Source organism: Furipterus horrens, unplaced genomic scaffold (genome assembly GCF_987537825.1).
Source record: "Furipterus horrens unplaced genomic scaffold, mFurHor1.1.pri manual_scaffold_17, whole genome shotgun sequence".
NCBI classification, from domain to species: Eukaryota; Metazoa; Chordata; class Mammalia; order Chiroptera; family Furipteridae; genus Furipterus; species Furipterus horrens.
In genome coordinates, this window is record NW_028327187.1 from 11,745,968 (window position 1) to 11,807,957 (window position 61,990).

Here is a 61,990-nt window from a genome sequence, read left to right on the forward strand (position 1 = left end):
GCCAGAGAGAGTCAGAGCGCCAGAGCCACAGCGCGAGAGAGCCCAAGTCAGAGAGCGAGAGTGTCTCAGAGTGAGAGCACGAGTGAGAGCCAGAGAGAGTCAGAGCCCGAACGAGAGCTTGAGAGAGTCCGAGTCAGAGAGCGAGAGTGTCTCAGAGTGAGAGCACGAGCAAGAGCCAGAGAGAGTCTGAGAGCGAGCATCTGAGAGAGTCTCTGAGTGAGAGCCCGAGCCTGCCAGAGAGAGTCTCAGAGCGAGAGTCTGAGAGAGTCTCAGAGCGAGAGTCTGAGAGAGAGTCTGAGAGAGTTCCCGCTAAAATGTCTGCAGCTGCTTATATATCCCTGACTGCGTCATCTGACGCAGTGGGCGTTGCAAACAGTTCTGACCATTCACAGGTCCTTACGTAGGCTCTGTGTGCTTTCTCCATACTGTCTCCTGGTTCAAGACTCCTCCCATCTGCCTGAGCCTTTGGATGCATTAAAGCCATTTGCATAAGAAAGACAGTAGTCACCAGCCTCAGGCATGTGGAAGCATTTGAAAAGCTGCTTACTTCTCCCCATCCCCCAGCAGCAAACTCTGGGGATTTTTGGACTCCCCTGTTTCTGTAACAATTTCCCCCCTTTCAGACTAAGACCCTTTATAATCTTATAAAGGACAATGGGCGAAGGTCTCATGCTCCTCTAACTGCTTCCTGCTGGACGTGGTCCTCATCCTACCTACCCTTGGGTCTAGAAATCCCTAATAAGAGTGGGGATGTAGGGGAGGGTGCCCTTCCCACATGGGGAAGAATCTTGCAGAGTCCAGGTCAGTTGGCTATTCCTGGGTAGCAGCATGCTTGGTTTCCAAGGGCTGGTACTGCTGGACAAGCTGGCATTCTTGTCATATTCTGAGGGCAACAGATTTGGCAACAGGGTTAAAAAAAAAAAAACACAATTCAACCTATAACCACTATATACAAAAGGCAGGAGTTAATTTTTCAATGTCCCACGTTAGGAAAGAGAAATGGCTTCTTTGGAGGAAGGTGTGCAGGGCACATCACACCTGTCCAAAGCCCTTTTGCCCACTATACTTAGCTTGGGCTGAGGGGTATAAATTTTGGATTTCCCCCCTCTCAGACCTCTGTGCCCTTTCTGTCCAAGCCATTAGGACAGAAAAGAAACCAGTTTTAAAGTGAAGCCTGCAGACCACCCCATACTTCACCAACTCAGCCACTTAGTTCAGCCAAACCGTTGAGTCTCAGGAGGTGGCAATGCAGATGGGCTTCTTAAGTGAGGCCTATATGTACAGATAATTACTCAGGTAGAGATCATAGGCTTATGCCCTATGAAAACAGAAAGAACATGCACGTTAATTTACACAACACAGTTCACAAACCAGTCTCTTAATCTGAGAGACTGTCTTATTGGGAAGACCTCCAGTTGCAAGGCATTTGACATTCTTCTTGCCTGTAAATAAAGCATCCTTTATAATGTCACAGACTTGGTTTAACTTTCAAATGGAAAACAAACTTTATAGACAGTTAGCTGCACTGAGCATTGTAATTTTCCTTAAGTCACGATTTTTCTCCTTAAGATTACCCTCCTTGCCAGTAAAGGGACTGCATTAAGTCCAGTTTTAATTTACCCTGTTCATTTGCATAAACACAACAAGAGCAGTGATTGATCACATATGATCTTTAAGTCTACTATGCTGGAACTTACACAAGGAACCTTCATGTTGACTTTAGTCTGCCCATCAGGGCAACAGAAGTTGAGCCACACACCTGCCATTCAGCCTTGCCTGCAAACACCTGCTTTCCCAAGTTCTTTGGGTTTTCCATTGTGCCTTAAGGTTCTTTCCAGCCATCTTTCAGGAAAGCAACCTTCGTTCCTTCCCTGGAAAGACTGCCGTGAACCGCACAACCAACCAAGGTGTCAGGCCTTTTTCCTTCTGGGCTTTCCTTAGCTTCAAAAGTCAAGTCCAGTTCCTCAGGGCTTTCTGGTAACAACCAGAGCCTAAGCATGCCTCCTTCAGGCATGTCACTCCAGTCAAAAGTCTTGGTTAACAATACCTTTATTAACAACTGGTCTTTTTAGTTTTATGCAAAGAAACCTAATGTCATTTCTTACTCCTTTAAATTGCCAAATTCTGGAGGGATCAGGTAAGGAGAAAAATACACAGTGTGAAGGAAAATCCTTGTCCTTCTAATATTCCCAAAATTGCATTTCCATGCCTTATACTTTCTTTTGTTCACTTTCCTACATGTGAAGTTTTTTTAACTTTCTCTGGGAAACCTCAATTTTCCTTTCAGATTATATGGCCAGTACCAATACAGAGAATTCCAGACCCTTCCTAGGCCTCAGAGAATTCTAGACCTTACATAGGTCTCCAATGGCTAATGCCAAACCAATACAGGGAATTCCAAATGACCTTTCATAGGTCCCAAGGCTAATGCCAATCCCAACACAGGGAATTCCAAACGACCTTTCATAGGTCCCAAGGCTAAATGCCAACACAGGGAATTCCAAATGACCTTTCATAGGTCCCCAATGGCTACATGCCAATACAGAGGTACAGTAACCATACAATTAGACCACAAGTAGTTGAGGTTTCCCTTTTCCCAGGTTTAAAAACTTTCACAACATTTCTATATATTTACCCATTCAGATTTAACCATAACCCATTTCCAATTCTTTTCCACACTGCAAAGGACTCTACCCAAACTCAGTATTTGGCAGCTAAAATTCCCTAGATTTGCAAGCACATGCCTAAAGCAAAAGAAACACTTTTTATCTGTGTTTCAGTTCACTGTCCTTTTTTTCGAAAGAGTAATTTCAAATCTTCTTCCGGAGTGCAGGTCCAACTTTCCCTTTCGGTGTCAGTCACAGCAGCAGGGTCTGTGTCCTCTTCAGGCGGTGCTCGTTTTACTCGTGTGTGGTGTATCCAGGACTTGATTCCTACCAGCTTCAGCGAAGAATGTGTTGTTAGCAAAACATCATAGGGACAGTCCATTGTTCAGCCAGCTGCTGTTCGGGACCTTGCGTCTTCCAGGTCTTCAGTAAGACTCTGTCCCCAGGTCCGAATGGGTGCAAGGGTTTTCATTTCTACTTCCCTTCTTACGATTTGGACACTCATTTTTCCAATGGCCCTTCTTTCTGCAATAGGCACACTGGTCCTTGCCCAATGGCTCTTTCCTCCTCTCTTTAGGGTCCTGTCTCTTCCTTTGGCCTCTCCAGCCTGTTTTAAAGAACATCAGGTCCTGTCTTCTCTTTTCTACTCTCCTTGCATGGTAAACTTTAAATGCGATGTCCACTAACTGAGAGGGGCTCATTCCTAATACTCCATCTATACGCTGGAGTTTCCGTCTAATATCTGGGGCACTCTGCCCAATAACTGTCATGTTCACCATTCTTATGTTCTCTTGTGCCTGTGGATCAACATCAGTGTACTTGCTATAGGTTTGATAGATCCTCTCTAAGAACTCAGAAGGATCCTCATCTGGTTTTTGCTGAATAGTCTGTACCATATTCAGGCTTTTTGGCTTGGGTACCCCTTTTCTAAGTCCTTCCAATATACACTTCCTGTAGTGTTTCAAAGGAACTAGGCCTCCACCATTTGGGTCCCAGTTAGGCTCTGTCCAAGGAATTGCCACAGTTGGGTCGGGGGGTCCCATGGGGATCCTCTCCATGGAGACGCTGAGCCTCTTCATTAGCCTTACTTGTAACCAGTCGCTTCTCATCCCCAGTTAGAAGAATATTTAGGAGAGCCTGTACATCTGCCCAGTTCGGGTTATGAGTGGCAAAAATGGAGGCAACAAGCTCTGCCATTTTCTGAGGATCTTCCCTATATGAGGGGTTAGAATTTTTCCAATTTAGCAAATCTGAAGTGGAAAACGGAGTATGGGCCCAATAGTAGCCAGAGGGCTGGCCTTGCTGATTTATTCCACCTATTGGGTACTGCCGTAGAGGGAATTGGCTTGCTCCGAATTGGGAGGCCCCCTGACTATACTGAGTTCCTTGGCGGGTTCTGGCAGGGGAGACCCTCTCCTCCTCCTGTAAGGGTGGAGTCATTGACTTTGCAGTCACTTCAGGGGCTGGCTCCAAAAAGGGTGGTGCAAGAGAAGTCCCTTGAGTTTGCAAAAGGGCGGGCACCGCGGAAGCCACTTCCATCTCTGGAGGTGGCATGGTGGAAGCAGCCTCCACCTGCAGAGGGTGCTGTGCTGTCGCCACTGGCGTTGCAGGAGCTGTGGCTGCCTGCAGAGGGCGCTGCGCCACAGGAACCGCCGCCCCGGAAGCCTGGGCCACCTGCAGAGGAGGTGGAGCCACTGCCCCGGAAGCTCCGGCCTCCTGAACCGCCCCCACCTGTGCCTGGCTTGGTGCCAAATTAGGGCCTTTGTCTCCCGGATTTAGAGAATTAAAGAGGGCTACTTCCTCATTCTCCCTTTCTTCCGGCGTTTGACTCTCAGGAAAAGGCTTTGAGAGCTCTTTTTTCCTCTGCACCATTATTTGGGCCTCCATTTCTGCTAAGGTCTTATTATGCAACTCTACAAATGCATTTAGATAATAAACATCTTCCCAATTTCCCGATTGCAGACAGTACCCCTTTAATTGATTAATCACATGGTAATTCAGAGAACCATTCACAGGCCACCTTTTCTTACCACCCAGAACATACTCAGGCCAAACAGTGTTACAGTAATAAATTAATATTTTTCTAGTCATAGGATAACGACAGTATTTATCCCAATTTTCCAAAATTCTTCCCAGCGGGCTGCCATCAGAGACTTGCCCAGAACTGCTTCCATTAACCCAGACATATATGCTAATGGCTATAACCAAAACAATCCCAAGGACTAGAAAACATATATACCACTCCGGCATCCATAATTCTATTACTTCCAGGAATTCTCCTAACCGGACAAACAAATCTAGTATCCACGATGCCATTATTTTAGAAATACACAGAAATAAGTTTTAGCAAACAATCTTACTTTTCTAATCCCTTCTCGGTTCTATTTTCTTTTCACCACACTGGCGTGCTTAGGCGGTCGGCGCCCTCAGAAGGTGTCTCTCAAGGGGGTCGACCTGCCACGGGCAATTATTAACGTCCCATCTGGGTCGCCAAATTGTTACAGAACCCCTGGGCTGCTCCAATTGAAAACAAACCCACGGGCTCTTTAGTTAGGGGCCCGATTGCCCGCCGCCAAAATTATAACTCTCAATACCAGAGTTTGGTGAAAAGAAAAAGAATTGTTTATTTAACAGTTATATAGATTTAGTTATTTGCGGATTTCTGTTGTTAAGTCTTATGCTCTTTAAAATACCCACAAACACATATCCTTGCCTCCCCCACTTCCAAACCAGGCTAGTTTTAGGGAAGTCAGAGAAACCGTTTCCCTACTTTCCCAACACAGTTCAGCTTTACCAGCAGCTGCCAATCATTCAATCTGATTGGGGAGGTCCTTTCTGTGCTGTGGTGCCCTCCAGCTCTCAATGCAGGATCGCCTGGATTCTCAGCCTCCTTGCAAACTGCCTTCTTCCTGCAAACCGCACAGATCTCCTCTCCTCCTCAAAACCACATGGCGAGAGCCTCTTAAAGCAGCCTGGAGACCCCTTCTCCAAGCCACATGGAGAAGGCCCCTTCACCAAGCCACGTGGAGGGAGCACACGGGAGAGCGAGAGAGCGAGAGCCCGAGAGCGAGAGCACGAGCCCGAGAGCGAGAGTCCCAGAGTGAGAGCATGAGCGAGAGCCAGAGAGAGTCAGAGCGCCAGAGCCACAGCGCGAGAGAGCCCAAGTCAGAGAGCGAGAGTGTCTCAGAGTGAGAGCACGAGTGAGAGCCAGAGAGAGTCAGAGCCCGAACGAGAGCTTGAGAGAGTCCGAGTCAGAGAGCGAGAGTGTCTCAGAGTGAGAGCACGAGCAAGAGCCAGAGAGAGTCTGAGAGCGAGCATCTGAGAGAGTCTCTGAGTGAGAGCCCGAGCCTGCCAGAGAGAGTCTCAGAGCGAGAGTCTGAGAGAGTCTCAGAGCGAGAGTCTGAGAGAGAGTCTGAGAGAGTTCCCGCTAAAATGTCTGCAGCTGCTTATATATCCCTGACTGCGTCATCTGACGCAGTGGGCGTTGCAAACAGTTCTGACCATTCACAGGTCCTTACGTAGGCTCTGTGTGCTTTCTCCATACTGTCTCCTGGTTCAAGACTCCTCCCATCTGCCTGAGCCTTTGGATGCATTAAAGCCATTTGCATAAGAAAGACAGTAGTCACCAGCCTCAGGCATGTGGAAGCATTTGAAAAGCTGCTTACTTCTCCCCATCCCCCAGCAGCAAACTCTGGGGATTTTTGGACTCCCCTGTTTCTGTAACAATTTCCCCCCTTTCAGACTAAGACCCTTTATAATCTTATAAAGGACAATGGGCGAAGGTCTCATGCTCCTCTAACTGCTTCCTGCTGGACGTGGTCCTCGTCCTACCTACCCTTGGGTCTAGAAATCCCTAATAAGAGTGGGGATGTAGGGGAGGGTGCCCTTCCCACATGGGGAAGAATCTTGCAGAGTCCAGGTCAGTTGGCTATTCCTGGGTAGCAGCATGCTTGGTTTCCAAGGGCTGGTACTGCTGGACAAGCTGGCATTCTTGTCATATTCTGAGGGCAACAGATTTGGCAACAGGGTTAAAAAAAAAAAAAACACAATTCAACCTATAACCACTATATACAAAAGGCAGGAGTTAATTTTTCAATGTCCCACGTTAGGAAAGAGAAATGGCTTCTTTGGAGGAAGGTGTGCAGGGCACATCACACCTGTCCAAAGCCCTTTTGCCCACTATACTTAGCTTGGGCTGAGGGGTATAAATTTTGGATTTCCCCCCTCTCAGACCTCTGTGCCCTTTCTGTCCAAGCCATTAGGACAGAAAAGAAACCAGTTTTAAAGTGAAGCCTGCAGACCACCCCATACTTCACCAACTCAGCCACTTAGTTCAGCCAAACCGTTGAGTCTCAGGAGGTGGCAATGCAGATGGGCTTCTTAAGTGAGGCCTATATGTACAGATAATTACTCAGGTAGAGATCATAGGCTTATGCCCTATGAAAACAGAAAGAACATGCACGTTAATTTACACAACACAGTTCACAAACCAGTCTCTTAATCTGAGAGACTGTCTTATTGGGAAGACCTCCAGTTGCAAGGCATTTGACATTCTTCTTGCCTGTAAATAAAGCATCCTTTATAATGTCACAGACTTGGTTTAACTTTCAAATGGAAAACAAACTTTATAGACAGTTAGCTGCACTGAGCATTGTAATTTTCCTTAAGTCACGATTTTTCTCCTTAAGATTACCCTCCTTGCCAGTAAAGGGACTGCATTAAGTCCAGTTTTAATTTACCCTGTTCATTTGCATAAACACAACAAGAGCAGTGATTGATCACATATGATCTTTAAGTCTACTATGCTGGAACTTACACAAGGAACCTTCATGTTGACTTTAGTCTGCCCATCAGGGCAACAGAAGTTGAGCCACACACCTGCCATTCAGCCTTGCCTGCAAACACCTGCTTTCCCAAGTTCTTTGGGTTTTCCATTGTGCCTTAAGGTTCTTTCCAGCCATCTTTCAGGAAAGCAACCTTCGTTCCTTCCCTGGAAAGACTGCCGTGAACCGCACAACCAACCAAGGTGTCAGGCCTTTTTCCTTCTGGGCTTTCCTTAGCTTCAAAAGTCAAGTCCAGTTCCTCAGGGCTTTCTGGTAACAACCAGAGCCTAAGCATGCCTCCTTCAGGCATGTCACTCCAGTCAAAAGTCTTGGTTAACAATACCTTTATTAACAACTGGTCTTTTTAGTTTTATGCAAAGAAACCTAATGTCATTTCTTACTCCTTTAAATTGCCAAATTCTGGAGGGATCAGGTAAGGAGAAAAATACACAGTGTGAAGGAAAATCCTTGTCCTTCTAATATTCCCAAAATTGCATTTCCATGCCTTATACTTTCTTTTGTTCACTTTCCTACATGTGAAGTTTTTTTAACTTTCTCTGGGAAACCTCAATTTTCCTTTCAGATTATATGGCCAGTACCAATACAGAGAATTCCAGACCCTTCCTAGGCCTCAGAGAATTCTAGACCTTACATAGGTCTCCAATGGCTAATGCCAAACCAATACAGGGAATTCCAAATGACCTTTCATAGGTCCCAAGGCTAATGCCAATCCCAACACAGGGAATTCCAAACGACCTTTCATAGGTCCCAAGGCTAAATGCCAACACAGGGAATTCCAAATGACCTTTCATAGGTCCCCAATGGCTACATGCCAATACAGAGGTACAGTAACCATACAATTAGACCACAAGTAGTTGAGGTTTCCCTTTTCCCAGGTTTAAAAACTTTCACAACATTTCTATATATTTACCCATTCAGATTTAACCATAACCCATTTCCAATTCTTTTCCACACTGCAAAGGACTCTACCCAAACTCAGTATTTGGCAGCTAAAATTCCCTAGATTTGCAAGCACATGCCTAAAGCAAAAGAAACACTTTTTATCTGTGTTTCAGTTCACTGTCCTTTTTTTCGAAAGAGTAATTTCAAATCTTCTTCCGGAGTGCAGGTCCAACTTTCCCTTTCGGTGTCAGTCACAGCAGCAGGGTCTGTGTCCTCTTCAGGCGGTGCTCGTTTTACTCGTGTGTGGTGTATCCAGGACTTGATTCCTACCAGCTTCAGCGAAGAATGTGTTGTTAGCAAAACATCATAGGGACAGTCCATTGTTCAGCCAGCTGCTGTTCGGGACCTTGCGTCTTCCAGGTCTTCAGTAAGACTCTGTCCCCAGGTCCGAATGGGTGCAAGGGTTTTCATTTCTACTTCCCTTCTTACGATTTGGACACTCATTTTTCCAATGGCCCTTCTTTCTGCAATAGGCACACTGGTCCTTGCCCAATGGCTCTTTCCTCCTCTCTTTAGGGTCCTGTCTCTTCCTTTGGCCTCTCCAGCCTGTTTTAAAGAACATCAGGTCCTGTCTTCTCTTTTCTACTCTCCTTGCATGGTAAACTTTAAATGCGATGTCCACTAACTGAGAGGGGCTCATTCCTAATACTCCATCTATACGCTGGAGTTTCCGTCTAATATCTGGGGCACTCTGCCCAATAACTGTCATGTTCACCATTCTTATGTTCTCTTGTGCCTGTGGATCAACATCAGTGTACTTGCTATAGGTTTGATAGATCCTCTCTAAGAACTCAGAAGGATCCTCATCTGGTTTTTGCTGAATAGTCTGTACCATATTCAGGCTTTTTGGCTTGGGTACCCCTTTTCTAAGTCCTTCCAATATACACTTCCTGTAGTGTTTCAAAGGAACTAGGCCTCCACCATTTGGGTCCCAGTTAGGCTCTGTCCAAGGAATTGCCACAGTTGGGTCGGGGGGTCCCATGGGGATCCTCTCCATGGAGACGCTGAGCCTCTTCATTAGCCTTACTTGTAACCAGTCGCTTCTCATCCCCAGTTAGAAGAATATTTAGGAGAGCCTGTACATCTGCCCAGTTCGGGTTATGAGTGGCAAAAATGGAGGCAACAAGCTCTGCCATTTTCTGAGGATCTTCCCTATATGAGGGGTTAGAATTTTTCCAATTTAGCAAATCTGAAGTGGAAAACGGAGTATGGGCCCAATAGTAGCCAGAGGGCTGGCCTTGCTGATTTATTCCACCTATTGGGTACTGCCGTAGAGGGAATTGGCTTGCTCCGAATTGGGAGGCCCCCTGACTATACTGAGTTCCTTGGCGGGTTCTGGCAGGGGAGACCCTCTCCTCCTCCTGTAAGGGTGGAGTCATTGACTTTGCAGTCACTTCAGGGGCTGGCTCCAAAAAGGGTGGTGCAAGAGAAGTCCCTTGAGTTTGCAAAAGGGCGGGCACCGCGGAAGCCACTTCCATCTCTGGAGGTGGCATGGTGGAAGCAGCCTCCACCTGCAGAGGGTGCTGTGCTGTCGCCACTGGCGTTGCAGGAGCTGTGGCTGCCTGCAGAGGGCGCTGCGCCACAGGAACCGCCGCCCCGGAAGCCTGGGCCACCTGCAGAGGAGGTGGAGCCACTGCCCCGGAAGCTCCGGCCTCCTGAACCGCCCCCACCTGTGCCTGGCTTGGTGCCAAATTAGGGCCTTTGTCTCCCGGATTTAGAGAATTAAAGAGGGCTACTTCCTCATTCTCCCTTTCTTCCGGCGTTTGACTCTCAGGAAAAGGCTTTGAGAGCTCTTTTTTCCTCTGCACCATTATTTGGGCCTCCATTTCTGCTAAGGTCTTATTATGCAACTCTACAAATGCATTTAGATAATAAACATCTTCCCAATTTCCCGATTGCAGACAGTACCCCTTTAATTGATTAATCACATGGTAATTCAGAGAACCATTCACAGGCCACCTTTTCTTACCACCCAGAACATACTCAGGCCAAACAGTGTTACAGTAATAAATTAATATTTTTCTAGTCATAGGATAACGACAGTATTTATCCCAATTTTCCAAAATTCTTCCCAGCGGGCTGCCATCAGAGACTTGCCCAGAACTGCTTCCATTAACCCAGACATATATGCTAATGGCTATAACCAAAACAATCCCAAGGACTAGAAAACATATATACCACTCCGGCATCCATAATTCTATTACTTCCAGGAATTCTCCTAACCGGACAAACAAATCTAGTATCCACGATGCCATTATTTTAGAAATACACAGAAATAAGTTTTAGCAAACAATCTTACTTTTCTAATCCCTTCTCGGTTCTATTTTCTTTTCACCACACTGGCGTGCTTAGGCGGTCGGCGCCCTCAGAAGGTGTCTCTCAAGGGGGTCGACCTGCCACGGGCAATTATTAACGTCCCATCTGGGTCGCCAAATTGTTACAGAACCCCTGGGCTGCTCCAATTGAAAACAAACCCACGGGCTCTTTAGTTAGGGGCCCGATTGCCCGCCGCCAAAATTATAACTCTCAATACCAGAGTTTGGTGAAAAGAAAAAGAATTGTTTATTTAACAGTTATATAGATTTAGTTATTTGCGGATTTCTGTTGTTAAGTCTTATGCTCTTTAAAATACCCACAAACACATATCCTTGCCTCCCCCACTTCCAAACCAGGCTAGTTTTAGGGAAGTCAGAGAAACCGTTTCCCTACTTTCCCAACACAGTTCAGCTTTACCAGCAGCTGCCAATCATTCAATCTGATTGGGGAGGTCCTTTCTGTGCTGTGGTGCCCTCCAGCTCTCAATGCAGGATCGCCTGGATTCTCAGCCTCCTTGCAAACTGCCTTCTTCCTGCAAACCGCACAGATCTCCTCTCCTCCTCAAAACCACATGGCGAGAGCCTCTTAAAGCAGCCTGGAGACCCCTTCTCCAAGCCACATGGAGAAGGCCCCTTCACCAAGCCACGTGGAGGGAGCACACGGGAGAGCGAGAGAGCGAGAGCCCGAGAGCGAGAGCACGAGCCCGAGAGCGAGAGTCCCAGAGTGAGAGCATGAGCGAGAGCCAGAGAGAGTCAGAGCGCCAGAGCCACAGCGCGAGAGAGCCCAAGTCAGAGAGCGAGAGTGTCTCAGAGTGAGAGCACGAGTGAGAGCCAGAGAGAGTCAGAGCCCGAACGAGAGCTTGAGAGAGTCCGAGTCAGAGAGCGAGAGTGTCTCAGAGTGAGAGCACGAGCAAGAGCCAGAGAGAGTCTGAGAGCGAGCATCTGAGAGAGTCTCTGAGTGAGAGCCCGAGCCTGCCAGAGAGAGTCTCAGAGCGAGAGTCTGAGAGAGTCTCAGAGCGAGAGTCTGAGAGAGAGTCTGAGAGAGTTCCCGCTAAAATGTCTGCAGCTGCTTATATATCCCTGACTGCGTCATCTGACGCAGTGGGCGTTGCAAACAGTTCTGACCATTCACAGGTCCTTACGTAGGCTCTGTGTGCTTTCTCCATACTGTCTCCTGGTTCAAGACTCCTCCCATCTGCCTGAGCCTTTGGATGCATTAAAGCCATTTGCATAAGAAAGACAGTAGTCACCAGCCTCAGGCATGTGGAAGCATTTGAAAAGCTGCTTACTTCTCCCCATCCCCCAGCAGCAAACTCTGGGGATTTTTGGACTCCCCTGTTTCTGTAACAATTTCCCCCCTTTCAGACTAAGACCCTTTATAATCTTATAAAGGACAATGGGCGAAGGTCTCATGCTCCTCTAACTGCTTCCTGCTGGACGTGGTCCTCGTCCTACCTACCCTTGGGTCTAGAAATCCCTAATAAGAGTGGGGATGTAGGGGAGGGTGCCCTTCCCACATGGGGAAGAATCTTGCAGAGTCCAGGTCAGTTGGCTATTCCTGGGTAGCAGCATGCTTGGTTTCCAAGGGCTGGTACTGCTGGACAAGCTGGCATTCTTGTCATATTCTGAGGGCAACAGATTTGGCAACAGGGTTAAAAAAAAAAAAAACACAATTCAACCTATAACCACTATATACAAAAGGCAGGAGTTAATTTTTCAATGTCCCACGTTAGGAAAGAGAAATGGCTTCTTTGGAGGAAGGTGTGCAGGGCACATCACACCTGTCCAAAGCCCTTTTGCCCACTATACTTAGCTTGGGCTGAGGGGTATAAATTTTGGATTTCCCCCCTCTCAGACCTCTGTGCCCTTTCTGTCCAAGCCATTAGGACAGAAAAGAAACCAGTTTTAAAGTGAAGCCTGCAGACCACCCCATACTTCACCAACTCAGCCACTTAGTTCAGCCAAACCGTTGAGTCTCAGGAGGTGGCAATGCAGATGGGCTTCTTAAGTGAGGCCTATATGTACAGATAATTACTCAGGTAGAGATCATAGGCTTATGCCCTATGAAAACAGAAAGAACATGCACGTTAATTTACACAACACAGTTCACAAACCAGTCTCTTAATCTGAGAGACTGTCTTATTGGGAAGACCTCCAGTTGCAAGGCATTTGACATTCTTCTTGCCTGTAAATAAAGCATCCTTTATAATGTCACAGACTTGGTTTAACTTTCAAATGGAAAACAAACTTTATAGACAGTTAGCTGCACTGAGCATTGTAATTTTCCTTAAGTCACGATTTTTCTCCTTAAGATTACCCTCCTTGCCAGTAAAGGGACTGCATTAAGTCCAGTTTTAATTTACCCTGTTCATTTGCATAAACACAACAAGAGCAGTGATTGATCACATATGATCTTTAAGTCTACTATGCTGGAACTTACACAAGGAACCTTCATGTTGACTTTAGTCTGCCCATCAGGGCAACAGAAGTTGAGCCACACACCTGCCATTCAGCCTTGCCTGCAAACACCTGCTTTCCCAAGTTCTTTGGGTTTTCCATTGTGCCTTAAGGTTCTTTCCAGCCATCTTTCAGGAAAGCAACCTTCGTTCCTTCCCTGGAAAGACTGCCGTGAACCGCACAACCAACCAAGGTGTCAGGCCTTTTTCCTTCTGGGCTTTCCTTAGCTTCAAAAGTCAAGTCCAGTTCCTCAGGGCTTTCTGGTAACAACCAGAGCCTAAGCATGCCTCCTTCAGGCATGTCACTCCAGTCAAAAGTCTTGGTTAACAATACCTTTATTAACAACTGGTCTTTTTAGTTTTATGCAAAGAAACCTAATGTCATTTCTTACTCCTTTAAATTGCCAAATTCTGGAGGGATCAGGTAAGGAGAAAAATACACAGTGTGAAGGAAAATCCTTGTCCTTCTAATATTCCCAAAATTGCATTTCCATGCCTTATACTTTCTTTTGTTCACTTTCCTACATGTGAAGTTTTTTTAACTTTCTCTGGGAAACCTCAATTTTCCTTTCAGATTATATGGCCAGTACCAATACAGAGAATTCCAGACCCTTCCTAGGCCTCAGAGAATTCTAGACCTTACATAGGTCTCCAATGGCTAATGCCAAACCAATACAGGGAATTCCAAATGACCTTTCATAGGTCCCAAGGCTAATGCCAATCCCAACACAGGGAATTCCAAACGACCTTTCATAGGTCCCAAGGCTAAATGCCAACACAGGGAATTCCAAATGACCTTTCATAGGTCCCCAATGGCTACATGCCAATACAGAGGTACAGTAACCATACAATTAGACCACAAGTAGTTGAGGTTTCCCTTTTCCCAGGTTTAAAAACTTTCACAACATTTCTATATATTTACCCATTCAGATTTAACCATAACCCATTTCCAATTCTTTTCCACACTGCAAAGGACTCTACCCAAACTCAGTATTTGGCAGCTAAAATTCCCTAGATTTGCAAGCACATGCCTAAAGCAAAAGAAACACTTTTTATCTGTGTTTCAGTTCACTGTCCTTTTTTTCGAAAGAGTAATTTCAAATCTTCTTCCGGAGTGCAGGTCCAACTTTCCCTTTCGGTGTCAGTCACAGCAGCAGGGTCTGTGTCCTCTTCAGGCGGTGCTCGTTTTACTCGTGTGTGGTGTATCCAGGACTTGATTCCTACCAGCTTCAGCGAAGAATGTGTTGTTAGCAAAACATCATAGGGACAGTCCATTGTTCAGCCAGCTGCTGTTCGGGACCTTGCGTCTTCCAGGTCTTCAGTAAGACTCTGTCCCCAGGTCCGAATGGGTGCAAGGGTTTTCATTTCTACTTCCCTTCTTACGATTTGGACACTCATTTTTCCAATGGCCCTTCTTTCTGCAATAGGCACACTGGTCCTTGCCCAATGGCTCTTTCCTCCTCTCTTTAGGGTCCTGTCTCTTCCTTTGGCCTCTCCAGCCTGTTTTAAAGAACATCAGGTCCTGTCTTCTCTTTTCTACTCTCCTTGCATGGTAAACTTTAAATGCGATGTCCACTAACTGAGAGGGGCTCATTCCTAATACTCCATCTATACGCTGGAGTTTCCGTCTAATATCTGGGGCACTCTGCCCAATAACTGTCATGTTCACCATTCTTATGTTCTCTTGTGCCTGTGGATCAACATCAGTGTACTTGCTATAGGTTTGATAGATCCTCTCTAAGAACTCAGAAGGATCCTCATCTGGTTTTTGCTGAATAGTCTGTACCATATTCAGGCTTTTTGGCTTGGGTACCCCTTTTCTAAGTCCTTCCAATATACACTTCCTGTAGTGTTTCAAAGGAACTAGGCCTCCACCATTTGGGTCCCAGTTAGGCTCTGTCCAAGGAATTGCCACAGTTGGGTCGGGGGGTCCCATGGGGATCCTCTCCATGGAGACGCTGAGCCTCTTCATTAGCCTTACTTGTAACCAGTCGCTTCTCATCCCCAGTTAGAAGAATATTTAGGAGAGCCTGTACATCTGCCCAGTTCGGGTTATGAGTGGCAAAAATGGAGGCAACAAGCTCTGCCATTTTCTGAGGATCTTCCCTATATGAGGGGTTAGAATTTTTCCAATTTAGCAAATCTGAAGTGGAAAACGGAGTATGGGCCCAATAGTAGCCAGAGGGCTGGCCTTGCTGATTTATTCCACCTATTGGGTACTGCCGTAGAGGGAATTGGCTTGCTCCGAATTGGGAGGCCCCCTGACTATACTGAGTTCCTTGGCGGGTTCTGGCAGGGGAGACCCTCTCCTCCTCCTGTAAGGGTGGAGTCATTGACTTTGCAGTCACTTCAGGGGCTGGCTCCAAAAAGGGTGGTGCAAGAGAAGTCCCTTGAGTTTGCAAAAGGGCGGGCACCGCGGAAGCCACTTCCATCTCTGGAGGTGGCATGGTGGAAGCAGCCTCCACCTGCAGAGGGTGCTGTGCTGTCGCCACTGGCGTTGCAGGAGCTGTGGCTGCCTGCAGAGGGCGCTGCGCCACAGGAACCGCCGCCCCGGAAGCCTGGGCCACCTGCAGAGGAGGTGGAGCCACTGCCCCGGAAGCTCCGGCCTCCTGAACCGCCCCCACCTGTGCCTGGCTTGGTGCCAAATTAGGGCCTTTGTCTCCCGGATTTAGAGAATTAAAGAGGGCTACTTCCTCATTCTCCCTTTCTTCCGGCGTTTGACTCTCAGGAAAAGGCTTTGAGAGCTCTTTTTTCCTCTGCACCATTATTTGGGCCTCCATTTCTGCTAAGGTCTTATTATGCAACTCTACAAATGCATTTAGATAATAAACATCTTCCCAATTTCCCGATTGCAGACAGTACCCCTTTAATTGATTAATCACATGGTAATTCAGAGAACCATTCACAGGCCACCTTTTCTTACCACCCAGAACATACTCAGGCCAAACAGTGTTACAGTAATAAATTAATATTTTTCTAGTCATAGGATAACGACAGTATTTATCCCAATTTTCCAAAATTCTTCCCAGCGGGCTGCCATCAGAGACTTGCCCAGAACTGCTTCCATTAACCCAGACATATATGCTAATGGCTATAACCAAAACAATCCCAAGGACTAGAAAACATATATACCACTCCGGCATCCATAATTCTATTACTTCCAGGAATTCTCCTAACCGGACAAACAAATCTAGTATCCACGATGCCATTATTTTAGAAATACACAGAAATAAGTTTTAGCAAACAATCTTACTTTTCTAATCCCTTCTCGGTTCTATTTTCTTTTCACCACACTGGCGTGCTTAGGCGGTCGGCGCCCTCAGAAGGTGTCTCTCAAGGGGGTCGACCTGCCACGGGCAATTATTAACGTCCCATCTGGGTCGCCAAATTGTTACAGAACCCCTGGGCTGCTCCAATTGAAAACAAACCCACGGGCTCTTTAGTTAGGGGCCCGATTGCCCGCCGCCAAAATTATAACTCTCAATACCAGAGTTTGGTGAAAAGAAAAAGAATTGTTTATTTAACAGTTATATAGATTTAGTTATTTGCGGATTTCTGTTGTTAAGTCTTATGCTCTTTAAAATACCCACAAACACATATCCTTGCCTCCCCCACTTCCAAACCAGGCTAGTTTTAGGGAAGTCAGAGAAACCGTTTCCCTACTTTCCCAACACAGTTCAGCTTTACCAGCAGCTGCCAATCATTCAATCTGATTGGGGAGGTCCTTTCTGTGCTGTGGTGCCCTCCAGCTCTCAATGCAGGATCGCCTGGATTCTCAGCCTCCTTGCAAACTGCCTTCTTCCTGCAAACCGCACAGATCTCCTCTCCTCCTCAAAACCACATGGCGAGAGCCTCTTAAAGCAGCCTGGAGACCCCTTCTCCAAGCCACATGGAGAAGGCCCCTTCACCAAGCCACGTGGAGGGAGCACACGGGAGAGCGAGAGAGCGAGAGCCCGAGAGCGAGAGCACGAGCCCGAGAGCGAGAGTCCCAGAGTGAGAGCATGAGCGAGAGCCAGAGAGAGTCAGAGCGCCAGAGCCACAGCGCGAGAGAGCCCAAGTCAGAGAGCGAGAGTGTCTCAGAGTGAGAGCACGAGTGAGAGCCAGAGAGAGTCAGAGCCCGAACGAGAGCTTGAGAGAGTCCGAGTCAGAGAGCGAGAGTGTCTCAGAGTGAGAGCACGAGCAAGAGCCAGAGAGAGTCTGAGAGCGAGCATCTGAGAGAGTCTCTGAGTGAGAGCCCGAGCCTGCCAGAGAGAGTCTCAGAGCGAGAGTCTGAGAGAGTCTCAGAGCGAGAGTCTGAGAGAGAGTCTGAGAGAGTTCCCGCTAAAATGTCTGCAGCTGCTTATATATCCCTGACTGCGTCATCTGACGCAGTGGGCGTTGCAAACAGTTCTGACCATTCACAGGTCCTTACGTAGGCTCTGTGTGCTTTCTCCATACTGTCTCCTGGTTCAAGACTCCTCCCATCTGCCTGAGCCTTTGGATGCATTAAAGCCATTTGCATAAGAAAGACAGTAGTCACCAGCCTCAGGCATGTGGAAGCATTTGAAAAGCTGCTTACTTCTCCCCATCCCCCAGCAGCAAACTCTGGGGATTTTTGGACTCCCCTGTTTCTGTAACACTATTGTAAATAGGATTTTCTTAATTTCCTTTTCAAATTGTTCATTGTTAGTGTATAGAAATGCAACAGATTTTTTGTTGTTGTTGACTGTGTCCTACAACTTTCCCGAATTTGTTTACTAGTTCTAATAATAATAGTGTGTGTGTGTGTGTGTGTGTGTAATCTTTAGGGCTTTCTGCATATAAAATCATGCCATTTGCAAACAGAGATAATTTTATTGCTTTCTGATTTGGATGCCTTTTATTTCTTTTTCTTGCCTAACTTCCCTGGGTAAGACTTCCAGCACTGTGTTGAATAGAAGTGGTAAGAGTGGACATTTTTGTCATGTTCCTTATCTTAGAAGAAAAGCTTTTGGTTTTTCACCATTGAGTACAATGTTAGCTGTGGACTTGCCATATATGGCCTTTACTATGTTGAGGTAATTTCTTTCTATTCCTGTTTTTTCAGTGTTTTATCAGGAAAAGGTGTTAAATTTTTCAAATGCTATATATGCATCGACTGAAAAGATCATGTGATATTTATCTTTCATTCTGTTAATGTGCTGTATCACACTTTTTGTATGTTATCCTGGCATTCAAAGGATAAATTTAACATGGCCATGGTGTATAATCCTTTTAATGTACTATTGAATTCATTTTGCTGGTATTTGGTTGAGGATTTTTTGCATTTATATTCACCTGGAAAACTGGCCTGTAGTTTTCTTTTTCTTGTATTGTCTTTGGCTTTGGCATCAGGCTAATGCTGGCCTCATAAAATGAGTTTGAAATATTCCTTCCTCTTCAATTTTTTTGGGAGAGTTTGAGAAAAATTGGTGTTAATTCTTCTTTACATGTTTAGTAAATCACCAGTGAAGCTATCTGTTCCCGAACTTTTTTTGTGGGGGTGGGCTTGTTATTGGGAGGTTTTTAATTACTGATTCAATTTCCTTATTTTGTATTGGTCTGTCAGGCTTTCTATTTCTTCTTGGTAAGTTGTGTGCTTCTAGGAATTTATCCATTTCTTCTAGGTTATCTAATTTCTTGGCATGCAATTGTTCATCATATTCTCTTACAATCCTTCTTTATTCCTGTGGCACTTGTTGTAATGCACCCTCTTTCATTTCTAATTAGAGTTATTTGAGTCTTTTCTCTTTTTTCTTAGTTAATCTAGCTAAGTATTTGTCAATTTTGTTGCCCTTAAAAAACAAATCTTAGTTGCATTGATTTTTTTCTGTTGTTTTTTCCTATTTTATATTTCTTTTTATCTCTGTTTTAATCTTTATTATTTCCTTTCTGCTAGCTTTGGGCTTAGCTGGTGTTTCTTCTAGTTCCTTGAAATGTGAAGTTACAGCGTTGATTTGAAATTTTTTCCTTATTTTTCTTTTTTTGTGGGTTTATGTACTTATTGTTATTTTATTTTTTAAATTTATTTTTAGTTTTTCTATTATAGTTGTCCCACTCCTTCTCCCACTGCTCCCCCCCCCCGCACCCAGCCCATCCCTTCTTCCACAGTCAATCCCCACCCTGTTGTCCATGTCCATGGGTTATTATTATTTTTAATTTAATTTAATTCAATTTAATTTAATTTTGAAGGAGACCCCCACTCTGTAAAAATTCCCCCCTCTCAGACTTAGGACCCTTTATAATCTTATAAAGGACAATGGGCAAAGGTCTCATGCTTCTCTAGCTACTTTAAGCTGGACATGGTCGTCGTCCTACCTACCCTTGGGTCCAGAAATCCCTAATAAGAGTGGGGGTGTGGAGGGGAGGGTGGTCTTCCCACATGGGGAAGTATCTGGCAGACTCCAGGTCAGTTGGCTGTCCCCGGACCATGGCATGTTTGGTTTAACAGGCTCGCAACCTTATTGTATTCTGGGGGCAACAGATTTGGCAACAGGGTTAAAAGGCATCATTCAATCCATAACCACTAGATGACAAAAGGCAGGGATTAATTTTTCAATGTCCCACATTAGGGAAAAAAAAGACTTCTTTGGAGGAAGGTGTATAAGGCACATCACACCTGTCCAAAGCCCTTTTGCCCACTATACTTAGTTTGGGCTGAGGGGATATTTTAGGTTTCCTCCCTCTCGGACCTCTGGGTCCTTAATTTTTTTCCTTTTTAATGTATGCATTTATAATTACAAACTCTCTTAGAATTGCTTTCACTGTATCTGATAAGTTTTGGTATGTTGTGTTTTCAGTTTCTTCTGTCTCAAGGTATTTTCTAATTTTTCCTGTGACTTCTTTGACTCATTGGTTGTTTTAGAGTGTGTTGTTAAATTATTACATATGTGTGTATTTTTCAGTTTTCTTCGTGCAATTGCTTTCTGGTTTCATTCCATGGTGCTCAGATAATATACTTTGTAGGATTTTAGTTTTCTTGAATTTGTTAGGACTTGTTTTGTGACCTAACATTTAATCTATCTTAGAGAATATTCTATATAGCATTGTCAGGTCTTCTAATTACTTGTTGATTTTCTGTATGGTTATTTATCCATTATTAAAAGTGTGTTATTACAGTCTTCCACTACTATTGTATTGCTGTTTATTATATTATGTCAAAGTTTGCCTCCTATATTTAGAAGGTCCAAAGTTTAGTGCATAAATATTTCTAATTGTTATAGCTTCTCGGGAATTGACCCTTTTATTATTATATAATGTTCTTGGTCTGTTGTTACTGTTTTTCATTTAAAGTCCATTTTGTTTGATATTAGTATAGCTACTCCTACTTCTTTGGTTCCATTTGCTTGGAATATAATTTTCACTTTTCATTTTCAGCCTATGTATGTCCTTACACCTAAAGTGAGCTTCTTGTACACAGCACATAGTTGGGGTCTATTTAATTTTTATCTAGTTAGCAAATCCATGTCTTATGTTTAGGGAGTTTAATTCATTTACATTTAAAGTAATTACTGGTGGAAAGTACTTACTATTGCCATTTTGTTAATTGTTTGCCATATGTCTTGCAGCTTTTCGCCCCTCATTTCCTCTTATTGCCTTCCTTTATGTTTTATTGATCATTTTTATTATAGTAGAATGCTTTGATTCACTTTTAATTTCCTTTTGTGTATATTCTATAGCTAGCTTCCTTACTGTTGCCACTGAAATGACATACAACATCTCAAAGTCATAACATTCCATTTTAAAATTGATAACAACCTCAATTACATATGAAAACTACTTTTGTAAAAACAATTAAGCCCTGGCTGCTGTGGCTCAGTGGATTGAGCGTCGGCCTGCGAGCCAAGTGTTGCTGGTTCAACTCCCAATCAGGGCACATTACTAGGTTGCACGTCAGGTCCCCAGTTGGGGGTGCAAGAGAGAGGCAACCACACAGTGATGTTTCTCTCCCTCTCTTTCTCCTTTCCCCTCTCTCTAAAAAAAAATAAAAATAAAAGTAAAAATAAATAAAAACAATTAACTGTTTATTGATAACATTTTTTCCACACTGAATTGCAGGAAACTTTTGATGTATATTATGCAATCATATACTGTAGAAGTAGGCCTATTTTTAAGTATATTTTATTGATTATGCTGTTACAGTTGTCCCAATTTTTTTTTCCCTTTTTCCCCTCCACCCATTTACACCTCTACCAACCAGCAATCTCACCCCCTTAGTTCATGTCCATGAGTCATGCATATAAGTTCTTTGGCTTCACTCTTTCCTGTACTATTCTTTTTTTTTAAGTATATTTTACTGATTATGTTGTTACAGTAGCCCCAATTATTTTTCCCTTTGCTCCCCTCTGTTCAGTAACCCCCTTCCCTCCAGCAATCCCAGCCCCCTTAGTTCATTCATGTCCATGGTTCATGCATATAAGTTTTTTGGTTTTACCCTTCCCTATATTATTCTTAACTTCCCCCTGTCTGCTTTGTACCAACCAATTATGCTTCTTAATCCCTGCACCATTTCCCCATTTCTCCCCCTTCCCCCTCCCAGCTGATAACCCTCCAAATGATCCCCATACCTTTGATTCTGTTCCTATTCTGATTTGCTTCATTGGATTTTGTTTTTATTTTTTAGATTTAGTTGTTGATACTTGTGAGTTTGTTCTCATTTTAATGTTCATAGTTTTGATCTTCTTTTTCTTAAATAAATCCCTTTAACATTTCTTATAATAATTGCTTGGTGATGATGAACTCCTTTAGCCTTACCTTGTCTGGGAAGCACTTTATCTGCCCTTCCATTCTAAATGACAGTTTGCTGGATAGAGTAATCTAGGTTATGTTCTTGCTTTTCATCGCTTTATATACTTCTTGCAGTTCCTTCTTGCCTGCCGTTTCTTTTGAGAAATCAGCTGACAGTCTTATGGGAACTCCTTTGTAGATAACTCTCTTCTTTTCTCTTGCTGCTTTTAAGATTCTCTCTTTGTCTTTAACCTTTGGAATTTTAATTATGATGTGTCTTGGTGTGGTCCTCTTTGGGACTTTTGTTTGGGACTCTCTGTTCTTTCTGGACCCATATGTCCATTTCCTTCGCCAAATTAGGGAAGTTTTTTTTCATTATTTTTTCACATAAGTTTTCAATGTCTTGCTCTTCCTCTTCTCCTTCTGGCACCCCTATGATTCAGATGTTGGCACATTTAAAGCTGTCCCAGCTTTAAGCTAAGCCTCACTTCATTTTCTTCAATTGTTGTTTCCTCCTCTGTACTGATTGACTGTTTATTTCTTCCTTATGTTCCAAATCATTGATTTGAACCCTGGTTTCCTTCCCTGCACCATTGGTTTTATGTGGATTTTCCTTTGTCTCTCTTAGCATAGCCTTCATTTCTTCCCTGACATACTTAATCTTGTCTGTCAAGTCTGTGAGCATCATTATCACCAGTGTTTTTAACTGTGCATCTGTTAGGTTGGCTATCTCCTCATCATTAAGTTCTCCCACTGGGACCTTGATCTGTCCCCTCCTTTCGGCCATACTTCTCTGTCTCCTCAACTTGACAGCCTTCTGTGTTCGCCTCTGTGTCTTAGGAAGAGCTATGGCACCTGTTACATTGTAAGGGGTGGAACCTTAGGTATTGATCATTCAGGGCTGACCTGTTGTTGTGCTGTATGTAAGGAAAGGGTCTGAGAGGGAACAATGTTGCTTGATCAACATTTGCCCCTTTTCCACTGCACAAACATACTCTGCTGAGGGACCAGTGATTTCCTCTGCTGCCCTGACCCCCACTGGTTTCCACAGTCAGAAGCAATGTAGCTTTATTTTCCCCTGGTGCTGGAACTGTGAGCTGCCTGGTCTGGGGTGGGACAGGAATAGTTCCTCAGGTTTATTTTCTGATTTTTATAATGTGTAACTACACTTTCCACCAGCTGACCTCAGCCACTGTGCTGCCACTGCCACCAGTGCCACTGCAGCTACCGGTGCCACCACGGGTGCTGCCACACCATGTCCTCTCTGCCCTGGCTCCACCCCTCCTACCTGTCTGGATGAGTATTTTTCTTTATTTCTTTGTTGGACTTCCCTTCAGTTCAATTTTCTGGAACTTATTGTTTTTTATAGTTTTGAGGTATAGTATCTCCTCACTTATCATGGGCATTACGTTCTAGACCCCCCGTGATAGGTGAAAATCCACGAAGTAGGAACCTTACATTTATTTTAGTATTTGTATATAGCTTAAGGCTTTATAAACCCTTCCCATACACTCATAAACCGTTCCCAGTCCCTTATTAACCATTCCCAGTCTCTTATTAACCTTTTCCACACTTTTATTAACACTACTTATGTTCTTAAACATATTCTACACTCTTAAACCTACATAACTTTAACAACATATGTATACAGTACTTCAAAATCCCACGATAGTGAAAAATCCGCAATAAATAATTAAATATAATATTCAAAAATCTGCAATAAGTGAACCACGATATAGAGAGGGACTACTGTAGATGTATTCCTTCTTTGTTGTGAAAGGAGATGCAGTGTGTCTACCTATGCCTCCATCCTGACTGGAAGTCTGAAAACTCTACTTCTTTACAGCTCCACTCCCTTTGGTATTGATACCATACATCTTTACATATTGTATAAGCATTAACATAAGTTTATAGTTATTTTTATGTTTTGTCATTTAATTCTTTTTCTTTTTTTTTTTTTTTGCAGGATACAGAGAGTTTATTCAAAGTCCAATACAGACTGGCCAAACTGCCTTCTACAATGTGAACAGAGAGCCTGCAGAAAAGGCAAGAGTTGTTATAAAATCGCTTTAATTCAGTTCTCTCCACATTACAAGCCATCAGGTGGGCAGTGGAATGTGCCATGCTCCACGTTACAATACTGAGCCTGTAATTGCTGGTATCAAAATATACATCTGTGTCGCCATAAAAAAAAAAAAAAAAACCACTTCATTTTCTGCCCCTCATGTCTTACAACTGGTATACAAAAAATTATAAATATTTAAACCCTTGTCCCCACCCCAACATGAACACTCAGGGGGTCCAGGCCCTGGGAAGAAGGGCCGGCCAACAAGAGGTCTGTGCACAGGACAGCCCCTTGGACCCATGAGTGCAGGACTACACAAGGTAAAGGAGACAGTTAAGACTCAAGGGCTGTTGTCCCACAGTGATGGGTCCCAGCGTTAAGAGGCAGACAAAAAACAACTTTGGTCCAAAATTTGCAGGATAATAGAAACCCTGAAAGTTTAAGAGCCCTCGTCCTCCCAGACAAGAGGACAGGGTTAAGTGTAAGGCATCTGGGGGTCTCATGCCTGGGGCTTTCTAGTAAGAACCCAGGCTCCTCAGTGGCCCCCACTGCATCTGCCCTGGAAACTAGATCCTGCCCTGCTACTTAATTACAAGGAATAAAATAAAAAGTACTGTATACAAGGTCATATAAGCAGGAAATTTAGATTACACTCATACCATTTTTATCATCTTGCTATATAAAAGGTTATGTAAAACTATTTCTTTTGCATATAAATGAAGATTAGAATATTTGGTCAACTGGAAATATTGCTAGGCACAGATGTCTGCAACTGCATCAAAGCACAAGAGATTTACAATGAAACAAAGCTCCAAGCTGAAGATGTGCCAGGGATGCACCCTCAGGGCAGGGGTCTTAGCCCAGGAGGGGCATCTCAAGCCAGGTGTGGGGAGAATCATACACTTGATTAAAATGAGCAAACTGGGGTACCGGCAGATCCTGCAGCTGGCATCCTCCTGCCACACAAGGCACACGATCCCTGCAGGAGGCTGTCCCCTCAGTCCCCAAACCTCTATAACATTTGCTACTGCAAGAAGGCCCTGCCAGAGCAATAGGTTTTAAGGCACAAGAAAACTGAATGGAGGTTTGGGACTGCCTATCCTGAAGGCTGCAGAAGGCACAGGCAAGGGGCCAGGGAGGAGCAAGCATAATGTCCATGCATCACCAAGAGCCTGAGGCTGGCACCCCATCTCCCTAAGGTGAGCAAGGTGAGTTAGATTTAATTTTTTAAAAACAGGTAAACTGATTTGATTTCTCTTTAAAAAAAATAAAATCTCTGGTCTTTTAAGGTCACTTCAGCTGCTTTTAAAGTGGCTATTTTCTGGAATGATGGAAGTTGTCACCGGGACTGCCCGGCAGGCTGGTCCATGGTGGTGGAGCCTAGATGGTGGACTTGGAGAAGGACACCTGCAGGTAGTGGTTCTTGCCCAGGTCATGGTTGTGCAGGTCGCTGAGTGCCTGGATGGCCTCCTCCACTGAGCCCATCTGGATCAGCGCCATCTTGCGGTCCTTCTGGAAGAACTTGAACCCTTTCACAACTCCGCCGTTGCTGGAGAAGAGGATCTTGAGGTCATCCTCGGATACAGAAGGCGGGATGTTGGAGAGGGGCAGAGTGGCTGAGGGCGGGAACATGTTCTGAAAGTTCTTGGAGCCAGGCTTTTTGAAGCGGTGCAGGGGTGAATTCCCATAGTCCTTGGTGAGACCCTGGTCTTCCTGGCCCTCACAGGGCAGCTGCACATTCTGGTGCTTAGACAGTGTGATGCGCACCGGCTTCCCATGCAGCTTATGCCCATTGAGGTGGCTCATGGCCAGCTGTGCCTGGCCCCTGTGTGCCATCTGTACCAGGGCGTTCTCCTTCTTATTGAACAAAATCTTCACCCGCTGCACATCGCCATACACGCCGAAAAGAATAAAGAGGCTTTGGGGTGTGACTCTCTCAGGGTTGAGGTTGCTGACCAGCAGGACAGAATTTCCAGCCCCTGCCAGGCCTGGAATGGCAATCCGGCCTGCTGCCGCTGCCGCCGCCGCCGCTGCCGATAGGATAGCCAGAGGGGCCAGGGCCCCGTGCACATTGGGAACAGAGAGGCCTGCAGCTTGAGGAATGGCAAAGGTGGGAGGGAAACCAGCTCCTGCATACGGAGAGGCTGACATTATACCAGGTGCACTGAAGGCCGCAGCCATAGTCTGGTCCAATGAGGGCTGGCTGTCACCGGAGGGCAGGTCTGGACAAGTGTAGTCTCGGCTCTTGTCATTGTTGTATTTGACATTGAGGCTGGTGAGCTTGGAAAAGTCAATGCGGAGGGTGCAGCAAGCATTGTAGATGTTCTGCCCATCCAGTGACAGCTTGGCGTGTTGGGCACTGACGGGTTCAGCATACTGTAACAGTGCCTGGAATTAGTTGTTCTTGGTGAAAGTGATGATTTTTAGAACTGTGCCAAACTTGGAGAATATCTGGTGAAGCACATCCAGGGTGACTGGGTAAAAGAGGTTCTCCACGATGATCCTGAGCACTGGGCTCTGGCCAGCCATCGCCATCCCAGCATCCACAGCAGCAGCCGAAGCAGCTAGCGCTAGGTTCCCCGACTGAACCGAGTTCACCGCGTGCAAGGTTGCCTGGGCCCGCGCCTGGTTGGGTGAGCTGTCAGTCTTAAGCTCCTTGTGGTTGGAGAACTGGATGTAGATGGGCTGGCCACGAAGCACAGGCGTCACCGAGGTGTAGTAGTTCACCATGGTGTTGGCTGCTTCCTCTGTGTTCATCTCGATGGAGGCCTGGTTCTTCCTTTTCAGCATCAAGAGATTGGTGACCTTTCCAAAGGGCAGTCCCAAAGAAATGACTTCGCCTTCAGTGACATCACTGGGGAGCTTCCAGATGTGGATCACTCTGGAGGGCACACCTGCACTTCTGTTGTCGCCTTTGAACTTCTTGTTGTACATTTCCGTTTGCTGCGGAAGCCGAGTTGCTGCTCATGATAAAGGGTTCATTAGTAACACAGGCAGAGAAGAGCTCGTCCAATCCCCGCTTTGTACCAACTGCTATGTCTGGGACAATGCCGTCCATTGCACACAGAAGGGACCCGCAGGGGACGGTGTGGAGGCGTCATTTAATTCTATGCATAAAAATTACCACGATCTGTGTTATTGCATTTGTCCATATATTTACCTTTACCAGAAAATCTCATATTTTCACGACTTCATTTTGCTGTTTATCATCCATTTTTTCAACTTGAAGGACTCACTTTAGCACATCTATAGAACATTTCTAGTTGTAATAAACCCGTTCCACTTTTGCTTATTTGAAAAAGTTTTCCAGCCTTTTTGGAGTGAGACCTGAGATAGTTGTGTAAGGGCAGTAGTGGGCAGCTTTGGGAATGAGGATAACTTCATTTAATTTCTCTTTCTGTCTCTATCTCTTCCTTCATCTCTATCTCTCGCCCCTGTAACTTCCTGTATTATAAACCCTTCTATACAAAAATATTAAAAAGTATATGCAACTGAAAAATCGCCTAACTGCCCTAACCTATAGCTTTGTTTGGCACAGAGTCCACTTTCTAAAGTACCACAGATAACAATTTGACCACATGCTTCACCACCACAACACTAAGGGTGACAACACTCCATTCTGCTGTGGCTTTACCATTATGGTTATAAGCACAACTCTTCTTATTCAGCCAAGTCAAAAACTTCAGATTCTATAACTTCCAGCTCCAACTTTGAGATAAAAAATTCTAAATAAATTAGAATATGAATTTAGTTCAAGTAATTGGGACTTCAAAAGAGTGAGTTAAACAAATTAAGCTAAAAAAAATTTTTTTTGCCTCTAAGTAAAAGTCTGAAGATGGGCAATCAAGGGTTGAAATGATATCTTCATGGTGTTTTCTGAAAATCAGTCTCATTTTGTATCTGTGCTAATACAAGGTTAGAATGTTATTTAGCCTTCACAAAATGGCTGTCTGAGCTCCAACCTTCATACCTTCCTTTAAAGCAGCAGAGAGGAAAAGAGGTAAGGACAAAAGGAGATTGTCAACTGGTCCAGCTCTCCTGCCTGTTTTTATATTTGCTTTAAAATATATTTGGCCCTTGCTGGTGTGGCTCAGTGGATTGAGCACTGACCTGTGAACCAAAGGGTTGCAGGTTGAATTCCCAGTCAGGGCACATCCCTGGGTTGCAGGCCAGGTCCCCAGTTGGGGGCATGTGAGAGGCAACCACACATTGATGTTTCTCTCCCTCTCTTTCTCCCTCCCTTCCCCTCTCTCTAATAATAAATTTTAAAAATCTTTAAATACATATATATGCTTGTATAAAGCATTTAGGCACTTTTAGGTGGGAAACATGATACTCAGTTTTCACTGCCAGGTTCAGCAGAATATAATGTCAAAGAATGATATAAGTAGTGCAAAACAGGAGCATCATAAAAAACAAAATCCACTTCTGAGATTATGAAAATATGTAAGAAAATTAGCATTTGTTGAGTTGTAAATACGAGTTTTATACTTACATGAGCTCCCCTTATAAGATGGGCGTTAATTAATATTCAATGGGAAATAAAAAATAAAATCCAAATCAGTGGTGTAATAAAAATTTTATTTGCAATGACGGCAAGGAAATAGACTCAGGTTCTGGCTTGTCAAATATTTCCTGCACTAACAGTATCTACAGGAGCATCTGGCCAATTTCTACTTAGTGACTTCTTACGCATGTTGAATGGGGTTCAGGTAAAATGACACTATGTACAAACCTGGGCACAAAGCTGAAAGAGCCTCTCCGTCTCCTGAGGGAGTTACCCAGTATACAACACAAGAGCTAAGGATTCATATCTTTGTTGCCTTATCATAATTCAAATGCACTTCAGGGTATGATTCTGATTTTTCTGATATGAATATGTGCCCTATGGTTACACTTAACAATAATAAAATAAAACTCCAGCTTTGAGGAGCTGACACACACCACCCCAGCTGTGGGATGTCACCTTTCTGGAAAATTTTCTTAAAAGCTCTATGCACCAACTTCTACTTACATCTATTTCACTGACCAACATTTACTCATGTGATTATCCTTCTTTGGGGGACCCTGGGAAAAGTGGCTTTTTAACTGGCACACACATTGCTGCCCCAACAAAATCAGGGTTGGTTAACAAGGAAGAAGGATAGAAAAGATCTCAGGTGGGCAACTCTAGCAGAGCTGAAAAGAATTTATCTCCTGCAGAATTGGTAGAAGGATTATAAAAGTAGGTGCAGGCAAAGCTCCCAGAAATGATGCTGCTCAATTGGTCTGATTAAACTACTACTATTCATGCCAGTAACTGATAACTTCTGCCCAGCTGGTTCCCTTTCTCCATGTCATCTCCAGCTCAAACCTTTCCATGGGTGTATCATACTGATGAAAACGAGGTCACAGGCCTGCAAGGGATCTTGGGAAATGTAGTTTAAGAAAATCCTATGTGAGGAAGGTGGGATTCACAGTAAGGGTGAGTAAACATATTTCATTGATTCTAAGAGATGAATTTTTTTCCCTACATTTTTTTGTCTCTGAAATCAGCATACTTTTGATAGTTAATGATAGCTATTAGTTGTTTTGCAGTTTTGTGATGTGGTTATCATTGCTTGTATGTACGTGAAACCCCCATACAGGATGGAGAAAACATCACCATCAAAAGAGTGCAGACAGGGTCTCAGTAGCTTGGCAGGAAATCCTGGATCCAACAGTGAAGCACTCTGTTTATAAATGCTGTGTCATCAAAGACTCACATGGGGTGTAAAACTAGCAACACAGACAATGCTGAATTCAAAAGAGACTCATGAGAGTTCTACACTTAAATATAAAGAACTTCTAGACATCCGGTCAAGATGGCAGTATAGGCAGACATGGCTCACCTCTTCTCACAACCACATCAAAATTACAATTAAAATATAGAACAACCATCAGCCAAAACCATCAGAATTCAAGTTGAAGGGAAGTCTGACAACTACAGAATTAAAGAAACCACATCCATCGAGATGGGTAGGAGGGCAGATACATGGAACGGGCTGCTCTCTCACCCACATGTGGTGGATAAAAATTTGGGAGGGATATCTCGGGAGCCAGGAGTCACAACCCCCCAGCCCACAGTTCCAGTGCCAGGAAGAGAAGTACTCACAACTTCTGGCTGCCAAAACCAGCAGGGATTAAGTTAGTGGAAGAAACTTTTGGAACTCAAGCAGTTCCTTTTAAAGAACCCACACATGAACTCACCTACTCAGACTCACTCCCACTGAGCTCCTGTACCTGGGTAGCAGCTTGAAAGGCTCCAGTGGTATACAGGAAGAAACTCAAGTGCCTTGCATCAAGGCAAACAAAAGCAATTGTCTCTTTTCTAAAACCTCCCCCCACAGAGCCATAAAGCTGGTGCCATATCTGAGATTCCATCAACCCAGCTAACACTGTTTGACTTGCCTTGGAGATTCCCAGAGACTCTGCCCCACCCAATTTACAGGCCCACCCAAGCTGCTTTTCCACATGAATGGCTGATTTTGGCTCTTGCTTCATAACTTCCTAAACCCTATCAAACAAGCAACAGCTGGCCTTAGTGAGCCCCAGGCCCAGTATGAACGGCAGCCAGCTTAGATTCACAGCTTGGCTTCACCTGAGAATCTCCAAGCCTAGCACAAGTAGCAGCCATCTCAGATTGCTTTATAGCTCAAGCAGGGTGGCCCTGGGCAAAACAAAAGTGGGGGCTGACTTTGGCCTGCACCACCCAGGAACACCCAGGGCCAGCACAGAGTGGACAGCTAGCTACAGATCACGTTGGAGCACCACCACCCTGCTCCCGCACAGGTGATCCTCCACGAAGGATGGAGTCTGGTGGTCAGTGGTCACAGCCAGTCCTTGCAGCCGACTGACCTGGGTAAATCCCTCCCATTGACCTGCCAACAGCAGTCAAAGCACAACTACAAGAGGAGGGTGTACTCAGCCCACACAAAGGGTGCACCTTGAATACACAGCTTGGGTGATGGGGAGGCTGTGCCACTGGACCCTACAGTAACCCACTACATTAGGCCACTCTACCAAGAGACAGTGTCGAAGAAGCTCTACCCAATACACAAAAGCAAACACAGGGAGGCTGCCAAATGGAGGAGACAAAGAAATATGGCCCAGATGAAGGAACAGAACAACACCCCAGAAAAAGAACCAAATTGTTACAGAACCCCTGGGCTGCTCCAATTGAAAACAAACCCACGGGCTCTTTAGTTAGGGGCCCGATTGCCTGCCGCCAAAATTATAACTCTTAATACCAGAGTTTAGTGAAAAGAAAAAGAATAGTTTATTTAACAGTTATATGGATTTAGTTATTTCCAGATTTCTGTTGTTAAGTCTTATATTCTTTAAAACACCCATAAACACATATCCTTGCCTCCCCACTACCAAACCAGGCTAGCTTTAGAAAAGTTAGAGAAACTGTTTCCCTACTTTCCAAACACAATTCAGCTTTATCAGCAGCTTCCAATCACTCAGTTCTGACTGGGGAGGTTCTTTCTGTGCTGTGGTGCCCTCCAGCTCTCAGTGCAGAACCGCCTGGATTCTCAGCCTCCTTGTAAACTGTCTTCTTCCTGCAAACCGCATGGATCTCCTCTCCTCAAAACTGCATGGCGAGAGCCTCTTAAAGCAGCCTGGAGACCCCTTCTCCAAGCCACATGGAGAAGTCCCCCTCACCAAGCCACGTGGAGGGAGCACACGAGAGAGCGAGAGAGCGAGACAGCAAGGGGGCGAGAGAGCGAGAGCGAGCACGCGTGAGAGAGAGAGAGCGCGAGAGAGAGAGCCCAAAATGTCCGCAGCTGCTTATATATCCCTGACTGCGTCTTCTGACGCAGTGGGTGTTGCAAACAGTTCTGACCATTCACAGAACCCTACGTAGGCTCTGTGTGCTTTTTCCATACTGTCCCCTGGTTCAAGACCTCTCCCATCTACCTGAGGCTTTGGATGCATTAAAGCCATTTTGCATAAAAAAGACACTAGCCACCAGCCTCAGGCATGTGGAGGCATTCTAAAAGCTGCTTCCTTCTCCCCATCCCCCAGCCGCAAACTCTGGGGATTTTTGGAACACTCCTGTTTCTGTAACAAAATGAAATGGAGATAGCCAACCTATCAGATACAGAGTTTGAAACACTGGTGATCAGGATGCTCAGAGAAATGATTAGAAGAGCCACAAAATAAAGGAAGAAGTGAAGGCTATACAAAGTGAAATAAAGAAAAATATACAGGGAACCAACAGTGAAGGGAAGGAAGCTGGGATTCAAGTCAACAATTTGGAACAAAAGGAAGAAATAAACACTCACTTGGAACAGAAAGAAGAAACAAGAATTGAAAGAAATGAGGAGAGTATTAGGAACTTCTGGGACAACTTTAAATGTCTCAACATCCGAATCAAAGGGGTGCCAGAAGGAGAAGAGGAAGAGCAAGACATCGAACACTCATGTAAAAAAATATGAAAGAAAACTTCCCTGATTTGGCAAAGGAAATAGACATACAAGTCCAGGAAGCACAGTGTCCCAAACATGTTGGACCCAAAAAGGACCATACCAAGACACATCATAATTAAAATGGCAAATGTTAAAGATAAAGAGAGAATCTTAAAAGCAGCAAGAGGAAAGAAGAGAGTTACCTTCAAAGGAGTTCCCATAAGACTATTAGCTGATTTCTCAAAAGAAACTTTGCAGGCAAGAAGAAACTGGCAAGAAGTATTCAAATTGATGAAAACAAGAACCTACAACCTAGATTACTCTATCCAGCAAAGCTACCATTTAGAGTGGAAAGGCAAATAAAGTGTTTCCTAGACAAAGTAAATCTAAAGGAGTTCATCATCACCAAGCCATTATTATACAAAATGTTAAAGGGACTTATTTAAGAAAAAGAAGATCAAAACTATGAACACTAAAATGGCAACAAACTCACAAGTATCAACAACTGAATCTAAAAAACAAACTAAGCAAACAACCAGGATAGGGACAGAATCATAGGTATGGGGATCATTTGGAGGGTTATCAGCTGGGAGGGGGAAGGGAGAAAATGGAGGAAAAGGTGCAGGGATCAAGAAGCATAATTGGTAGGAACAAAATAGACAGGGGGGCATTAAGCATAATATAGGAAAGGGTGAAGCCCAAGAACTTGCACACATGACCTATGGATGTGTACTAAGCAGGGAATTGCTGGAAGGAAGGAGGTACCAGGTGGAGGGGGACAAAGGGAAAAAATTGGGACGACTGTAACAGCATAATCAATAAAATATACTTAAAATAAAAAAAGAACTTGTAGAAATAAGGTAACTGATTTATTTTGCTTTTTAATGTCTTCACAAGAGATTTACACCTAAATAAATATAAACAAGATCTTTTAATAGGAACAGAATAAAATTCTAAATTGGTAATTCTAATTGATAAAAAATAACCTATTGCTCCAGTTATACCACTCTCAGAAATTTAACCTGAGGGGAGTGGCAAAGCATAGACTGTGCATTTTGTGGTCAGAGCCTCTTCTCTACATTTGTTGGTACGACTGAGGCTCCCTGTTGATGATCATAGGAAAGGATTACTTTACCAGGTGATCATGAAACAGAGTAGGCCAGGACACTGAAAGAGTTTTTCATGTTAACATCTGGGTTACTAGGAATGGCATAAATGGTAGCAAAAATTAATAAAGAAAAAAATTTAAATCATCCTTTACCAGTGTGGCTCAGTTGGTTGGGTGTCATTATGTGAAGGGAAATGTCACTCATTTGATTCCTGATCAGGGCACATGCCTGGGTTTTGGGTTCAATCCCTGGTCTGGGTGTGTACAAAAGGCAATTGATTGATATTTCTCTCCCTCTCTTCCCCTCTCTCTAAAAATAAATAAATAAAACCTTTCATACCTGCCCCAAACGCCCAAAACCTAGGTGTGTGCCCTGACTGAGAATGGAACCAGCAAACTTTTGGTGCATGGGATGGTGTGTCAACAAACTGAACTACCTGGCCAGGGCTTGGTCTCCTTCTTTTTGAAAGGTAGCATCTGTTGCATGTCATAGATTAATGAAAATTAGTCTTATGTTTGGAAACTGAAAAGAAACAACTATAGAAGGCAGTTTAATTAAATGAGCCAGAGTAGAGTGTGCTTGTGAAAGATTCAGAACTGGTCACTGAAAATGCATTTTCATAACATGTACTATAGTTAAAGGGTATAGAGGGGATAAATGGTGATGGAAGGAGACTTGACTTTGGGTGGTAAACATACAATATGATATGCAGATGATGTATTATAGAATTGTACACCTGAAACCTATATAATTTTATTAACCAATATCACTCCAATAAGTTCAATAAAAATTTTAAAAAACAGAATGTAAAAAAAGAAATTTAGCTCAAGGGGGAAAAACACTTGATAAATAACTTATGTTCAACAATAATAATAATAAGGACTACTAATATCTATTGAAACTTGACTATGTGTCAGGCTCTCAACATACATGATTTCATTTGATTCTCATAACAGCCACATGAGATAGATATTAATCCCATCCCCATTTTATATATGGGACCCAAAGTGTGATAACTTGCCCAAACCTGTGATATGCCACTATTAGAACATGAAGTATGTTGCCATAATAAATATGCTGCACAGTTATGAGCAGAAAAAGGAAAAAAAATTTGTATATACACTATAATCACAACTAAGTAAAATATGTATTTAAAAGGTTAAACTCAAGAAGTCTGCAAAATATCTAGAAACAAGCTGCAGTAAAACATGAATGTCCAGGATGGATTTCCAGTGGCTCTGCATCTTTTTTGGGTTATAGAACCTGTGTTAGTCTGTTCCAGCTGCCAAAACAAAATGCCAGTCTGATTGGCTTAAACAACACAAATTTATTCTCTCATAGTTCTGGGTACTAGAAGTCTAGGCTTAAGGTGCCAGTAAATTCTACTCCTGGTGAGGGCGCTCTTCTTGGCTTGCAGACAGCCACCTCCTTGCTGTGTCCTCACATGGCCTTTCCTTTGTGTGCACATGGAGGGAGAGAGAGAGAGAGAGAGAGAGAGAGAGAGAGAGAGAGAGAGAGAGAGAGAGAGATCTCTGGTGTTTCTTCTTCTTGTTATAAGGAAACCGGTCTTATCAGATAGGGACCCACTCTTATGACCTCATTTAACCTTAATACTTCCCTAAAGGCCCTATCTTCAAATACAGTCATATTGAAGGTCAGGGCTTCAACATAGGAATTTAAGTGCAACCCAATTCAGTCCATAATAGGACTCCTTTGAGAAGCTGATGCAAGCTCTGTACACCCTTTTAAGGAGATTGTATACATCACCTCCCATACTGTTGCATACAATTTCAGGAAGTTCCTAGACCTCAGGTTGAAAACCGGTGTTCCAGGCCACCTTCCTCTTTTTACAGATTGAGAACACAAAAGTTCAGAAAGAGGAAGTGATTTTCAGCATGTTAGGAGAGAGCCATATCTCCTGATTCCTCATCCAGCACTTGCTCTACCTTACTTTGACATCTATTAGGACTGTTTAGGCCTGTTAGGTCAACTATCCAGAGCGATCCCAGCACCAGAGGTCCTGTGGGCAGGGTGAAAGAGACAGTGCTTCTTCATTTGGGATGTTCACATGGGTTAACAAGGCTCTGGCTGTGACCGACAGCAAATGGGATAGATTTCAGTGCTTCAAACTAGTCAGGAGGTGGGGAAGAAGCTGTACCAACTTCAATATCCACTCACCAGATGCCTGAATGTGAGGAGATGGAAGTGCTTCTGTCCTGCTGAAAGACAGAGGCTGAAGAGGCAGTCTCGAACTGTTTGGTGGCTTTCACATGGCACTCTCCCTGTAGCTCTCAGATTCCTCACTGTCTACTCCCCAAGAGCTGGCCTGTTAGATTTCTCCAAGAGTTCTAGTTCTAATATTTTGTACTTCTCTGATTCTGGAGCAGGAACCATGGAGAAAATATCAGTTGAGGCATTTGGGCCCTAGAAGTATGGGCAAAATAGTTTTTTTTCCAAAATGTCTTCCGATGGTGTAATAGAAATAACAATAAAAAAAATGTAGTTTTATACTTACTTGGCAGGGGAGATACCATGATCATGAAGGTGGTTTTCCCAGGGCAAGGCTTATCCGCTGCACTCCAGATGTGCTGACCCCTGCGATTTCCCCATATGTGGGAAACCTGACTGCATAATTTGTGGTAGTGGGGGACTGAGTTCGCACTCTCCCCTAAAAAAAAAAAAAAAGGTTTAAAGAGATGAAAAATCCTTAATGAGAATCTGAGAAGACTCTTTAAATGCTTAACTAGTCATTTAAAGTAAAGTTTCAACATCAATGTTTCCTTTATTTCTGCTCCAGGCCCATTCCTAAGTAATGGAGGTAGCTGGTATCTGGACTCCTAAATAATGAGGTCAGAGAATGAAGCAGCATTTATAACAGGAAATGTTATAACAGGCAGAGATAGTGGCCCCAGAGAATCATTTTTGTTTTATTTCATCCATCAGTGAGATAAATAACCATGACATTCTTCCTACTGACACTATCAATGCCACAAACCATGGTGGAGCCTTCCCTTGGGCCACCTTTGGGAAACACAAGACTAGAAACAAAAGAAGAGATGCTCACTGTGGGGTGGACGTTACCTTTTCAGGAAAATTCTAGCTTTGCTCCCCACCATCAATAAGGTCTTGAAGGGCTACACACCTGATGTTTCTCTGCTTGTCGGGCTTCATGCCTAGCATATCAAATGGTCTCAGTTTCCGTCTGGGGAGAAGAAAGAGGAAGAAAATAATTGCTGCTGGGGGAGCAAGGGTGAAAGTGAGTGTTAAGATGGAAGTGTCAAACAAGCAAAGAAAATAAAGTCTGTCTAAAACACCACCACCGCCTGTATTGGCACAAATAACCCCTTCATTCCCAGTGGATAATAATCCAAAGAACAGGAGGAAGCCAAAGGCTTGGCACCTGCCTCTTGCTTCCCAACAAGCAGTCTTAAACTTCACTGCCCTCAGGTGGTCAAATAAGTGTATTATGATGCAGGCACATTGTTTTGGATTTTTTAAATTAAACTTATTGGAGTGACATTAGTTAATAAGATTATATAGGTTTCAAGTGCACATTTCTATGATATATGATCTGTGTATCTGCTTTGTGTGTCTACCACCCAAAGTCAAATCATCTGGATTTTTTTGCCTTCATTTCTTTCTTTTTTCTTTCAATTTTATTTTGTTTTGATTTCAGGAACACAGCTTAGTGGTTAGACAAGCATATACTTCACACAGTGTTCCCCTCAATATTTCCATGCCCAGCTGGCACCAAGCATAGTTATTACAATATTATTGACTATTCCCTATGCTTTACTTACACCCTAGTGATTATTTTGTGACTATCAATTTGTGCTTCTTAATTCCTTCACCTCTTTCACCCAGTCCAACATTTATTTTTCTCAGGTTCTTGGTCCTCCATTTCTGAAAGGAAGTGAGTCAGGCGAGGAGAAATCTTTTTCTGGGGTGAGGAGAAATCTTTTCTGATAAGTTGTAACCATAGTCTAATACTTCTGTGGGTTTTCAGCACAAGTTAACAATTAAAATCTGAATGAAAATATACCACACAAAATGGAGTACTCGTAACAAATTGAGATTGCTATTATAATTACATAAGCATCATTTTTATTTTAAGTAAAATCTATGATTAAAAAGTAAAGCTATAGATATAAATAAAATGAGACTATTAATCTCAATGATGTCTGTTATAAATGAAGAAAATAATTTTAATTCTACTTCTGGTTATAATTACAATATATTTATACTGGAATGTTATTTCCCTTATTGTTACTTTTTCTCCATTTACGGTGAAAGGTAACATAGATAAAGTGTCAAATACACACAGGTGGTTTAATAAAAAATTACTAAGTGAACCTAAAGGTCAGCATGCCCAGGTCACAGAAGAGAACACTGTCAGCAACCCCAAAGGCTCCTGAACTTTCCATGCCTGATCTCAGTCCCATTCTTTCTTCAAAGAGGAAACCCACATCCTTACCTTGTGACCACCCTTTCTTTGCTTTTCCTTGTGGTTTTATATCCAATATATGCATCCTTAACTAATAAGTTAATGTTACTTGTAATTTATAGGTATGAGTGGAATTAGTAATATGCCTATATTGTTTCTTGTTTCTTTCATTCAATGTTATATTTGTAACATTCACCCTTATTCTGTGTAGTTGTACATTGTACATTTTTTTGCTGATGAAATAATTTTCTCTTATACAAATGTGCCAAAATTTATTGACCCAGTTCACAAAATTGGAAATTTGTGTTGTTTCCATATTTGGAAGAAAATGATAACAAAAATTTTACTCATAAACCCTTATGTGATGCAACAAAAGGAGCACTTTTAAATGCACACACATAAAAAAGGATAGCTGATAATGAGAAGAAAGTAGAAAAAGAACAACAGCATAGGCTCAAGGAAGGCAGAAGGAAGTACTAAAGGTAAAAGAAATCAGTGCAGGAGGCAAAAGTGAACAATAGAAAGGATCTCAAAACCAGAAGTTGGTTCTTTGGAAAAGAATAAAATTGGTGAAACTACAATGAGATTGGTCAAAGAAACAAGGCAGCAATGAGATTGGTCAAAGAAACAAGGCAGCAGGTCACCAATATCAGGAAAGAAACCATGGAAGTAACCCACAAAACCAAATGATCAATATTAACATCAACTGATGCGACAAACTGACAAAAGAATATCCTGATGTTATACACTGAGAAAGACAGGACATCGCCTATGTAGTATTTCCCTGCCCAGTGTGTTTAACCTGAATGTAACCAGAAAAATCCAACTTGAGAAGCTTTCTGAAAAACACTTGGAGTGAATCTTCAAAATGTCAATGTCATGCAAGGTAAAGAAAGAAGAAAGAAGAAGAAGAAGGAGAAGGAGAAGAAGAAGAAGAAGAAGAAGAGAAAGGAGGAAGAAGAAGAAGATGTTGTGCAGATGATGTTGTACACTTGAAACCAGTATGAGTTTATTAACCAATGTCACCCCAATAAATTCAATAAAAAATGGGAAAAAAGAAAATAAGTCTGAACACAGTAAAAAAAAAGAAAGTCTTAAAAACTGAATGCAATGCATGGTCTTTATTTGGAAACATGATTCTTTAAAAAAATGTACAAAGAGCAATATTGGGACAATCAAAAAATCTGAATGGGGATCATATAGTAGGCATTGTTTCAAAGTGAAATATTCCGGGTGTGATAATTCCATCAATTTTGCAGCAAACCATTCATTTTCTTAAGAGATACATGCTAAGCCCCAACTGTTGTGGCTCAGCGGGCTGAGTGTTGTCCAGCAAACCAAAACGACGCTGGTTCCATTCCCATTCAGGGCACATGCCTGGGTTGTGGGCCAGGTCCCCAGTTGGGGGTGTGGGAGAGGCAACCAATCCAGGCTTTTTTAGCACACATTGATTTTTCTATCACTCTCTTTGTTCCTCCCTTCACCTCACTCTAAAAATAAATTAATTAAATCTTTTTTTAAAAAGTAAGATTCATGTCAATATTTAGAAATGAGATACTTACTGTAATGTCTTAAATTAACTTACATGACTTAACAAAACAATTAGAGAGCAAGGAAGGGAGGGAGAGAGGGAGTAGAGAGAGAGAGAGGGAGAGAAAGGAATGATTTAATAAAATAATTAGAGGGGTGAAAAGCATTAATAATGGGACAATCTAGGTGAAGTGTACATGGGTGTCCTTGCAATTTTTTGCACACATCTGTAAGACAAAATAAAAATTGGGGGAGGAAGAGCATATTATGGACGATTTTCTTCCAATTTGAAACTTACAAGAAGGAAACCAATATTTAGAAAAATATAAACAGCTCATAATGAGTAAGGAATGGTCAAGCTGTATCATTCCATAACCATAAAAACATACATCGAAAGTCTTTTCACAAAGATTCCAGACTTCCTCACTGAATTCTGATAAACATCCTAGGCACAAATACTTTCAGTTTGACGCAAACTCTTGGAAAGAGTAGAAAAGGAGGGACAGTCCTTTATTTCTTTTGTGAGGAAGATAACCTTCACACTAAATCCTAGTGAGGACAGTTTGAGAAAGGGAAATCATGGGTCAACCACATACTCATGACCAAGAAGTGAGGATTAGAAACACAGTAGTAGTAGACAGATTCCTAAAGGGTATAAAAAGGAAAGTACATAATATACAAAGACTAAACTAGATTCATTATGGGAGTACTAACTACATCTAACCTCAGAAAATCATTAGTAAAATATCCCACATTCTCAGATTACAGGAGGAAATTATGATCCTCGCATTCAGGAAACAAAACAAAACAAACGGTAAATGTAGATATCCCTTTGTGATGTACTTTTTCCGATTTCCTTTAAAAGCTGTGGTTACTGAGATATAATTTCCACATGGGATTTCCTGTGTCCTCATAAATGCATATTGTCATGCAGAGCCACCACCACAACCAAAATGCAGAACATTTTCAACACCCCAGATCCTTCCATTCTCTCAGCCCCCTCACCCTGACAGCCAGCAATCTGTGTTTTGTCCCTACAGGCTGGCCTTCTGAGAATGCCAGACAGCGGAGTCATACAGTATGTGCACTTTTGCAGTTGGCTTCCTTCAAAAAAAAAGATAAGTATGGGCCTTCTGGAGGCACAACGTATATTTTCTCGTCTTGGGTAGCATTACCTGGCTCGATCACTACCGTTACTTGTCAAATTGTCGGTTTGGACATAACCTCTCCCACCACTGATATGGTTACACTCTTTGATTGTTGCAAACGTGGTGTGTGAAAAGTGATGGATGGTTTCTCTTCATATGTCCGGGATCAGTTACAGTAAACATCTTTTGGGGTGTTGTGTGCCTGCACCATCGGGATTCCCTCTTCTTTGAATTGACTCAGAGAGTGGGTGGGGCTGAGAGAGCCGGGCAAACCCCAGCTCACCAGCTAAACTGAACAGGCAATCAACTCCCCTGAGCATCAAACCACAGGCCGATTTGATCACCCATCAGAGCGGTGATTGAGTCGTGACGGAGACCGTCCAGTCCGTCGAGATGACAACTTTCGCTTTGGGGCCCTTTAAGGAAAAAGTAGGGCACCCCCAACACACACCCTTAAAGGTGGGATTCCAGTGCCCCTTTTCCCCATTGGGCGGTAAGTCTTGTGGTGGAATAATGGCGGACAGTACTTTCTGAGCAAAGTACTTCTCCTCCAGGCTGACACTTCACCCTCCTAAGTTCTCCGCCCACCACAACAAAGATGGTGCCCTCATCTCCCAGCTTTCCGCATGAGAAGCTGGAGCTACATGCTACTACCGGGGCGGGAAAGAAAGTTACGGAAGAACCAAAAAACCACCGAGCTGGTCCGCCAGATCGGCTGCCGACTTCCGCTACAGCGCAGGGACTCGGCGCCCGCCAGAAACCCTGCACCTTACTGGCCAGGGCGCGGAGGCACGGGCGTACAGGGGCGCACTCATTGGCGGTGGGCGGAGGACCAATGAGAAGGCGACAGCGGGGCCTCGAAGTCGCGCGCTGTGGGAAGCGAGCCCGCGCGTTTCCTGTGGGGCTGGCCAACGGCGTTCTGGGCAGGCTTCTGCGCCCGAGCGGTGTCGCAGCGGCCAGCGCCTCCGCCGCTGTTCTGCCCAGGGTCGTTGCCTCGGCAGAAGCTCCCTTTCGGGACTTGGCGACAATGAGCTCCTCTGAGGAGGACGAGGGGTCTGGCTCCGGAGCAGGGTTTGACCCGCAGGGCAGTGAGGGCAGGGGCAGGTTCCTCGACCCACAGGGCTTCGAGACCAACCAGGGAGCCATGGAAGCAGCAGGGTGGGGGCCGTGGGGCTCCGAAGGCCCACCTGGCTCCCCGGCGATGGCTTCGCTGCAGCAGCTGAGCGAACGGGATGCCCCGGGTGTCCGCAGAAGCTCCACCCCAGAGAGCTGCGACACTGAAGAGTCCACCATTTTGGCGGCCCCGACACCAGGTCCCAGTGATAGAGGCATGAGGGCCCTTGGCCGGGTGGGATGGCAGCTGGCTTTTATCGCCGTGTTCCCCCTCAGGGTGCCTGATGGACGCCTGGCCAGGGACACCCAGTATAGAGGCGCTGGGTATAGGTCAGAAGTCACTGTGGGTCGCCAGCAGCCCTCTGGGGAAGGTCTGGTCAGCTGGCCGCGTTCTGAGTCCGAGCCACCCTATGAGTCGGGGGAGAGGCAGCTGACGAGGGTGAGCGTTTGTCGCCCAGGAGGAAGCCAGGCCATACCCAACAGGCCCGAGGATGCACCCAGACAGTCAGGAAGCCACAAGAGGGAGGAGTATCTTGCTGTTCCGGGCACTTCCCTGTCCTCAGCTCCACGGAGATTCACTTCAGCTAAGAAAAGGCCGGCTGTTTGGGATCCACAGGTGTCCCTGCGCAAGGTGCCACCGAGTGTCCTCTCTGGGAAGGCTGGGAGCAGCCCGGTCTTCCTGCACCTAGGTGCAGCTGCAGGCAGCCTCCCCAAGTACACTCGGATAAAGAAATGGCCCGCTGAGCGGAAATCCCTAGGGGGGGCCTCCAATGTAGCCCCCCCGAAGTTCTCTCCTTCCTGGGGACAGGGAGGCTCTGCAGCCGCCCTGGATCCAGCCGCCTCACCTCCGACCTTTGCTGCTGCGCTGCTTGGGAGGGGCCGGAGGTGTTCCTCGCCCGTTGTTGGACCCGAAGAGTCCAGTCACACGGGCGCTGCGCCCAAGTGTGCGGCCATGAGGCAGAGTGGGAGTGGGTCGGTGATGGGAGAAGGAAAACATGAGGACCCGCACAGAGGCCCATTCCCGGAGAGCCAGGTGAGTCTCAGGCCCTGCCTGCTTCTCCCTGCTCCCCACCCTTCTCATGCCCCACCCCTGCCTCTCTCCCCGGGCTCCCTCTGTCCCTCACTCAGGGACTGTCGTTGGGCGCCCAAGGCCGTTAGGGTGCCGGACCTGGGTGGTTTTCGCAGGGCAGGCCCTAAGACAGCTTCGCTGTGTGCTGGCCTACATACTGCGCCGCTGGCAAGCTGCCCAGCCTGCTCCGTCAGAGAGGGGCTGGGATGGAAGGCAGGGCTGGGGCAGCGGAAGGGGATCGGGGACCCCTTCCAAGTTTTTGACAGGAAGCTTCGAAGTTGAGACCAGCGAGCGGCCTGGCTCCTACTTCCTAGCCGCTCCGCAGCCTTTCCTGCAGGGGCCGCGGGCCTTCTCTGCACCCCACTGTTCTCTCTAGCTCGGCTCTGCCCCCTGGCCCAAGGCTGACTGAGGGAGAAAGTGCCCAGGAGATCAGCCCGCGGACTGCCTTCCCTTTTCCCTGGCTCACCCCAGCCCCGGTGCCCACGTGGCACGCGCACACGCCCACGCTCAGCCAGGCACACACGTCGAATCAACGAGAACTTTTGGTTTTCATCTGCGATGCAGGAGCAGAGACCGTCGTTTCAGTGTGAGCATATTGGAGAATGCGACACTGGCGACGGGAACAACGGAGACATCCGGGGTCAGGGACGCCCAGGATCCTTGGCCCTGAGCCAGGGAGAAGTCATGCCCCGTGGGCCCGCAGCCTACGGTGAGTCCCATGGCTTTGCTGGAGCGGAGGGGCGAGGGCACCGGGAGGGAGACGTCTGGTTCTGCCAGGGCCTCAGCTTCCTCCCAGCCTCCCAGCCGCCCTGCCTCCCTGCCTGCCTGCCTGCCTGCCTGCCTGCCTGCCTCCCTGCACGGCGAGACAGCCTCTCCCAGAGGATACAGGCTGTCACAGGGCTGGACTCAAGCCAGCTCATCCCCTGCGTGGGTTCTGCACGCAGGAGTCATTCGCGGCAGCGCCCCAAACTGCGACTGCAGACGTAGAGTTTCAGCAGAACAGGGCCTTTTCCGATAAGCGCTGTTGGGCCCCAGGGGCTGGCGGTGACTGCAGCTCGACCGGCGTCCAACCCAGAGCCACACACAGTTTGGGGACCAGAGTCCTGGATGGGCTGCCCCTGGGGGACAAGGAAGGCAGGCCCTGAGAGAAGGGTGGAGCTGCTGGGCAGGCAGGGACACCTTGTTGCCAGCAGAGAGGGTGGTGCGGCCTCGCGTTAGACCGCGCTAAGGCCTTTCCTCCTCCCTGGGAGCTTTGGCAGCTGGATCTTGTGTTCTCTCGGTCTCAGGTGACCAGGAACCTCCCGAAGAACCTGCAAGACCGGACCGTCAGCAGCAGCCACCTGCGGGACAGGGTTGTCTTCAGGTGATGCTCCCTCTGGCTCCTTAGAAATGCAGGCCCAAACTAGAGAGCTGGGATCTGTGTCTGGATTCAACAGACCTGTCTCCCACCCCCACCACCACCCCACCTCTCGTGGGGGGGGACGTGCCTTCTCCGTGTCCTGAGGAGCCCGAGGCGGCCAAGCCCCAGGGTGGGAGCATGGAGGGGTGAGGAGGCCTGAGTATGCTAATTGTCTCTCTTTCTGCGGTGTCTGCCGGCCCAGTGTCCCGAGCTGCAGAGAGAAATACGCGACATTCAACAGCAACTTGGTATGCGGAACCTCTGGCTGATCTGGGCCAGGGCCAGGGGCAGGGGCCGACTGAGTGTGGGTTGGGGACGGTGTGCGGGTCCCAGGGACCTCCTTTCCTCTGGGGAAGGGAACCCAGCAGGCCTGGCGCTGGCGCCCGCTCTGCATGCACAGCCCGGGGTGTGCACAGAGGGGAAAGTGTGGTTCAAAACGCGGGCGCACTTTGCCGGCGAGGACCGCTCCTAGGCTCTCCTCTTAGGACGTTTGGTGATGCCTCCCTGACTTTGCCTTGGGTATAGCTGGGTGCGGCGTCTGCGGGTCTGGCTTGTTTGAAAAGTTCTGAGTGGTTCTGATGTGCCCCAAAGCTTCAGCTCTACTGGCACGCTTTGTCATGCTGGGAAAACATGTGCACATTGAATTGGGGTGGTGGGTGGGAGTCGGGGCCCAAGGCTCCTTGGGGAGGGGCTGCAGGGGGTCTCAGGTTGCAGGGCTGGGCGGTTGCCCACAGGTCAGGGGGGATGGGCTTCCCCGTCCTAGCTGGAGTGCCTGCTTATGCCTGTCTGTGTTTCAGAGGCCATGCGGTCCCTGGCTGACAAGTTCCAGAAACTGTGATGTGAGTGCTCCACACACGGTGCCCCTTCCCCCAGCCGTGGCTCTTGAGGCGTGCCGTGGGCCGGCCCTGGTTTGACGCTGGTCCCCGACGCTGCCGTGTGTGTGTGTGTGACAGGCGGAAGCGCGCACCTTCGCGCAGGAGGAGCAGCTGGTAGCCTTGGAGCCCGGGCGCTGCGGCCAAGCTGATTCCCTCCCGTCCCACCTCGGCCGGGGCTTCCTTCCCCGGTTCGCCGGCTCCTACTGCACTTCATTTGTCAGCTTTTCCAAATTAAAGTTTCTCTCAAATTTTGTGGTCTCTTGGCGTTGGGGAAGGGCGGTTGCCGTGGAAGGGGGTGTCTGGGCAGGGAGGGCCTGGAGCTGCTCCTTCCATCTCAGAGGTTGGTCCAGAACAGTGCCTGTGGCGTTCAGTGGCGGGCTCTCTGCCTGCGGGGCCTCTGGGCCAGCCTCTGATAGCGGCGCTGCAGGCAGGCCACCTGACGTCCCGGGGTGTGGTCTGTGGCTCTGCCAGTCAACGTCAGAATTTCTTACCTTTTCCCTGCGGTCCCTCTGGGTGTTCTGTCCCAGCCTCCTCCCCGTTGTGTTTAGACCTTGGGGGTTGCCTCTGCCAGACTGGGTTTCCAGGAGACTGGTCTTTAATACACAGTTGGCAGGTGTGGGTCGATACAGGGCGACAGTGGATGGAACATTCAAGGTGCGGGGCTTGCATAGCATTCATCGTGAGTAACGAATGGTCCTCTGAGGGGATACGTGGTTCAGGCAGTAAGGCAGTCGAGGCCGTGGCCAAGTCCCTTAAGGAATCCAGTGGACAAAAGCACGGCTGGCACCTACATTTTTCAAGGGGCATTGTTAAATTCCCAGCAGATTGCGGGTGGGGGATGATGCAGAAGTCACCGAACCCCGAAGCAGGGTGTCCAGGATCTGAAAATGTTGCTTGAGGTGTCTGTGGATCCTAGTCTGCCACCCTATGACGCCTGACAACTCCTGGAGTGAGAATGAGGAGCATGGGCACCTGAGAGTCGGGGGACACGCCTCAGCCTCGGGGTAGGGAGCTCACGTAGGAGACCGCCCCCCCATGAGCCCGGCAGGGCACGGGCAGGGTGGGCGCAGTGAGGATGGAAACGAGAGGGTGACCCACCAGGGCTATTGGGCAGACTCGGTTGCACCCTGCCTCCACACTCTCACCCTGTCTCCCTCCCGGGTCCTGTGCGTGAGCTCAGGTGGACAGACCCTCACGCGTGGTATGGGGCATGCACAGACCTCGGGGCCAGGAAAGGGAGTTCGTGGGGCTTCGTCCTTCTACCTCAAACGCCCCACCAGAGAAAGGGGCCTTGGTTGCTTAGGCTCTGGCTGTGCCCCTAACCTCAGGGCTTCTTTCTCGGCGGGGTCCCTTGCTGTCTCATGACGAGTTTGCAACAGAATGCCCAGCTGGGCTCTCTGGCCGCACAGACATGCAGGGAGGCTGTGATGGGGGCCAGTGCAGCACCGGCACTGCCCCGGGAGCCCTGGGGTCACAGTGACCAGCGTGAGGAATGGAAGAAGTGCATTGAAGAAGTCATGGGGGTCAGGAACGCAGCCTGCAGTGGCCAGTTTTGCCAGCCTCCCTTCCCTCCTCCGAGCACACGCTTCTCCACCCTGCACGTTGAGACCGAGTACGGCACGACAGTGCTGCTCTAAGCTTGCTCGTCACAGCTCACAGGCCGCGGCCTAGCGCCTTCCAGTTCCAGGGGGAAACACGCGGTCAGAACCCAGCCCTGATTCAGCGTGCCCCTTGTGCCTTTTCCCTCAAAGCTGCTCTGCAGGCCGGGAGGCGGTGGTGACTGGCCTGGAGAGCCGAGGTTCTCAGCCTGCCTCCTTCTGCTACCTGCCTAGCTCTTGGGCAGACCCCCCTCGCCACCCCCATGCCGACCACCAGCAGCACCTCGACCCCCGACGATCCCGCTCCGACCACCGCAGCCATCCCCCACAACAGCTCCGTGACCAGTCAACTGCCTTGGGCGGACTCTGGGCAAATGGGCACGCCCAGGGAGGGGAGGAGGAGGGGAGCGCACCCAAGGAGCTGAGAGCGGTGCGCACAGGAATGGTGCCCAAGGATGACCACGGCCTAATTTTTGGAATCGGCTAGTGTGTTACCGTGCATAGAAATGGGGCGTTAGGTTTGCCGCTGCAATCATGGTGCTAACTCAACTGATTTGAAGGTAGGGAGTCCTTTCTGCATTTGCCGTTCAGCCTCGGTATCATCTCAAGGCTTTCAAGAGGAAGACGGAGGAAGGAGTATAGGTCACGGTGGTGCGACAGGACCAAGACCCGATCCTGCATCCCTGGCTTGGAAGATGGAGGAAGGTATCCCTGCGCCAAACAATGTAGGCATCGGCTAGAACTGGAAGGACAAGGAAATCAATCCCTTCCAGTGCCTCCAGAAGAAAACGCTGCCCCACTGCCACCCTGGCATCCGCCCAGTGGTTTCTGTGTCTTACCCTGCCCTCCAGAAGTATAATTCAACAAACTAGTCTACTTCTTGAGGCCCTCGATTTCTAGGAATTGGTTATGGAAAGGGTAAGAAAGTAATACTCTAGGGGATAATAACATTCCTCTTAAGATGTTATTCACTTATTTCCAGGGGGAGTGGAAGGGAGGGAGAAAGAGAGGGAGAGAAACAGCAATGTGTGGCTATCTCTCGCACGTCCCCTACCCAAGGACCTGGCCACCACCCAGCCGTGTGCCTTGACCGGCGATAGAGCTGGCGACCCTCTGGTTACCCGGCCAGCACTCAGTGCACTGAGCCACACCAGTCAGGGAGAATACTAACATCTCAGTGGCCACTCAGCTCAGAGGGAGCTCTGGAGATCTGTTGACCGGTGTGCCCGGCGTTGCTACAGCCGCGCCGGTGAAGGCCCGAGCCAGATTCCACATGTCCGGCATGCCGGGACTCTCCAGCTTTCGTTCCCTTGTACGACCTTGAACTCCGTGGGCAAAATAGATGGTCTCTTATGCGGACTCTAGGTAGGATGGAAGGTGAGCATGAGTCAGCAAGGACAGCCATCCGTGGCTGTGGCAGAGGCACAGCACACTGCTCGGGGGCACCTGTGATGACCATCATAGGATGTCTGAGAGACTAGGGTTTGCTGTGGTAGTTCCTGGGTGAACTCGGACACCTTCGTACACATCTACCCTCAACATCCATGCCAAGAACTCCTCCTTTCTCTGTCCATACTGTCTCTTTATCCATTTCTTATAGCATTTCACCAAGAAGATCTAACAATTATAAATACATACGCACCTAACATCAGATCCCCCGAACACACGAGCCAGACACTGACGCAACGGAAGGGACAAACAGATAGTAACACAATAGTAATAGGAGAGTTTAATAGTTTGCTCTCAGTCCCGGGTAGAACAACGAGAAAGGAGATCCATAAGGAACCAGAGGGCTTGCACAACACTACGGGACAACTGGACTTAACAGGCCTGTACAGAACAGTGCACCCAACCGAATCCAACTACACATTCTTCTCAAGCACACACAGAGTACACTCCAGGAGAGGTTTCACTGAAACCATCAAACAATTTTTTAAATCTTTACAACTTGGAATCATTCTCAGGTATCTTTCCTGATCACAGTGGAATCAAACTAGAAATCTGTATTGGAAAGAATTTTTTATTTTTTCCCTCAGAGGAAGGCATAAGGGAAAAGCCAGAGGAAGCAATTCAATTAGAAAATGTCCTTCCAATGAAAACTTTCTGAAAAATAACGGGCCTGCACCTTCACAAATGTCAGTGTCGTGCTTGACCAAAAACACCCTGGGAGACTGTTCCAGTATCGTGGACATCAAAGAGACATGACAAGCGAACGCAGTGCATGGTCTTTGATGAGAAAGAAGTTTTTAAAAAAATAGCTAAGAAATGATAGCGCGGTCATTGGCAATTTTGAGTGCGGATCATAATTGTTTCTCCTCAACGTTCAATTTTCTGAGTGTGCGAATTGCATTAAAGTTTTTGCATCTAAGCATTCCTCTTTTTAAAGATAGAAACCGAAGTATTTAGAGACAATGAACTGTAATAACTTAAAGGAACTCAAATGATTCACTGAAATTAGTAAATACACACCGCCATGAAGAGAGAGAGAGAGAGAGAAAGAGAGAGAGAGAGAAAGAGAGAGAGAGAGAGACAGACAGACAGACAGAGAGACACAGAGAGAGACAGAGAGAGGGAGATGGAGAAAAAGAGAGACAGACAGACCGAGGGAGAGAGAGAGAGAGACAATGAGAAATGTGACAGATCTTTAATAATGGGCGAATCCTGGTGCACTATATATATGTGTGTTCTTTGCAATTGTCTTGCACCTTTTTGTAAGACAGACATTTGCAAAAATAAAATATTCCAATCAATTAAAAATCATAGAGAAACGTAAAGAATGCCTAGAAACACATAGCCTGCCTAATCTGACTCAGGAAAGAACAGCCAACCCATGAATCAATAGGTTAATAGTTAAGACGCTTCTCACAAAAACTCCAGGCTTCCCCACTGAAATGTGACAAACATCCTGGGCACAAATATTTTCAATTTCACACAAACTCTTGGAAAAAGGAGAAAAGGAGAAACATTCTTTTATCCCTTTTGGGAGGAAGATAACCTTCCTACTAAATCCTGGCAAGGGCAGTTCGAGGAAGGGGAATCATGCGTCAACCACACGCTCACGACCCAGAAGCGAGGATCAGAAACAGAGTAGTAGCAGACAGGATCCTACAGGGCATAAGACAGAAAGTACCTAATGTGCAATGACTGACCTGGATTCATTTCGGGAGTGCTAACTTGATCTAACCTCAGAAAATCATGAGGAAAATTTCCCACATTCACAGATGAAAGGAAAGAATCATGAGTCTCACGTTCAGGAAACAAAAGGAAACAATCGCTAAGTGTAGCTATCCCTTTGCGATGTACTTTTTCCAATTTCTCTTAAAAGCTGTGGTTGTTGAGATATAATTTCCTCACAGGACTTTCTGAGTCCTCATCAATTCATACTGTCACGGAGAGCCACCACCACAACCAAAATACAGAACATTTTCAGCGCCCCAGATCCTTCCCTTCTCTCAAGTCCCACAGCCTGACAGCCAGCGACCTGTGTTGTGTCCCCACAGGCTGGCCTTCTCAGAATGCCAGAGAGTGGAACCACGCCGCAGTGTGTGCACTTCTGCATTTGGCTTCCTTCACAGAAAAGGATAAGTGAGAGCCTTGTGTAGGTGCAACGTACCATTCCTCCGCCCGGGTAGCGTTACATGGCGCGATCACTTCACGGTTACTCGTCAAATGTCGCTTTGCACATAATCTCTCCCACCCTCGAAATGGTTAGACTCTTGGATTGTTGCAAACGTGGTGTGTGAAAAGTGATGGATGGTTTCCGTTCGTGTGCCCGGGATCAGTGACAGTGAACTTCTTTTGGAGAGTGTGCGGGCCACCGGGATTCCCTCTTCTTTGAATGGACTCCGAGTTAGGGGCGGGGCGGGGAGAGCCGGGCCAACCCCAGCTCACGGGCCAAACCGGCCAACCAATCAAGCCCCCCGAGCATCAAAGCACAGGCCGATTTGATCACCCATCAGAGCGGTGATTGAGTCGTGACGGAGACCGTCCAGTCCGTCGAGATGACAACTTTCGCTTTGGGGCCCTTTAAGGAAAAAGTAGGGTCCCCCCCCCCCGCACTATTGAGGGCCGACTTCCGGTGCCCCCATTCCCATTGGGCGGTATGTCTTGTGGTGGAATAACGGCCGGCAGACACGTTCTGAGCTAAGCGATTCTCCATGCTGCCACTGCGCCCTCCCCACCCCTCCGCACGCCACTACAGAGGTGGCACCTTCGTCTCCATGCTTTTTGCACGAGGAATTGGGGCTACACGCCCCAACTGCGGCGGGAAGGCGGGTGCCCGGAGACAGGAGGCGGGGCAGGAAGTGATGAGAGAAAAGCCCGAAGACAACCGAACTGGTCCGCCAGATCGGCTGCCGACTTCCGCTACAGCGCAGGGACTCGGCGCCCGCCAGAAACCCTGCACCTTACTGGCCAGGGCGCGGAGGCACGGGCGTACAGGGGCGCACTCATTGGCGGTGGGCGGAGGACCAATGAGAAGGCGACAACGGGGCCTCGAAGTCGCGCGCTGTGGGAAGCGAGCCCGCGCGTTTCCTGTGGGGCTGGCCAACGGCGTTCTGGGCAGGCTTCTGCGCCCGAGCGGTGTCGCAGCGGCCAGCGCCTCCGCCGCTGTTCTGCCCAGGGTCGTTGCCTCGGCAGAAGCTCCCTTTCGGGACTTGGCGACAATGAGCTCCTCTGAGGAGGACGAGGGGTCTGGCTCCGGAGCAGGGTTTGACCCGCAGGGCAGTGAGGGCAGGGGCAGGTTCCTCGACCCACAGGGCTTCGAGACCAACCAGGGAGCCATGGAAGCAGCAGGGTGGGGGCCGTGGGGCTCCGAAGGCCCACCTGGCTCCCCGGCGATGGCTTCGCTGCAGCAGCTGAGCGAACGGGATGCCCCGGGTGTCCGCAGAAGCTCCACCCCAGAGAGCTGCGACACTGAAGAGTCCACCATTTTGGCGGCCCCGACACCAGGTCCCAGTGATAGAGGCATGAGGGCCCTTGGCCGGGTGGGATGGCAGCTGGCTTTTATCGCCGTGTTCCCCCTCAGGGTGCCTGATGGACGCCTGGCCAGGGACACCCAGTATAGAGGCGCTGGGTATAGGTCAGAAGTCACTGTGGGTCGCCAGCAGCCCTCTGGGGAAGGTCTGGTCAGCTGGCCGCGTTCTGAGTCCGAGCCACCCTATGAGTCGGGGGAGAGGCAGCTGACGAGGGTGAGCGTTTGTCGCCCAGGAGGAAGCCAGGCCATACCCAACAGGCCCGAGGATGCACCCAGACAGTCAGGAAGCCACAAGAGGGAGGAGTATCTTGCTGTTCCGGGCACTTCCCTGTCCTCAGCTCCACGGAGATTCACTTCAGCTAAGAAAAGGCCGGCTGTTTGGGATCCACAGGTGTCCCTGCGCAAGGTGCCACCGAGTGTCCTCTCTGGGAAGGCTGGGAGCAGCCCGGTCTTCCTGCACCTAGGTGCAGCTGCAGGCAGCCTCCCCAAGTACACTCGGATAAAGAAATGGCCCGCTGAGCGGAAATCCCTAGGGGGGGCCTCCAATGTAGCCCCCCCGAAGTTCTCTCCTTCCTGGGGACAGGGAGGCTCTGCAGCCGCCCTGGATCCAGCCGCCTCACCTCCGACCTTTGCTGCTGCGCTGCTTGGGAGGGGCCGGAGGTGTTCCTCGCCCGTTGTTGGACCCGAAGAGTCCAGTCACACGGGCGCTGCGCCCAAGTGTGCGGCCATGAGGCAGAGTGGGAGTGGGTCGGTGATGGGAGAAGGAAAACATGAGGACCCGCACAGAGGCCCATTCCCGGAGAGCCAGGTGAGTCTCAGGCCCTGCCTGCTTCTCCCTGCTCCCCACCCTTCTCATGCCCCACCCCTGCCTCTCTCCCCGGGCTCCCTCTGTCCCTCACTCAGGGACTGTCGTTGGGCGCCCAAGGCCGTTAGGGTGCCGGACCTGGGTGGTTTTCGCAGGGCAGGCCCTAAGACAGCTTCGCTGTGTGCTGGCCTACATACTGCGCCGCTGGCAAGCTGCCCAGCCTGCTCCGTCAGAGAGGGGCTGGGATGGAAGGCAGGGCTGGGGCAGCGGAAGGGGATCGGGGACCCCTTCCAAGTTTTTGACAGGAAGCTTCGAAGTTGAGACCAGCGAGCGGCCTGGCTCCTACTTCCTAGCCGCTCCGCAGCCTTTCCTGCAGGGGCCGCGGGCCTTCTCTGCACCCCACTGTTCTCTCTAGCTCGGCTCTGCCCCCTGGCCCAAGGCTGACTGAGGGAGAAAGTGCCCAGGAGATCAGCCCGCGGACTGCCTTCCCTTTTCCCTGGCTCACCCCAGCCCCGGTGCCCACGTGGCACGCGCACACGCCCACGCTCAGCCAGGCACACACGTCGAATCAACGAGAACTTTTGGTTTTCATCTGCGATGCAGGAGCAGAGACCGTCGTTTCAGTGTGAGCATATTGGAGAATGCGACACTGGCGACGGGAACAACGGAGACATCCGGGGTCAGGGACGCCCAGGATCCTTGGCCCTGAGCCAGGGAGAAGTCATGCCCCGTGGGCCCGCAGCCTACGGTGAGTCCCATGGCTTTGCTGGAGCGGAGGGGCGAGGGCACCGGGAGGGAGACGTCTGGTTCTGCCAGGGCCTCAGCTTCCTCCCAGCCTCCCAGCCGCCCTGCCTCCCTGCCTGCCTGCCTGCCTGCCTGCCTGCCTGCCTCCCTGCACGGCGAGACAGCCTCTCCCAGAGGATACAGGCTGTCACAGGGCTGGACTCAAGCCAGCTCATCCCCTGCGTGGGTTCTGCACGCAGGAGTCATTCGCGGCAGCGCCCCAAACTGCGACTGCAGACGTAGAGTTTCAGCAGAACAGGGCCTTTTCCGATAAGCGCTGTTGGGCCCCAGGGGCTGGCGGTGACTGCAGCTCGACCGGCGTCCAACCCAGAGCCACACACAGTTTGGGGACCAGAGTCCTGGATGGGCTGCCCCTGGGGGACAAGGAAGGCAGGCCCTGAGAGAAGGGTGGAGCTGCTGGGCAGGCAGGGACACCTTGTTGCCAGCAGAGAGGGTGGTGCGGCCTCGCGTTAGACCGCGCTAAGGCCTTTCCTCCTCCCTGGGAGCTTTGGCAGCTGGATCTTGTGTTCTCTCGGTCTCAGGTGACCAGGAACCTCCCGAAGAACCTGCAAGACCGGACCGTCAGCAGCAGCCACCTGCGGGACAGGGTTGTCTTCAGGTGATGCTCCCTCTGGCTCCTTAGAAATGCAGGCCCAAACTAGAGAGCTGGGATCTGTGTCTGGATTCAACAGACCTGTCTCCCACCCCCACCACCACCCCACCTCTCGTGGGGGGGGACGTGCCTTCTCCGTGTCCTGAGGAGCCCGAGGCGGCCAAGCCCCAGGGTGGGAGCATGGAGGGGTGAGGAGGCCTGAGTATGCTAATTGTCTCTCTTTCTGCGGTGTCTGCCGGCCCAGTGTCCCGAGCTGCAGAGAGAAATACGCGACATTCAACAGCAACTTGGTATGCGGAACCTCTGGCTGATCTGGGCCAGGGCCAGGGGCAGGGGCCGACTGAGTGTGGGTTGGGGACGGTGTGCGGGTCCCAGGGACCTCCTTTCCTCTGGGGAAGGGAACCCAGCAGGCCTGGCGCTGGCGCCCGCTCTGCATGCACAGCCCGGGGTGTGCACAGAGGGGAAAGTGTGGTTCAAAACGCGGGCGCACTTTGCCGGCGAGGACCGCTCCTAGGCTCTCCTCTTAGGACGTTTGGTGATGCCTCCCTGACTTTGCCTTGGGTATAGCTGGGTGCGGCGTCTGCGGGTCTGGCTTGTTTGAAAAGTTCTGAGTGGTTCTGATGTGCCCCAAAGCTTCAGCTCTACTGGCACGCTTTGTCATGCTGGGAAAACATGTGCACATTGAATTGGGGTGGTGGGTGGGAGTCGGGGCCCAAGGCTCCTTGGGGAGGGGCTGCAGGGGGTCTCAGGTTGCAGGGCTGGGCGGTTGCCCACAGGTCAGGGGGGATGGGCTTCCCCGTCCTAGCTGGAGTGCCTGCTTATGCCTGTCTGTGTTTCAGAGGCCATGCGGTCCCTGGCTGACAAGTTCCAGAAACTGTGATGTGAGTGCTCCACACACGGTGCCCCTTCCCCCAGCCGTGGCTCTTGAGGCGTGCCGTGGGCCGGCCCTGGTTTGACGCTGGTCCCCGACGCTGCCGTGTGTGTGTGTGTGACAGGCGGAAGCGCGCACCTTCGCGCAGGAGGAGCAGCTGGTAGCCTTGGAGCCCGGGCGCTGCGGCCAAGCTGATTCCCTCCCGTCCCACCTCGGCCGGGGCTTCCTTCCCCGGTTCGCCGGCTCCTACTGCACTTCATTTGTCAGCTTTTCCAAATTAAAGTTTCTCTCAAATTTTGTGGTCTCTTGGCGTTGGGGAAGGGCGGTTGCCGTGGAAGGGGGTGTCTGGGCAGGGAGGGCCTGGAGCTGCTCCTTCCATCTCAGAGGTTGGTCCAGAACAGTGCCTGTGGCGTTCAGTGGCGGGCTCTCTGCCTGCGGGGCCTCTGGGCCAGCCTCTGATAGCGGCGCTGCAGGCAGGCCACCTGACGTCCCGGGGTGTGGTCTGTGGCTCTGCCAGTCAACGTCAGAATTTCTTAACTTTTCCCTGCGGTCCCTCTGGGTGTTCTGTCCCAGCCTCCTCCCCGTTGTGTTTAGACCTTGGGGGTTGCCTCTGCCAGACTGGGTTTCCAGGAGACTGGTCTTTAATACACAGTTGGCAGGTGTGGGTCGATACAGGGCGACAGTGGATGGAACATTCAAGGTGCGGGGCTTGCATAGCATTCATCGTGAGTAACGAATGGTCCTCTGAGGGGATACGTGGTTCAGGCAGTAAGGCAGTCGAGGCCGTGGCCAAGTCCCTTAAGGAATCCAGTGGACAAAAGCACGGCTGGCACCTACATTTTTCAAGGGGCATTGTTAAATTCCCAGCAGATTGCGGGTGGGGGATGATGCAGAAGTCACCAAACCCCGAAGCAGGGTGTCCAGGATCTGAAAATGTTGCTTGAGGTGTCTGTGGATCCTAGTCTGCCACCCTATGACGCCTGACAACTCCTGGAGTGAGAATGAGGAGCATGGGCACCTGAGAGTCGGGGGACACGCCTCAGCCTCGGGGTAGGGAGCTCACGTAGGAGACCGCCCCCCCATGAGCCCGGCAGGGCACGGGCAGGGTGGGCGCAGTGAGGATGGAAACGAGAGGGTGACCCACCAGGGCTATTGGGCAGACTCGGTTGCACCCTGCCTCCACACTCTCACCCTGTCTCCCTCCCGGGTCCTGTGCGTGAGCTCAGGTGGACAGACCCTCACGCGTGGTATGGGGCATGCACAGACCTCGGGGCCAGGAAAGGGAGTTCGTGGGGCTTCGTCCTTCTACCTCAAACGCCCCACCAGAGAAAGGGGCCTTGGTTGCTTAGGCTCTGGCTGTGCCCCTAACCTCAGGGCTTCTTTCTCGGCGGGGTCCCTTGCTGTCTCATGACGAGTTTGCAACAGAATGCCCAGCTGGGCTCTCTGGCCGCACAGACATGCAGGGAGGCTGTGATGGGGGCCAGTGCAGCACCGGCACTGCCCCGGGAGCCCTGGGGTCACAGTGACCAGCGTGAGGAATGGAAGAAGTGCATTGAAGAAGTCATGGGGGTCAGGAACGCAGCCTGCAGTGGCCAGTTTTGCCAGCCTCCCTTCCCTCCTCCGAGCACACGCTTCTCCACCCTGCACGTTGAGACCGAGTACGGCACGACAGTGCTGCTCTAAGCTTGCTCGTCACAGCTCACAGGCCGCGGCCTAGCGCCTTCCAGTTCCAGGGGGAAACACGCGGTCAGAACCCAGCCCTGATTCAGCGTGCCCCTTGTGCCTTTTCCCTCAAAGCTGCTCTGCAGGCCGGGAGGCGGTGGTGACTGGCCTGGAGAGCCGAGGTTCTCAGCCTGCCTCCTTCTGCTACCTGCCTAGCTCTTGGGCAGACCCCCCTCGCCACCCCCATGCCGACCACCAGCAGCACCTCGACCCCCGACGATCCCGCTCCGACCACCGCAGCCATCCCCCACAACAGCTCCGTGACCAGTCAACTGCCTTGGGCGGACTCTGGGCAAATGGGCACGCCCAGGGAGGGGAGGAGGAGGGGAGCGCACCCAAGGAGCTGAGAGCGGTGCGCACAGGAATGGTGCCCAAGGATGACCACGGCCTAATTTTTGGAATCGGCTAGTGTGTTACCGTGCATAGAAATGGGGCGTTAGGTTTGCCGCTGCAATCATGGTGCTAACTCAACTGATTTGAAGGTAGGGAGTCCTTTCTGCATTTGCCGTTCAGCCTCGGTATCATCTCAAGGCTTTCAAGAGGAAGACGGAGGAAGGAGTATAGGTCACGGTGGTGCGACAGGACCAAGACCCGATCCTGCATCCCTGGCTTGGAAGATGGAGGAAGGTATCCCTGCGCCAAACAATGTAGGCATCGGCTAGAACTGGAAGGACAAGGAAATCAATCCCTTCCAGTGCCTCCAGAAGAAAACGCTGCCCCACTGCCACCCTGGCATCCGCCCAGTGGTTTCTGTGTCTTACCCTGCCCTCCAGAAGTATAATTCAACAAACTAGTCTACTTCTTGAGGCCCTCGATTTCTAGGAATTGGTTATGGAAAGGGTAAGAAAGTAATACTCTAGGGGATAATAACATTCCTCTTAAGATGTTATTCACTTATTTCCAGGGGGAGTGGAAGGGAGGGAGAAAGAGAGGGAGAGAAACAGCAATGTGTGGCTATCTCTCGCACGTCCCCTACCCAAGGACCTGGCCACCACCCAGCCGTGTGCCTTGACCGGCGATAGAGCTGGCGACCCTCTGGTTACCCGGCCAGCACTCAGTGCACTGAGCCACACCAGTCAGGGAGAATACTAACATCTCAGTGGCCACTCAGCTCAGAGGGAGCTCTGGAGATCTGTTGACCGGTGTGCCCGGCGTTGCTACAGCCGCGCCGGTGAAGGCCCGAGCCAGATTCCACATGTCCGGCATGCCGGGACTCTCCAGCTTTCGTTCCCTTGTACGACCTTGAACTCCGTGGGCAAAATAGATGGTCTCTTATGCGGACTCTAGGTAGGATGGAAGGTGAGCATGAGTCAGCAAGGACAGCCATCCGTGGCTGTGGCAGAGGCACAGCACACTGCTCGGGGGCACCTGTGATGACCATCATAGGATGTCTGAGAGACTAGGGTTTGCTGTGGTAGTTCCTGGGTGAACTCGGACACCTTCGTACACATCTACCCTCAACATCCATGCCAAGAACTCCTCCTTTCTCTGTCCATACTGTCTCTTTATCCATTTCTTATAGCATTTCACCAAGAAGATCTAACAATTATAAATACATACGCACCTAACATCAGATCCCCCGAACACACGAGCCAGACACTGACGCAACGGAAGGGACAAACAGATAGTAACACAATAGTAATAGGAGAGTTTAATAGTCTGCTCTCAGTCCCGGGTAGAACAACGAGAAAGGAGATCCATAAGGAACCAGAGGGCTTGCACAACACTACGGGACAACTGGACTTAACAGGCCTGTACAGAACAGTGCACCCAACCGAATCCAACTACACATTCTTCTCAAGCACACACAGAGTACACTCCAGGAGAGGTTTCACTGAAACCATCAAACAATTTTTTAAATCTTTACAACTTGGAATCATTCTCAGGTATCTTTCCTGATCACAGTGGAATCAAACTAGAAATCTGTATTGGAAAGAATTTTTTATTTTTTCCCTCAGAGGAAGGCATAAGGGAAAAGCCAGAGGAAGCAATTCAATTAGAAAATGTCCTTCCAATGAAAACTTTCTGAAAAATAACGGGCCTGCACCTTCACAAATGTCAGTGTCGTGCTTGACCAAAAACACCCTGGGAGACTGTTCCAGTATCGTGGACATCAAAGAGACATGACAAGCGAACGCAGTGCATGGTCTTTGATGAGAAAGAAGTTTTTAAAAAAATAGCTAAGAAATGATAGCGCGGTCATTGGCAATTTTGAGTGCGGATCATAATTGTTTCTCCTCAACGTTCAATTTTCTGAGTGTGCGAATTGCATTAAAGTTTTTGCATCTAAGCATTCCTCTTTTTAAAGATAGAAACCGAAGTATTTAGAGACAATGAACTGTAATAACTTAAAGGAACTCAAATGATTCACTGAAATTAGTAAATACACACCGCCATGAAGAGAGAGAGAGAGAGAGAAAGAGAGAGAGAGAGAAAGAGAGAGAGAGAGAGACAGACAGACAGACAGAGAGACACAGAGAGAGACAGAGAGAGGGAGATGGAGAAAAAGAGAGACAGACAGACCGAGGGAGAGAGAGAGAGAGACAATGAGAAATGTGACAGATCTTTAATAATGGGCGAATCCTGGTGCACTATATATATGTGTGTTCTTTGCAATTGTCTTGCACCTTTTTGTAAGACAGACATTTGCAAAAATAAAATATTCCAATCAATTAAAAATCATAGAGAAACGTAAAGAATGCCTAGAAACACATAGCCTGCCTAATCTGACTCAGGAAAGAACAGCCAACCCATGAATCAATAGGTTAATAGTTAAGACGCTTCTCACAAAAACTCCAGGCTTCCCCACTGAAATGTGACAAACATCCTGGGCACAAATATTTTCAATTTCACACAAACTCTTGGAAAAAGGAGAAAAGGAGAAACATTCTTTTATCCCTTTTGGGAGGAAGATAACCTTCCTACTAAATCCTGGCAAGGGCAGTTCGAGGAAGGGGAATCATGCGTCAACCACACGCTCACGACCCAGAAGCGAGGATCAGAAACAGAGTAGTAGCAGACAGGATCCTACAGGGCATAAGACAGAAAGTACCTAATGTGCAATGACTGACCTGGATTCATTTCGGGAGTGCTAACTTGATCTAACCTCAGAAAATCATGAGGAAAATTTCCCACATTCACAGATGAAAGGAAAGAATCATGAGTCTCACGTTCAGGAAACAAAAGGAAACAATCGCTAAGTGTAGCTATCCCTTTGCGATGTACTTTTTCCAATTTCTCTTAAAAGCTGTGGTTGTTGAGATATAATTTCCTCACAGGACTTTCTGAGTCCTCATCAATTCATACTGTCACGGAGAGCCACCACCACAACCAAAATACAGAACATTTTCAGCGCCCCAGATCCTTCCCTTCTCTCAAGTCCCACAGCCTGACAGCCAGCGACCTGTGTTGTGTCCCCACAGGCTGGCCTTCTCAGAATGCCAGAGAGTGGAACCACGCCGCAGTGTGTGCACTTCTGCATTTGGCTTCCTTCACAGAAAAGGATAAGTGAGAGCCTTGTGTAGGTGCAACGTACCATTCCTCCGCCCGGGTAGCGTTACATGGCGCGATCACTTCACGGTTACTCGTCAAATGTCGCTTTGCACATAATCTCTCCCACCCTCGAAATGGTTAGACTCTTGGATTGTTGCAAACGTGGTGTGTGAAAAGTGATGGATGGTTTCCGTTCGTGTGCCCGGGATCAGTGACAGTGAACTTCTTTTGGAGAGTGTGCGGGCCACCGGGATTCCCTCTTCTTTGAATGGACTCCGAGTTAGGGGCGGGGCGGGGAGAGCCGGGCCAACCCCAGCTCACGGGCCAAACCGGCCAACCAATCAAGCCCCCCGAGCATCAAAGCACAGGCCGATTTGATCACCCATCAGAGCGGTGATTGAGTCGTGACGGAGACCGTCCAGTCCGTCGAGATGACAACTTTCGCTTTGGGGCCCTTTAAGGAAAAAGTAGGGTCCCCCCCCCCGCACTATTGAGGGCCGACTTCCGGTGCCCCCATTCCCATTGGGCGGTATGTCTTGTGGTGGAATAACGGCCGGCAGACACGTTCTGAGCTAAGCGATTCTCCATGCTGCCACTGCGCCCTCCCCACCCCTCCGCACGCCACTACAGAGGTGGCACCTTCGTCTCCCTGCTTTTTGCACGAGGAATTGGGGCTACACGCCCCAACTGCGGCGGGAAGGCGGGTGCCCGGAGACAGGAGGCGGGGCAGGAAGTGATGAGAGAAAAGCCCGAAGACAACCGAACTGGTCCGCCAGATCGGCTGCCGACTTCCGCTACAGCGCAGGGACTCGGCGCCCGCCAGAAACCCTGCACCTTACTGGCCAGGGCGCGGAGGCACGGGCGTACAGGGGCGCACTCATTGGCGGTGGGCGGAGGACCAATGAGAAGGCGACAACGGGGCCTCGAAGTCGCGCGCTGTGGGAAGCGAGCCCGCGCGTTTCCTGTGGGGCTGGCCAACGGCGTTCTGGGCAGGCTTCTGCGCTCCGAGCGGTGTCGCAGCGGCCAGCGCCTCCGCCGCTGTTCTGCCCAGGGTCGTTGCCTCGCAGAGCTCCCTTTCGGGACTTGGCGACAATGAGCTCCTCTGAGGAGGACGAGGGGTCTGGCTCCGGAGCAGGGTTTGACCCGCAGGGCAGTGAGGGCAGGGGCAGGTTCCTCGACCCACAGGGCTTCGAGACCAACCAGGGAGCCATGGAAGCAGCAGGGTGGGGGCCGTGGGGCTCCGAAGGCCCACCTGGCTCCCCGGCGATGGCTTCGCTGCAGCAGCTGAGCGAACGGGATGCCCCGGGTGTCCGCAGAAGCTCCACCCCAGAGAGCTGCGACACTGAAGAGTCCACCATTTTGGCGGCCCCGACACCAGGTCCCAGTGATAGAGGCATGAGGGCCCTTGGCCGGGTGGGATGGCAGCTGGCTTTTATCGCCGTGTTCCCCCTCAGGGTGCCTGATGGACGCCTGGCCAGGGACACCCAGTATAGAGGCGCTGGGTATAGGTCAGAAGTCACTGTGGGTCGCCAGCAGCCCTCTGGGGAAGGTCTGGTCAGCTGGCCGCGTTCTGAGGTCCGAGCCACCCTATGAGTCGGGGGAGAGGCAGCTGACGAGGGTGAGCGTTTGTCGCCCAGGAGGAAGCCAGGCCATACCCAACAGGCCCGAGGATGCACCCAGACAGTCAGGAAGCCACAAGAGGGAGGAGTATCTTGCTGTTCCGGGCACTTCCCTGTCCTCAGCTCCACGGAGATTCACTTCAGCTAAGAAAAGGCCGGCTGTTTGGGATCCACAGGTGTCCCTGCGCAAGGTGCCACCGAGTGTCCTCTCTGGGAAGGCTGGGAGCAGCCCGGTCTTCCTGCACCTAGGTGCAGCTGCAGGCAGCCTCCCCAAGTACACTCGGATAAAGAAATGGCCCGCTGAGCGGAAATCCCTAGGGGGGGCCTCCAATGTAGCCCCCCCGAAGTTCTCTCCTTCCTGGGGACAGGGAGGCTCTGCAGCCGCCCTGGATCCAGCCGCCTCACCTCCGACCTTTGCTGCTGCGCTGCTTGGGAGGGGCC

The 61,990-nt window shown here is 48.3% G+C and overlaps 1 protein-coding gene and 1 non-coding gene across 2 annotated transcripts; one reads left to right on the forward strand and one right to left on the reverse strand.

Annotated features, from left to right (window-relative positions):
- Window positions 1–23,940: 23,940 nt before the first annotated feature.
- Window positions 23,941–27,043, reverse strand: LOC149990518 (polypyrimidine tract-binding protein 1-like). The gene is given in 3 exon segments (XM_090264920.1): window positions 23,941–26,039; window positions 26,118–26,883; window positions 26,885–27,043. Coding segments are annotated over 3 exon segments (1,599 nt in total). The 5' UTR covers window positions 27,011–27,043; the 3' UTR covers window positions 23,941–25,332.
- Window positions 27,044–36,000: 8,957 nt separating this feature from the next.
- On the forward strand, window positions 36,001–36,164 carry LOC149990519 (U1 spliceosomal RNA). Its single transcript, XR_016508751.1, has one exon. It is a non-coding gene; the product is annotated as a U1 spliceosomal RNA (small nuclear RNA).
- Window positions 36,165–61,990: the final 25,826 nt, after the last annotated feature.